A 70,869-nucleotide genomic window follows, 5' to 3' on the forward strand; every position below is an offset into this window, starting at 1 on the left:
TGGGTGTTGGGTTTATTTGTTATGAGGCCCAAAGTAACTAACAAATAAACACTGTTTGATTTAATAAGAAGATCTGTTGTTATCTCCGTTTTATAAAGGAGGAAACCAAGGCGCAGAGAAATTAACCTCTATTGGGCATTCAGATGTAGAAGGTGAGGGAGAAGGAGGCACCAAGGAGACTCACACTAGTTCTAGTTTTGCAGAAATGGATGGACGGCCAGCCGTTCCTAAGGCAGGAGCCACTGGGAGAGGACAAGTGAAGTTTCTAGAGGTTGTGTGTTTTCTCCTGGACACAGTGAGTTTTAGGGACCCAAAGGGGATGTCAGGTGAGCAGGTAGGATAGCACGTCTAGATCTCAGAGGAGTGAACTGGGCTACAGAGAGAGTGTGAACATTTGAAGTAGGTTTGGATCATCGCTCAAGGTGTGGACAGGGTGAGAGAGTGAAAGGCTGTGGCTGAGGTCCCAAGGCACCCCTCCTTCTCCCACCCCCCCCAACAGCAGCCACCCAGAGGGAGACCCAGGAGAAGGTGAGGACCCCGCATTTCCCGAAGAGGCTTGGTGAACACTGTCCACCTCTGCCACTGGATTTTCAGGAGGGAAGGCCCAGATTCTGTCCCAGATTTGCCACACTCCAGGCGCTGCTCTAAACCTCTCTATTTTCATGACTGGGGTAGCAGCAACAGATGCAGCGTTCCTACCCCCAGACTCCTACGTTGAAGCTCTAACCCCTTAAGACCTCAGAATACGACTGTATCTTTGGGGGACCCGGCTGGCTCGGTAGATAGAGCACGTGACTCTTGATCTCAGGGTTGTGAGTTCAAGCCCCATGTTGTGTGTAGAGATGACTTTAAAATAATAATAATAAAACCACTTAAATTAATAAAGAGAGGGTCTTTAAAGTCATCAGGGTGGCCCTGTAATCTAAGAGGACTTGTATCCTTCTAAGAGGAGATGAGGACACAGGGAGAGCCATGTGGGGAAGGTGGCCATCTACAAGCCATGGAGACCGGCCTCAGAAGACCCTAACCCTGCCTGCACCCCGATCTCAAGCTTCTAGCCTCTAGAACTGTGGAGAGATAAATTTCTGTCAAGCCAATCTGGGCAGACTAATGCAAGCTGCAATGCCCTTTTGAACAAATTTATGGAGCTGAAATTCACACAACATCCAATTAAATGTTTTAGTTCTTTTTTAAAAAAAATATTTTATTGTGATCTCTCTCTCTGTCATTAAATAAATAAAATCTTTTAAAAATATATTTTATTTATTTATTTGACAGACAGAGATCACAGGCAGGCAGAAAGGCAGCAGAGGGAGGGGGAAGCAGGCTCCCCGCTGAGCAGAGAACCCGATGTGGGGCTGGATCCCAGGACCCTGGGATCACGACCTGAGGCAGAGGCTTTAACTGTTCACTGAGCCACCCAGGTGCCCCGGTTCATTTTTTTTTTTTTTAAGTGACCTCTATGGCCAATGCAAGGCTCAAACCCACAACCCAGAGATCAAGAGTCCCACACTCTTCTGACTAAGCCTGCCAGGTGCTCCTAAAATTAAACATTTAAAAACGAACGATTTGGTGGCATTTAGTACATTCACAATGTTGTGCAACCACCTCCTCCATCTAGTTCCAAAAATATTGCCATCTCTCCAAAATAAAACCTGTACCCATGAAGCAGTATCTCCCGATTCCCCCATGACACCCTTTTACCCAGCACTTTCCCTGTGTCAGGCCTCTGTGCTATGCACTTTACGTCAATGTACTCACTGAATTCTCATGACCATCCCAGGAGGCCAGCATTCCTCTTAATATCCCCATTTTACAGATGAGAGGCTTTCCCTCAGAAAGTCTGACCTGCTCTAGCTAAACAGCTGGTTGGACAATTGCAAATAACAGGTAATTAATTATTGAGGATCTGCTATGTAGGGGGCCTGAGCCAAATCACGGGACACCCACCTGTGAATCAAATACAGTCCTGATGCTAAAGTTGCTTTTGATCTAGCAGGAAAGACGAAGGTGGAACAGTTAAATGTTAATTCAGTAAGTAATGACAAGACTGAAAAGTGCTGGGAAGGAATCCTGTCTGGGGCAGTGGGGCTGCGCTGAGGGAAAGGAGGTCATCGGGAGAGGTTAAACCAAGCCCTGGAGGAAGAGGAGAAGTAGCTAGGAGGAGGTCATTTTAGCACAAAATATATTCCAGGCATACATGTGAAGGCCAGAAGAGGAAGGAAAGAGACCAGGCTGGCTGGGGTGTGACTAGTGAAGGAAAGAATGGCTTCAAATAGATAAGGAGAGGTAAACTGGGGACTATCCGTTTGCAACAATGTAAGGAATTTCAGATTCATTTCTTTCTTTTTTTTTTTTTTAAGATTTTATTTATTTATTTGACAGACAGAGATCACAAGTAGGCAGAGAGGCAGGCAGAGAGAGAGAGGAGGAAGCAGGCTCCCTGCTGAGCAGAGAGCCCAACATGGGGCTTGATCCCAGGAACCTGGGATCATGACCTGAGCCGAAGCAGAGGCTTTAAACCACTGAACCACCCAGGCGTCCCAGGAATTTCAGATTCATTTCTGAGGGCAGTAAGTGAGCCTCCCTGTACTGACAGCAGACCCTGACCCCAACTGGACTTTGAGCTCCCGTGGGCAAGGGTAAGGGTACCATCTTACTCACATCTGTATCCCCGAGGCACACAACACAGGGCTCCGGTTAAAAATATTTACTTCATATTTATTAATAATAAATATATATGTATTATATACATTGTATATTATAAATATTTAATAATAACAATTATATTATAATGATAATTATGTTTAATGATTTTGTATATTTAATAAATATTATTATAATAATAGAATCGCTGCTGACCATCCTGCATGCTTCTAATAATAATAATTAGTAGTAGTAATAGTATTGGTGCAGGCACTGAATTACCTGGATGGTAATTCCTGCTTTAAGGGTTCAAAGCCAGGCTCTATCACTTTCTGTATCTGTCACTCTGAACCAGAGACTTCCACCTTTATGAGACTTGGTTTCCGTATTCGTAGAATAGGTTTAATTACAGAATCCAACAGAGAGGGTTCTACTAGAGGAGAAAGAAATGAAAAACGCTTGGCACAGCACCCACTCAAGAATATTAAATTAGCGGTTATTACAGCATACTGGTTTAGAGCACAGTCAAGCAGAAGTCAAGTGGCTCTGAATTAACATCTAGTACACGGGATTCTGAGCAAGGCCCTTTAGATCCCTGAGCCTCAGTTTCCCCATGTGTAACTCGGGGAGGTAAGAATTGTTGGGGTTATTGGGAAGGACCGCTGAGCTCATGCACAGGAAGCGCTCCGGACACACAAGATGGAAGCTGCTATGACCCCCTCAACCCCCCCACCCGGCCCCCTCCACACCCCGGTTCGCCGCTGCGGGACCCACCGCGTAGTTGACAAGATCGGGTTTCCCTCCGCGGGCTATAACGGGCAGCCCGCAGCCCGCAGCCCGCAGCCCGCAGCCCGCAGCCCGCAGCCAGCAGCTCGGGTCGAGAGGGTGTGGCCACGGGCGTGGGCGGAGCGATCCGTACGCCCGCCCCTCGAGGCGGGTAGGCGGGGCGAATGGGGCGCCCTGGCGCGCGCGCGCGCGACGGGCCCAGGTACGCGGACAAGATGGCGGCAGCAGTGGTCGACAGCGCTATGGAGGTGGTGCCGGCGCTGGCGGAGGAGGCCGCGCCGGAGGCGGCGGGCCTCAGCTGCCTAGTCAACCTGCCCGGCGAGGTGCTGGAGTACATCCTGTGCAGCGGTTCGCTGACGGCCGCCGACATCGGCCGCGTCTCCAGCACCTGCCGGCGGCTGCGCGAGCTGTGCCAGAGTAGCGGGAAGGTGTGGAAGGAGCAGTTCCGGGTGAGGTGAGCCCGCCGCCCCGCCACCCCGCCACCCCGCCGCCCGCGCCCCCGCCCCGCGCCCCCCGGGTCCCGGCCTGGCCGGCCAGCGCCGCCGCCTCCCAGCCCGCGCGCGGACCCCCTTCCCGGAGGCCACCCCAGGACCCCTGCCCGCGGACCGACAGACAAAGGCCTCCAGGCCGCCGGCTCCCCGGGCCCCTGAGGTCCACGCCGCGCGGACCCGCCGCTGCCCAAATTCGCATCGGGAAGCGCCCGGCAGCCGGGGCCCGCCATAGAGGGTAACGACGATTAGGATCGCCGCGGATCCATCCTGCGCGCTTCTTTGTGCCCGACTCCGAGCTAAAATGTTTACATGGATCTGGCGATGCCGTGATCCTAACAGCCCTTGGAGGAAGCGGACGCGGCATTCCCGGGTTGCGGACCGAGAGCACAGATTTCGGTGTGGGGACCCTGGATAAATCTGGCGGTGGCACACTTCCCTTATGACCTTGGTGGGGAGGTTAGCGACTTCCCTTTTCTTTTGAGCCTCATTCATCGACTTTCTACGGTGATCATCAGACCTACCTTTCACTGTGGTTATTAAATGAGATGATGTGTAAGGAGCATTTACGCAGGGCCTGGCCCTTGGGAGGCGCGCGATCAATGTTAGCAGCCCTTGTGGTCCCTGTTATTGTTGCTGCAGCTGTCCCCATTTTACTGATGGGGAGTGAAGACAGAGCCATTCCTACTGCTACGCCAAGGTCACGCCGCGAGCTGCGTGCCGGGTGGAGATTTGAACTAGGGCCACCGCCGGGGCCCCTGGTGCCACTAAACCATAGTGCTTGCCCTGTTTCTCAAGGCTGCCTTTGATTCCTGTGTCTGCCTTTGAGTCTCTGTTAAGCTGAGAGGGTTTTTCTCTCCTTGTAGGTGGCCTTCCCTTATGAAACACTACAGCCCCACCGACTACGTCAATTGGTTGGAGGAGTATAAAGTTCGGCAAAAAGCTGGGTTAGAAGCCCGGAAGATTGTAGCTTCATTCTCAAAGAGGTTCTTTTCAGAGCACGTAAGGATCCGTTGATGTAGCTCCCCGCTTTTGCCTGCTAGTGTGGTCTGGGTCTGGGTCTGGGTCTGTAGGCATTAGCTCATCTAGCTCTTTCTGATAACTCCTTTTTCAGTTCTCTCACAATCCCTGACTCACTTAGATGGCCGCAAGAGTCATTGTGTCCTTTTCCTCCCGTCCAACAACACGAAGCCATTTGTCCCTGCCAGCTTTACTTTTCTAAAGCCAGAGAGAGAATGGGGAGTGGAGAGGGAGGGAGGGACCTGCCGCACAATGTAGAGGGAATCCAGATCAGCATTATTTCTCCTCCAGGAGGTTAAACGTATTTTTCACAGCCTCTGCTTGAGTTAGGAGATCACCGGCGATCGAACACTACAGATTTTTTGCCCAGTTGTTTTCCCAGAAGGGTTGACGAAATTCATACGGTTTTTCTTCTCTGGCTTTGCAGGTTCTAACTAACCAGTAGTGAATAGCATTGTTTCTTAAGTTAACAAGAGGATTAGAAGCTATCTGCAAATCAGAATTATTACTCCCTCAGTTAAATGATCTTGCATTCATTGTCCATGAAAAGTTTTTTGTTTTATGTTTTTTTATTATTGCTGAAATGCATGTTTTTTTGTAGTTATTTTTGTTTTCCCACAAAGTGTTTCAGGAAGTTTATTAGGTTAAGATTCTTAACTTTTCATAATTCTGGGGCATAGTTCACGTTACTATTTTAAATTTATTTATTTATTTTTTAAAAGATTTTATTTATTTATTTGACAGAACCAGAGGGCACAAGCAGATTGTGAATGGCAGAGGGAGAGGGAGAAGCAGGCTCCCCACTGAGCAGGGAGCCTGATGTGGGGCTCTATTCCAGGACCTTGGGATCATGACCTGAGCCAAAGGCAGAGGGCTTAACAGTCTTGAGCCACCCAGGCACCCCATACATTTATTTCTGATTGAGGACCTAGAAGTAAAGCCAGTCTGATTTATTTATTTTTGGGGGCTTGGGGTTTTTTTGTTTGTTGTTTTAAGTAAACTGTATGCCCAGTGTGGAGTTTGAACTCAGGACTCTGAGGTCAAGAGTCACATGCTCTACTGAGTGAGCCAGTCAGGTACCCCTGATTTATTTTACTACCCTGGTTTACTGAAGATTAATTCCTCTTTTCTTACTCTCTTCCTTTCTTTTTTAAGATTTTATTTTTAAGTAGTTTTTGCACTCAGTGTTTGTTGATACGAAGGTGGACAGAATTGATGTTCTATTCTGGATAAGCCTTGCCCTGACTAGAAGCATTCATATCACATTTTAAAACTGATACAAAATGTCTGTACACACAATATTTGGGTGCTAGATGTTTTTGACGCACTTGGTTGTGACCTACTAGTTTGCATCCTCTAATTCTAGTCCAGCTGGTTTTGTGTGCATTTTTAACAGCCTGTGTATTTGTGTAATAATGATGAATTATTGTGTTTTTTTCCTTAGCTCCCTCTTTCCGTGTATGACTGCCTAATTAGAAATATGTCAAGGACTTTGAACATAGCAGGAATAGACTTAAGATTGATCTGTGGGCGGATGATTACTTTGACTCAGGACCCTTAAATTCTTGCGTGCACACAGGTTTATATGAAATTTCCTGCCTACTTTCAAACAAAATGGGAGAAGTAATAGAATTTTAAAGCTCACTGGTACCACCACCTTAATTTACCTCGCAGAAAACAGGCCCAGTGGGTTAAGTGAATTGCCCAAGGTACTAGGCTTCTCTCTGGCCCTTTGCTCCAGCTTGAGTACAACATAAATTGCATGAAATCACTGTTGTAAATTATGATATTTTGTATTTCTAATCCTTGTTTCAGAGCTGGTTTTTCTCACATTAGTACTCTGAGTAATTTCAGAAATTCCAGACCATGAAAATATAATTAATTTACAACTGGCAGTAAGAGCTGAACAAATTATTGTTACTCCCCATGTTACTTTCCACCCATGGTGGGTGGTGCAGGCTAGTGTAGGACAGCTGTTACTGCTTCCACGCACTTGAGCATCTCTGTTTGCAACTCAGAATTGTGTGTGAGAGTGACAGATTATTCATTGCCTGTTATTGAGGCCTGTTTGTATGTGTCTCCTTCATAGGTCCCTTGTAACGGTTTTAGTGACATTGAGAATCTTGAGGGACCCGAGATATTTTTTGAGGATGAATTGGTGTGCATCCTAAATATGGAAGGAAGGTAAGTCATGGTTTTAGCAGGGATTGTTTTTTGTTTGTTCATTCTAATAATGCCCAGAATTAACTGCTGTAATTTGTATGTGGCTGAACCCTGGGATATGTTTTCCAAATATTTCGTGTCTTGCTATAGTTATATTTTTTTAAAAAATTCTGTATAAATAATGTTAATACACTGAGACAATTGATGTTTAAAGAAACCTTACAAAAATCCTTTTGGAAGAAAAAGAGAATTCGTGTTTATTCCTGCTATGGGGTAAATACTGTGCTCGGCACTCATATCTATTATGTCATTTAGTAATATAAACTACCCTTCCTTTATGATCTCTCCACCTACCATCACCAAATTTGTCTGTTATGGATTTTTTAAAATAATTAGGCATGTTTTAATTTAATGGAGGATTTTTTTTTTTTATGATTTCTGAATTTCGTTAAGAAATAATCTTACTTTGGCCATGAACATTGTTGGCATCTAATTGAACCTCTCTCTCTGATCAAGAAGAATCCACCATCTTTTGTTTGTTGTTTAAAATTTTTTATGTCTCATATTTTCTGCTGCAAAGGTTATTTTCCAATTTATCTAAAAGATGACCTGGCTTCCAGTTTGACATACCTATGAAAAAGATTTTCTGCTCTGAAAGTTCTGGAAACTATTAGTGATAGAAGATAAGAAGGCTAGCTTAGCATCTCCCTTAGAGCTTACTGTGCAGTATCTCACAAACAAGTTGTAGGATATTTTCCTTGTTCTTTTTAAAGGGGTTTAAGAGAGAGAGCTATCTATCAGTGGAACAACTGTAGGGGAGAGGTAAGATGTGCCACTATTCTAGGCCTTGGATGAGTTCAGATGCAGAGGTCATTTTTCCGTTTCTATTTTGGTTTATCTATAAATGAATTGGAGTATGATCTAATAGTCAGTATGTGCAGCCTTAAAAATAAAAGCTGACCTGTCTTTTTTACATATATATGAGTATACTTTCAAATACATAAACGTAGTGTCAAATATATTAAGTTTATTGGTTGTTTTAGTTTTGATTTGATGTTGAGTGCAGACTTTGTTTTTTCTTGCTTACGTTGTTTCTCTCTTCCTCCCCACTCCCTGCATTTGCATTGGCTTTCCCTGTCCCACCCCTGTAGTTACTGAGGACAGCTTAGCCTATGTTCTGACGTGCTCATACACATCAGTATATATGGGAATGGAGGGAGATGATTTATTTCACAGAATTGTGATCATAAAATAGGTGCTTTTCTGTATCGTTTTTTTTTTAATTCAGCATTACCTTGTGGAAATCTAATCAACTGATAAAACGTCAAATTCACTTTATTAATGGCTATATACTATTTTACAGTACACACTGTAACTTATTTAACTATCCTACTGTTGATGACCAACCACTTTCTTCTCCATCTTATGTTATTGTGGAGGATATTGGTTTTTGTGGTCTAATTTCTAAGAAATAGGCTCCTGGGAATGAATGTCCAAGGTCAGACTATAGAATGTTATGAAAATCATAAAAGATAGCATGCCCTTGACTGGGGAGACTTACCGTTACAAAAATGTCAGTTCTTCTAAAATTAACACATAACCCTGGTGCCATTCCAATTAGGATCCAAAAAGAGTTTTTTTGTTTTAATTGGATGATATGCTGAGAAGAATAAATTCACTAGACAAGTCGGAAAAAAATTTTTTAAATAATCACATTGTAAATTTTGCATCACTAGGTAATAGGACATAGATGAAGCTCGCTATAACCAAAACAGTGTTTAATTAGAAGTTGAGAGCTACATCAGTGACAAAGAAGAATTCAAAAACGTGTTCCAGCATAGAACATAATTTAATATATTTAAAGGCAGAGGGGAAAAGGTGCCATATATAGTGATTGTTATTGGAAGTAATTAAATATTCATCTAGAAGAAAGTAGAACTGCTATCATATACAAAAATTAAGTTCCAGAAGATTAAATAACCTAAATTTAAAAATTATCACCATGAAAATCCCTCAATAAAATAGCAAACTTTGTGTCTAATCTAGGGAGACCTACTTAACTAAGACCAATGATACAGAAACAATACAAGAATATAGACAGGGTTTTTTGTTTTTTTCTTAAGATTTAAAATTTTTTTTGACAGAGACACAGCAAGAGAGGGAACACAAGAAGGGGGAGTGGGAGAGGAAGAACAGGCTTCCTGTAGAGCAGAGAGCCTGATGCAGGGCTCGATCCCAGGACCCTGGGATCATGACCTGAGCCCAAAGCAGATGCTTAACGACTGAGCCACCCATGCACCCCTAGACAGAGAGTTTTGCAATAAAAATAAACTTCTTTTGACCAAAGAAACCATAAAGAAGTCAATAGAATTCTTAAAATTTCTTTCTTTTTTTTTTTTTTTAAGATTTTATTTATTCATTTGACAGAGAAAGAGACAGCAAGAGAGGGAATACAAGCAGGGGAAGTGGGAGAGGGAGAAGCAGGCTTCCTGCTGAGCAGGGAGCCGATGTGGCACTGAATCTCAGGACCCCGGGATCATGACCTGAGCCGAAGCCAGACGCTTAATGACTGAGCCATGCAGGTGTCCCAAATTCTTAAAATTTCTAAGAAGAAATTGAAAAAGGTACAAAAGAGGAGGACATTCACAGAAGAGCAGATCCAAAGGGCTGAGAATCCTGTAGATCTTTAAATTCACTCTGCAAGGAAATCTTAAATAACAACGAAATACTGACTTTTTTACTTAGCAGACTGGTAAACATGACTAAACATGTGCAGCCAGCTAAAAAACACAGTTACTATCTTTTTAGAAGTGAGTGTCATAGACATGTTACCTCTTGGCCTGACACATATTTTGAGCCTAAAATTGTTATTTTTAAATAAAAAGGAATACTCACATTTTAAAATATTTTCGGATGCTGGTTTTGTTGAAGGACCGTGTTTGTATTCATTCCTGGCAAGTGCTTATTGTGCAAATATGGAAAGCATCGGAAGGAAGGATAGTTTTCCATAAATGCTGAAGCACCAATCTCAATATTTGAAAACAATTTGCATTTATGGTGTTCTTTGTGATCTTTAAAAAGAGTGCATCTACAATAAAGATTTGAAACAACCTATTAAAAATGGCATATGCTGTGCCTGAGAAAATGACCCAGAGTGACCATCACTGAGACATATTTCAGTAAACCTACTGGATTTTAAAGACAGAAAAGTCTTTTGGGCAGCCAACCAAAAAAAAAAACGAAGTCACTTACAAGGTTAAAAGAATGAGAGTATCATCAAACTTCTCAACAATTGCACTATGTCAGAGGAAAAAAGAGTAATGTATTTAAGATGCTGAAGGATCAGAGATGTCAGCCAAGGATTTTTATATCCAGCCAAACTGACTTCAAGTATAAAGGCTGCAGACAAATTTAACCAGCTTGCGGGGACTTGGGGACTTTTGAGTCCTTCAGGAGAAATGTGGTAGAAAATGAGCTTCAAACAACCAGAACAACCAGAGGGACACTGGCACAAGGACTAATGGTGAGCATTAAATATGTATTTGCTTAGTTAATAGGGTCGAAAGTATTGTATGTAATGGTCATAAGCGTTTCCAGTATAGATCTAGGACAGTTGTTAAAGAAATGAGCAGAGAATAGGGGAGAATGGAAACAAATATTTAGCTGTTTTTAGTACTCATCAAGGTGATGAAAATACTGGTCTTGTTATTCTGAGGCTGGGCATGTGTTTGCTTCTGAGATGTGGAATAAAGCAAACGAGTACCTAGGTAGTATTCTAATTCATCTCTGGTGTTCTGGAGAAGTTGGATATTCCTGCAAGAAAAAAAGTTAGAGACACAAAACAGAAGATGTTTAGTTCTGAATTTGATTTAGAAGTGTCGGTATGAATTCCCGAGATATGGTTAAAAATATGTAGGGGTGTGTATGTGGATACACACATATAGATACACTAGATTTATTATTTCTGTCTGTTGGAAAGGTCTAGAAACAATAACCAATCCAGTAGAAATGGTGATCCCTAGTACCCAGAAGACAATCGTGATACACCCTTTCCCATCAAAAGAAGCCATGGTTTTGGGGAAAGGGCTGATTCTAGGTCTGATTCCAGGTCATTGTAAAAAGATGAGGCTGGAGCATCTTGGAAGTCTGGAACCAGATATCAGTAGAAGTACCAATATTTCATGTTTTAAGTGTTCAGGGGCCAACATGGAGAGGCTTCCATTGGCTAGAGATGTGATTTGAGCAGCAGAGTGAATAATAACTGGGATGGGTTGGATCATACCAACTGTGTATAGCTCTGTTAGTTCATAATAATACTCAGGAACAACTGATTGTTCACCTTTGGAGGATAATAAGAATCCAAATTATTTTGAAAAACAAAAGGAAAGACACAAGCGGTTATCCTGCCTTTCCTAAATACTGTGCCATTGGGGGAATCAAATAGTAGATGAGTGGAGATTATTCCTTATAGAAATGCTCCAGCTAATAAATGAAGAAAGGATGGTGGAATTAGAATATCACCACTTTGCAACTTCTAATGAATTAATGGACCTGGGCATTGAGGAGCAGTGGCTGCTAACATCACCGAAAGGGCCAGCCAAGGCATGATTGCCTCCTGATGGAAGGACTTCACTACCACCTGTGAAGTAGTCTTGCCAAATAAATGGAATCTGAATCTGATCAAGCATCTACATCCAATTTACAGGAAATTCAGAAGACAGAAGAACATGTGAAACCATACCTTGTGGAAGCAATCAACCAATTCCAGACTGTGGGAAACTGCAGGTCACACAACCAGGTTTCTTCAACAAATCAAGTGCAAGGGAAAGAAAAGATGGAGGGGGATCCCATGCATTAAGAGACTTGAATGACCTCAAAATGGGCTAGACTTAGAGTGTTCGGGGATATACGTTTGGTGAGGCAATCGTGAGCATGGAGGTGTGGGTTGTGATGGCTGTAGATGGGAGAGAGGGCCCTGGAGGGCTCTGGGGGGTCTGCAAAGTTGTTTCTTAGCCTGATGGGTGGATATGAGGATGTTTGTCTTATCATGCATTGAGCTTAATTCATGAAGCTGTTTGTTTGTTTCATGCAGTTTTCTAGATTGGCATACCTTACAACTCAAAGGTTAAAAGCTAGTATAACCTAGCTCTTCTGATTTTCATTTAATAACCGAAGAGTAAAAGTTCTGTCGTTCTTTTCTTTCTTTTTTTTTGTTTTTTAAAGATTTCTTTTTTTTGAAAGTGAGCCAGAGAGAAAGCACAAGCAGGGTGGGGAAGAGGGGCAGCACAGAGGGAGAAGAAGCAGGCTCCCCACTGAGCAGGAAGCCCAGTGTGGGTCTTGATCCCGGGACCTGGAGATCATGCCCCGAGCTGAAGGCAGTTGCTTAAGCGACTAAGCAATCAAGGCGCTCCAGAGAGTTCTGTATTTCTGAAGCCACACTGATAAACTAATCAGTCTCCCTCCTATTTCCCATGATCCATGTGTGCATTTGGAATATCTGGTGACGCATTTCATTTACTTAGCAAGTATTAAGCATCTTCTGTGTACCAGGCTCTCTCTCAGGCACTGAGAATACACTAGTGAACAACACAAAAAGCCCTGTCTTCATTGGGCTTCCATTCTTAGTGGGGGAGATCGTCACTAACCAACTTAAGATGATTGATTACATTAGAAGATTCGAATTGCTGTAAACAAATACTAATCAAGGAGGGGTGTTTGGCTTGGTGGTGAGAGGAGAAGACCTAACTCGAGATGACATTTGAATGAAACCCTGAAAGGAGGCGAGGGTGCAGAGTGCAGATCCCCAGGGAGGGAATGTTGTCGTTGAGGAGCTGAGAGTGCTGAGGCCTGAAGTGAGCACCATCAGGCGCAGTGAAGGAACGACAGGGAAGCGGTGTGGCCAGAGGCCTGGAGGAGGCAGGGAAGAGCAGGAATTGAGGTCAGAGGGGCCATGAGGGGAGAGTTTAAAGGACCTCTTAGGTCATCGTTAGGACTGGGGCTTTTACTTTGAGCAAAGTGGAAAACCCATGCTGTGACTTAGCATGCTCAGTGAGGCATTTGGATCGCCGTGTGGAGGGGAGACTGTGAAGGGGCAGAGTTAAAGCTGAGAGCTCAGTTCAGGTGCTTTTATAACGCAGACAGAAGATGCTGGGGACTTAGATGAGTGATTGAGAAGTGTTCACATGTCTGGTAGACTTTGAAGATAGATCGATTAGCATAGGTGGATGGGTTAGATGTGGCCTCTGAGAGCAAGCGAGCAAGGAGGCCAGGAGGTCTACAAGGTTTTTAGCCTAATTGCAATGGCAGATTACCTTTACCTGAGGGGGGGTGACTGGGAGGGGACACATGCGTAAGGAGTTCACCAGACACCCAGGTGGGGATGTGGAGTAGCAGTCGGTTATACGGATCTGGAGTTTAGAGCAGAAATGCATACTGGAAAATAAACTGAGGGCTGGAAATAATAGTGGAAATAGTAATTTGGAAAATAATGGGAATAATACTTGAAACCGTGAGATGGGATGAGATCACCATGGAATAAGCATAGAAAGAGAAAAGCATTAGCCCAAGGCCTGTGTTCCCTAAGGCAGGTGCCCAGGGGCCAGCAAAGGATTCCAGATACCTCACCCCGGTTCGTGAGCCTCAGCCAGCTGCCCCGGCTTTCAGGTTTCTCCTGGATTTCTTTTTAGTCAATCTGAAGCCGAACAGGTCAGTGTTTCTTAGATTTCAGCACGAATAATCTAGTGTTAGTGACAGATGCAAAGTCGTAAATTGTGCTGTCTGCCTCCATGATAACAAGTGCTGTGTGATCACGAAGCAATTATATTATTCTTGTTAAGTAGGCTCTTTACATCCTATGATCAGTGTGAAATAAAAATTAAGGTAATCAAGGTGTTAGTATCTTGATTCTCATTGACTTATTTTTGTTTGTTTTCCAGAAAAGCTTTGACCTGGAAATACTACGCTAAAAAAATTCTCTACTACCTACGCCAACAGAAAATTTTAAATAACCTTAAGGCATTTCTTCAGCAGCCTGATGACTATGAATCGTATCTTGAAGGTGAGGCTCTGACAGAGATCTTCTAACTAGCAGCTGAGTTGTCGCTCACTACAGTAGTGGAGACCATCCTTGAGGGCGGGATTTTACAGTCTGATCAGTTAGACAGGCAGAACTGCTAACTGCAGAGCTAAGATTTTGCCAGTGTTTGGCTGTCAGTTAAAGAGACAGTGTTTTCTAAAGATGTATTGTTGGTTCAAAGCATGAGGCTGATAACTGAGCTAATGAGGTTAAATTCCCTTTTTCTGAACTTTGAAGCATCATTTCCAAATCAGAAATAAATTTGTCCAGTTTTGTCTCCGTGTGACCTCGGGCAGATCCCTTCAGCTCCCCTCCCTGGTTGGAGCTGAATGAGGACCCAGTGTTCTTGTGCATCAGTGAGTCTGCATGTCCATGACAAGAAGTGAGGAGAAAGAAGTCGAGTGGACAGACATGACAAACAGAATAACTTCGTTCCTGCTAAGTCAGACAAGAACAAAATGTGACTTCATTTTTTTAAACTAATTTAAATTCCTAGTGTATTGCATAAGCCCTGCCATAAATTACGGTTATGAAGTACAGATAGGACTGTTCATTCACTTTTTTTCTTTAAGATTTTATTTATTTGACAGATAGAGATCACAAGTAGGCAGAGAGGCAGGCAGAGAGAGAGAGGAGGAAGCAGGCTCCCTGTTGAGCAGAGAGCTGGATATGGGGCTCGATCCCAGGAGCCTGGGATCTTGACCTGAGCTGAAGGCAGAGGCTTTAACCCACTGAGCCACCCAGGCGCCCCTGTTCATTCACTTTCATTCCCTCCTCCCTGTGACTTACCCTGTTCTTCAGTTTTCTTCCTTTCCAGTGCTGGCATGGTTGTGTCCCCATTTTATTCCTGTGGTCGTGTGGGCTGTCACCGCCTCTCCCAGCAGCCGCTTTCTAAGCAGTACTTGCTTTCCTAAGCCTCAAGGCCGCTGAGACCTAGCGCCGGTCCTACCTGAAACTTGGCCTTTTTTTTTTTTTTTTTTTTTTAATTAACTCTGCCTGCTTTTTAGTGACTGCCATAATCTGGGATCCCTCGCCCAAACCTTTGCCTGTTAGTCTCCAGGACACCCCCTTTGTTCCAGCCGGATCATTGTCCTCCCCTCCTGGCTGCTTATCTTCATTAGTGGTATTTTCATTTTTCTTAGAATTCCCTCTTAAATCCTGCTCGACCGCAGAAGTACAGTTCAGATTTAAACTTCCATTGCGTTTCTGCTGATTACTGCAACGCTTGCAGATTTACTCGCCTCAGGAGGCTTGCGTGCCTTAGCACTGACTAGTAAACCACGGCACAGTGTGGGTTATTTGTTCTCCAGCTCATCATGAAGTTTCTTGTGTCCCTTGACCTTAACATGATTCTGATCACTATGTACTCCACATTGCCTAGTGCAGGTTCTTCTTGATGCTGTAAAAGTCTCATCATCCGGAAGGAAGTGAAAAATCTGTTTCAGTTGATTAAACTCCAACAGCCTCACCACCCCGGAATCTTCTCCTGTGTGTCTTGGAGTGGAGAATTACCCCTATCTGTTTTTTCCCAGTGAGGAATGATTTGACAGGCTTTGTTTTCTGTAGCTTATTTATGAAGACTGACTTCTTTTTCATCTTCCAAATATGAAGTAATAGTACGATTTTCACTGACTCATCCAGATCAGTGCTCCATTGAAGGTTGTTGAGCAAGTGGAAGTCAGCTCCAGGGTTTTGATCCATGGAGACTAACAAGAATAATCTGATAGGACTAATGCAGTCTAGAAATCATAGCATCAGGATGGATTGGACTTCAGGCAATAGGTGAGGAAACCATCCCAAGAAATCCCAGGAGTCCGTGACTAGCTAAGGGGCAAAACTGGGACTGGCTCTCTTGATGCCTGCTTTCAGCTCCTTGCAGTGTAAGTAGGGGATCAAGAACCTGACCTCTTGAATTTAAAATGACTCAAAAAAAAAAAGTCATAACTGCAGCTTCTCAAATGAAAAGGTCTTATAACCAAATAATCAAGTTAGCCCTTTGGCATCTGGTTAGAAAATTGCCTAAGGCAGTAGAGAACCAAGCTGGATTCCAGAGACTATGTCTCTGGTCTACTTTGTCTAAGTCTTCAGCAGCAGGTTGGCTGAGTGTCAGTATTTCTCTGATTTGAAAGTACTGTCTCCTCTCCAAAGTTCATTCACTGTCTCATCTTTGAGGGGTACAAATTGTAGAAATCCCTCATTGAGGGTTTCAATTTGTAAATTTTTTAAAAGATTTTATTTATTCATTTGAGAGAGAAAGAGGGAGAGAGAGCGCACAAGCAGGGGGAGACGCAAAGGGAGAAGGAGATGCAGATTCCCTGCTGAGCTGGGAGTCTCATGCGGGGCTCGATCCCATGACCCCAAGATTGTCCCATGACCCCAAGATTGTGACCCGAGCCAAAGGCAGACACTTAACCATCGAGCCAGGTGCCCCTCAACCTTTTTTTTTTTTTTTTAAGTAAAGTGATTGTCTTAAGCCATTATGTTTTCAGACTTCCTGGAAGGAGCTCCTTTATAGCGTTTATTTTTCTTTGTAATAGAATATGGGAACATGATTTGTCTCATGCCCATTTTTGAGTCCATAACCTTTGAGAGAGGATTTGGTTTATTTATTTATTTTAAAAGATTTTATTTATTTATTTGACACAGAGAGAGAGAGATCACAAGTAGGCAGAGAGGCAGGCAGAGAGAGGAAGGGAAGCAGGCTCCCTGCTGAGCAGAGAGCCCGATGTAGGACTCGATCCCAGGACCCTGGGATCACGACCTGAGCTGAAGGCAGAGGCTTTAACCCACTGAGCCACCCAGGCGCCCCTGGTTTATTTTTTAAAAATAAAGTGTTTAAACTCCTTTGTTGTGAGAATGTGACTCCTTCTCCGTGTACTAGCAGCAAGGTCTGTCCTCCACGAATGAAGCTTACCTGGGAAGATGATGCAAAGAACTGTGGCCCTCGGTGTCTGGGCTGAATGAGCAACTGCGAGGGAAAGGGTACAAATAGCTTATTCAGTAATTCCTGTTCATTTTCAGGTGCTGTATATATTGACCAGTACTGCAATCCTCTCTCTGACATCAGCCTCAAAGATATCCAGGCCCAGATTGACAGCATCGTGGAGCTCGTTTGCAAAACCCTCCGGGGCATCAACAGCCGGCACCCCAGCTTGGCCTTCAAGGCAGGTGTGGAATTGCTTTCGATCCAGCCATATTTGTAAAAGAGAACCTAGCAGAGCGATTGGTTGATTTGAGAAACTCTGCAGGGTGTTGCTCTGACGTCACCAGAAAAGCAGTTAGTGATGCTACCATGTGCTCACCGGGAGATGCGAAAAGACTTCTGAGTTCATACTCGTTTCTCCACCCTGGACCGGCAGTACCTGCTGGGTCCTGTTGGGACACTGCTAGTGTCTTCGTGGTGCGGGTTGTTTGGGGCGATGGTCACACCTTGGGGAGTACTTGTGTCCTCAGAGTAGATCTCTGTGTTTCAGGCGAATCCTCCATGATAATGGAGATAGAACTCCAGAGCCAGGTGTTGGATGCCATGAACTATGTCCTTTACGACCAGCTCAAGTTTAAGGGGAACCGGATGGATTACTATAATGCCCTCAACTTGTACATGCACCAGGTAAATGTGGGTGAATTAAAACAGAACAATACATATTTTTTCAGCTCATTTCTGACCAGTTGTGTCATCTTTGAGGGCAAATGCATTGTCTTTTCATCTCTCAGTGCCCAGGGAAACTCATTTTTGCCTCTACCATCAGGATATTGCTCTGGATTTTTATTCCTTAACTCTGTGTGAAAACCCTTGAGATCATTTTCTGTCTGGAAATAGGTATTTCTCTGACTTTGGTCAGTTTGTGTCTTATAAACACAAAACTGTTAAAACTAATCAGGTCTTTTTTCTGCACTGGCCTTTCAAAGGGTCAGAAGAAACTTGGCCGGCTGTATCATTGATATTTAGTTTTTATGTCCTTTGTCCTCGGCACCGTTTTCAAATCTATTCTTTTGCCCTCTGTGCTACCCTAATTTTTTTTCTTTCCTTGGAATGGCCTTTTATTCTTTTTGGAAGACAGACCCCCTAAATCCCAGATCTGCAAACTTTCTCTGTCAAGGGTCAGAGGTTTTGGCTCTGCAGGCCATAGGCCGTGTGTCCTCAATGCCCAGATCTGCTGCTGGAGTTGAAAGGAGGCATGGACAACGCAAAAACAAATGAGTGTGGCTGTGTTCCTTTGAAACTTCCTGTACAGATACGGAGATTTGAATTTCATGTAATTTTTATGTGTCACGGAATAGTATTCTTTTGGCTGTTTTTTTAAAATACTAAAGTGTTGACACTCTTCTTATGCAGGCCCCATACAGAAACAGGCAGTGGAGTAGATCTGGCCCACAGACTGCAGTTTGCAGACCCCTTATCTAAATAAATCAAATATTCCTCCACTTAAGCCACGAAAACCTAGTGTCATTCCCAGTGCACAGCGGGTGCCCCATAGCACTTACATGGTAGGAGCGATGAGGTGCGATTCCTTTCCGTGAAGCTGAAGGATTTTTTTTCTCCTTTAGGTTTTGATTCGCAGAACAGGAATCCCGATCAGCATGTCTCTGCTCTACTTGACAATTGCCCGGCAGTTGGGGGTCCCACTGGAGCCTGTCAACTTCCCCAGTCACTTCTTGTTAAGGTGGTGCCAAGGTGCAGAAGGGTGAGTCACTAGGCCATGTCGCGACTGGGCCTCAGGATTCACTCCCGTGGTGGTGAGAGGAAGCACAGGAACTGAACAGAGGTTCACCAGAGCACGGGGATGGGCCAGCTGTCCGATCCTTGGCCATCCGTGTCAGGACTCTGATTCTGGGAGAAGGGCACTCTGGATCTTTCTGTATTATTTCTTAAAGCTGCACGTGAATTTACAAGTCTCTCAAAGTATGTATAAAGAGTAGGATAGAGGGCACCTGGGTGGCTCAGTGGGTTAAAGCTTCTGCCTTGAGCTCAGGCCATGATCCCAGAGTCCTGGGATCGAGCCCCACATCGGGCTCTCTGCTCAGCAGTGAGCCTGCTTCCCTCTCTCTCTCTGCCTGCCTCTCTGCTTACTTGTGATCTGTCTGTCAAATAAATAAATAAAATCTTAAAAAAAAAAAAAAAAAGAGTAGGACTAGGAGTTCGGCATTTCAGGTGGATCTCCAAGTCCCTCGTTACAAAGCACAACAGATCAAAGAGGTTTTTGTTCTGTTTTAAGGAATGTTGCTTTTTTTTTTTTTTTTTTATCGTTTTTACTTAAATCCCAGTTAGTTCACATACAGCGTACTGTTAGTTTCAGGGGATTTGGCACTTCCTGTAGAATATCCAGAGCTCCTCACCATAAGCCTTAATCCCCATCATTATTTCACCCTTCCTACCACACCCCACCCGCCTCCCCTCTGGTAACCATGAGATTGTTCTCTGTAGTTAATAGTCTGTTTCTTGGTTTGCACCTCCTTCCCCCCCCCCTTTGCTCTTCTGTTTGTTAAATTTGACATATGAGTGAAAGCGTATGGTATTTGTCTTTTTCTGACCGACTTACTTTGCTTAGTCTTATATTCTCTAGGTCCATCGGTATTGTTGCAAGTGGCAGGATTGCATTCTTTTTGATGGCTGAGTAATATTCCATTGTGAATAAGTATACCACTTCTTTCTCCACTTATCTGTTGATGGACACTTGGGCTGTTTCCACAGTTTGGCTGTTGTAGATAAAGCTGCTGTAAACATCAGACAGCACGTATCCCTTTGAATTAGTATTTTTGTACTAATTTTGTACTAATGCAGTTGCTGAGTAATAGGTCAGTTCTATTTGTAATTTTTTGAGGAACCTCCATATTGTTTCCCTCAGTGGTACCAGTTTGCATTCCCACCAACAGTGCAAGAGGGTTTCCCCTTTTTCCACATTTTCACCAATACATGTAGTTTCCTATGTTACTGAGTTTAGCCATTCTGACAGGTGTGAAGTGATAGCTCGTTATAGGTTTGATTTGCATTTCCTGGTAATGAGTGATACTAAGCATCTTGTCATGTGTCTGTTGGCCATCTGGATGTCTTCTTTGGGAAAGCATCTATTCATGGCTCTGCCCATCCTGTAGCTGGATCATTTGTTTCTTGGGTGCTGAGTTTTTTAAGGTTTTGTTGGTTTGTTTGTTTTTGTATTTAATGATCTCTATACCCAATGAGGGGCTCAAACTCACAACTCCAAGATCAAGAGTCGCACACTTCCCTGAGCCAGCCAAGTGCCCCAGTATAAGTTCTTTGTAGGTTTGGGATCTTAACCCCTTTATCAGATTTGTCATTTACAAGTATCTTCTCCCATCCCATAGGTTGTTTTTTGGTTTTGTTGTTTCCTTCACTATGCCGAAGCTTTTTATTTTGATGAAATCCCAGTAGTGTGCTTTTGCTTTTGTTTCCCTTGCCTCAGGAATCGTATCTAAAAAGAAGTTGCTGTGGTTGATGTAAATAGGTTACAGCCTGTTTTCGCTAGGATTTTAATGGTTTCGTGTCTCACATTTAGGTCTTTCATCCATTTTGAATTTTTGTGTTTGATTTTTGCGTGTTCCTGTCCAGTTTTCCCAACACTGTTTGTTGAAGAGACTGTCTTTCCTCACTGGATATTTTCCTGCTTTATCAAAGTTTAATTGACCATGTAATTGTGGGTTTATTTCTGGGTTTTCTGTTCTGTTATATTGATCTACGTGTCTGTTTTGATGCCAGCACCATGCTGTTTGGAGATACTACAGCTTTATACTATATTTGAAGTCCGGAATTGTGATGCCTCGAGCTTCGCTTTGCTTTTTCATGGTTACTTTGGCTATTCTTGCCAAATGGATTCTTGCACAGAATGTCTTTTCATTTCGTTGTGTCTTCTTTGATTTCTTTCATCAGTGCTTTATCGTTTTCAGAGGACAGGTCTTTCACTTCTTTGGTTAGGTTTATTCCTAGGTATCCTACTGTTTTGGCACAATTATGAATGAAATTGATTTTTTTAAAAATGAAATTGATTTTTAATTTTCTTTCTGCTGCTTCATTTTTGGTGTATGTAAATGCACCAGATATCTGTAGGCGGATTTTGTATCGTGTGACTTTATTTAGTGGAATCTTTTGGGTTATCTATATAGAGTCTTGTGTCATCTGCAGATGGTGAGAGTTTGACTTCTTGCCTCTTTGGATTCCTTTTATTTTTGTTGTCTGATTGCAGTGGCTAGGACTTCGGTACTGTGTTAAATGACAGTGGTGGGAGTGGACATCCTTGTCTTATTCCTGACCATAGAGGAAAAGCGCTGTTTTTTCCCACTGAAGATGGGGTTTTTTTTTTGTTTATGACCTTTATATTATGTTGTGATATGTTTCCTCTAAACCTACTTTGTTGAGTGTTTTTATCATGAGTGGATGCTGTACTTTCTCAAATGCTTTTTCTGCATCTGCTGAAGTGATCATCTGGTTCTGTTCTTTTATTACTATGGTGTATCACGTGGATTGATTGTGAATACTGAACTACCCTTGCAACCCAGGAATAAACCCCACTTGATTATGGTGAGTGATTCTCCTAATGTGTTGTTGGATTCTGTTTGCTAGTATTTTGTTGAGGATTTTTGCATCCATGTTCATCAGGGATATTGATTGGCCTGTAGTTCTGTTTTTGTTTTTGTTTTAAGATTTTATTTATTTGAGAGAGCGTGCATGTGCATGCACCAATGTGAGGGGGGGCCAAGAGGGGAGGGAGAAGGACAGGCAGACTCCGTGCTGAGTGTGGAGCCCAACTCAGGGCTCAGTCTCACAACCGTGGGATCATGACCGCAGCCAAAGTCGAGTCTGGTGCTCAACTGATGGAGCCACCCAGGTACCCCTGTAGTTCTCTTTTTTAGTGGAGTTTTTATCTGGTTTTGGAATAAAGGCAATGCTGGCCTCATAGAAGGAGTTTGGAAGTTTTCCTTTCTTTTCTGTTTTTTGCAATAGTTTAAGAATAGTAGGTAGTAACTTCTCTTTCAATGTTTGGTGGAATTTACCTGTGAAGCCATCTGGCCCTAGACTTCTGTTTGTTGGGAGATTTATTTTTATTACTGATTCAGTTTCTTTGCTGGTTATTGCTCTGTTCAAATTTTCTTTTTCTTTCTGTTTATTTTGGTACTTTGTTTCTAGGAATTTATCCATTTCTTCCAGATTGTCTGATTTGGTGACATAATTTTTCATACTATTCTCTTATAACTGGACGTATTTCTGTGGTGTTGGTTGTTATTTCTCCTGTCTCGTTTGTGATTTTATTCTTTTGGGGTCCTTTCGCTTTGCTTTTTGATAAGTCTGGCTAGAGGTTTATCAATTTTATTTTTCAAAGAACTGGTACTTGGTTTCATTAATCTGTTCTATTGGGGTTTTGTTTTGTTTTTCTATATCATTTACTTTTCTTATTTCCCTTCTTCTGCTGACTTAAGGTTTCGTTTCTTGTTCTTTTTCCAGTTTCTTTAGGAGTAAGGTTGGATTGTTTGAGATTTTTTCTTGCTTCTAATGTATTGTATAACTGTATTGCTATATACTTCCCTCTAATGACCACCTTTGCTGCAACCCAGAGGTTTTGGACAGTTGTGTTTCCATTTTCATTTATTTCCATGTATTTTTAAATTTCTTCTCTGATTTCTTGGTTGACCCATTCATTGTTTAGTAACATGTTGTTTAATATCCACATATTTGTGGTCTCTCCACATTTTTTCTTGTGGTTGGTCAGAAAAGACGTATGGTATGATCTCAATCTTTTTGTATTTGTTGAGGCCTGATTTGTGACCCGGTACGTGATATATTCTGGAGAATGTCCCATGTGTACTTGAAAAGAATGTGTATTCTGCCGTTTTAGGATGAGATGTTCTGATATATCTGTGAAATCCATCTAGATCAAAGAGTTCTTAAAGAAAGTCTTACTTTGTGGTCTTCCATAAAATCTCCTCCCTCCTCATCAGAGAACGGAGGGGGGAGGGGGGAGGGCAACAAGGGAGGTGGAGGGAAGGACCGCGTGGCCACGTTCTCACTCGTGTGCAAAGCAAATGCTCGATTTCTTACCAGCTGGGGCTTGCTTCGCTTTTCTGAAAGAAACAGTTCGTCAAATAGGCAGAACTATCTTCTCATTGAATGTGCCATTTAGAGAAAAAAGAAACATTATTTAATCATATCCTGTTCTTTGGGTGACTGTGATATCCTTTGGTGAATGGAATAATAGAAAATACCTGAGCTTTGAAGTCGGGCAGGGTTCAGACCTGCTTCCTCTGAGTCTCAGTTTTTTACTCTGTGAAAAATGGGGCACGTGTTTTTCAAATGGTTTGGAGGATTGAGATGACCCAGTGCTTTACACACCTAGTAGAATTCTGAGACCTACCTAGAAGAAAGGGTTTTTTTTTTTTTTTTAAGATTTATTTATTAGAAAGCATGCATGCATAAGTTCGGGGAGGGGCGGAGGGCAAGGGAGAGAGAGAACCTCAAGCAGACTCCACACTCAGCACGGAGCCTGACTTGGGGCTCCATCCCAGGACCCTGAGATCATGACCTGAGCCAAAGTCAGGCGTCAGACATCTGCTCAGCCAGCTGAGTCCCCTGGGTGCCCCACTCATCTCTATTTCTGCACCTCGTTCAAGAAGTAAAACGTGTATGGTTGGAACCTTCTGGATATCCTTCCTTATCCCCTTCTTCCCCCCCGCTCTGCAGAGATCCCCACCAGTTATCTGGAAGTTTTCTTACTTCCCTGCAAATTTTTATAGTTCATCACATACGTATATTTCCTTAAATGGTGTGTATGGGCTTCCTTTCTTTTCCAATATCTATTTCTAAAAATGTGTTGCATGACTTCTTTTTTGGATAACAGACACCCATTTTCCGTTACTGTAAATGGGAAGTATGCTTTTTCAGCCCATTCTCTCTCCCTAAATAACCCAACCAATTTCCCCTAAATACCTCATAAATGATCTTAAATGGCCATGTAATAATCCACCAAGGATCTCTGCATGATATAAAGCATTTAAAACTAATGACCGTGTTATTTGCCAAAGTAACTTATTGCTGGGTACAGTTGTGTGTGGTAACTGTCATTTTTCCTGAGGCTGCAGCAAATGCACACTAGCAATGCAGCTGAACAGTGAAGTAACTTGTTAGCACCCAAGGCACCTGGCAGAAGTAAACACTGAGCCTCCTGGCTGGGTCCTCAGGAAAGAGAGGAAGCTGGTGAGAGTAGTGGGGGGCACACCACAGGGCTGCAGGCCCTCCAGGTCCTCACTTCCACCTCACTTCCACCCATGTTCCCTGTTAATCTGGTCTCTGCTCTGTCCTGGCACCAAAACCGTATAGTCTACTTACTGTAGCTCTGTCATTAACTAGTACCTGCTGGTTAGACCCCCCAGTGAGTTCTTCAAAATTCCCTTGGCTATGCTTAGCTTTTTGCTCTTCTATAGTTCTAGAATCCATTTAGCAGGGGTGCCTGGGTGGCTCAGTTGGCTGAGCGTCTGCCTTTGGCTCTGGTCGTGATCCCAGAATCCTGGGATCGAGCCCTGCATCGGGTTCCCTGCTCAGCGGGAGCTTGCTTCAACCTCTCCTCCCTGCTTGTTCTCTCTCACACTATCTCCGTCACTGTGTCTCTCTCTCAAATAAATGAAAAAAAAAAAAAAAATCCATTTACCAGACTCCTTCAGAAGCCCATATGGATATTGACAGGCACCAGAGCTTATCCTGAGTCATAGACGAATATGAACGGTATCGTCAGTGTTTGACCAATGAGTCTGTGAACACGATACCTCCCTAAACATTGGTCTTTAATGTCTTCAAGAAGATTTTATTTATTTATTTATTTACTTACTTACTTACTTATTTTTAGAGAGGGAAGGTGGGGAGAGGGAAAGAGAATCGTAAGCAGGCTCCACGCTCAGCTCAGAGCCCAGTGCAGAGCTCAGTCTCATGACCCTGAGATGACCTGAGTTGAAGTCAGGTTAGACGCTCAACTGAATGAGTCATTCAGGTGACCCCTTAAAACGATTTTATTGTGTTCTTCATGGAGTTCTTTGGCTTTTTGCTAGTTTTATTCATTAAGAACCTTAAATTTTTTGTTGCTATTATAAATGGTAGTTTTTAAAAATTACGTTTACTAAGTGTTGATGTATAGGGACATGATTGATATTTAGGGATAGATCTGATAATCCCCCCCCCCTTTTTTTTTTAAGATTTTTATTTATTTATTTGACAGAGATCACAAGCAGGTAGAAAGTCAGGCAGAGGGAGGAGGAAGCAGGCCTCCTGCCAAGCAGAGAGCCCGATGTGGGGCTCGATCCCAGGACCCCGAGACCATGACCTGAGCCGAAGACAGAGGCTTTAACCCACTGAGCCACCCAGGTGCCCTTGATAATCCCTTTGCTGAATAAATTATTAGAGCTCATTGTCAACTCTTGGGTTTTCTGTGTAGAGCATCATATTGTCCGTGAATCATGACAGTTTTGTTTCTTTTCTTTCTAGCCCTTGTACATTTCTGTTTCTTGTACTTACTGTGCTGACTGGGTCCTCTTGCACAAAGTTGAGTAGAAACAGTGATAGCGGGTACCCTTGTCTTAGGTAGGACTTTAGGTGGAATGCCTTTCTTTACTTATTTATTTTAAAAGATTTTACCCATTCAGGGGTACCTGAGTGGCTGCCTTTGGCTCCAGTCATGATCCCGGGGTCCTGGGATTGAGCCCTTCATTGGGGTCCTTGCCTGGCGTGGATCCTGCTTCTCCCTCTGCGTGCTGTTCCCCTGCTTGTGCTTGCTCGCTGTCTGACAAACAAATAAATAAAAGCTTAAAAAAAAGATTTTATATATTCATTTGAGAGAGTAAGAGAGCACAAGCAGGGGGAATAGCAGAGGGAGAAGGAAGAGCAGACTGCCTGCTGAGCAGGGGGCCCGATGCAGGGCTCTATCCCAGGACCTGGAATCATGACCAGAGCCAAAGGCAGATGCTTAGTCTACTGAACTACCCAAGCGCCCCTAGGTGGAATGCTTTTAAAATTTCATCATCAAGCATGATGTTTGGGGTATTTTCTTCCATTGGGATTATCAGAGCTGCCTTCTAAATTTATAGTTTGCTTCAGTTTTATTAAAAAAGTGGGCATTGGTTTTTTTTTCCCAAAATATCCTTTCTGTGTCTGATATAATCATGTAGTTTTCTTTTTTAGAGACTATGTGTGTTGAAATAGATTTTTAACGTTCAGTTCTCCTTTCATTCTTGGGGTACATCTTTCTTAATCATATGGATTTTTAAAAACACGTTGTATGATTTGCTCGTGCTTTATTTAGGATTTTTGCCTATAAATTTGTGTGTACATACGTGGTTCTCCTAGACTCATATTAAGAGTTGAAGAGCCTTCCTTGTTTCTGGAACATTCCATCTGTCTTGCCACAGAAGGGATATTGGTAGGACTCTAGGAAGGAATCTGACTGGGTTTTTTTAAAGAAGCCAAAGAGAAAATCTCTTAACATGGCTTGCAGTGGGCATAAGATCAAAGTGGAACAGTTGCTCAAGGAAAAAAAAAAACAACTATCTCTGAAACAAAGACCCACTGAATCTCTTAGGAATCCTCATAGAATGTTCTTGGTAATGCGGTGAGGACTTGCTTTGTGTGACCTCCTCCCACTGCTTCACTCAGCGTGGGCCACCCTGTTCGAGAGCACGGTTCATAGGAGGGACGGCATGGTTGAGTGCCGGGGCCCTGCTCTCTGGTCTGGTGCAGACTCCCAGGCCGAGCTGACCACCTGAACGTGTCTGCAGACTTAGGGGCAGGGCTCCGTAACTTTCATCACAGCCCCCAAGCCTCAGAGCCCACAGGCACTGTGCCAACTGCAGAGTGCACAGAGGGCCTCAGCCTTCCGTCAGTATTGCTGTCAACCAAACTTTGGATTGAGTGTCTTGTAGACCACGTCGATGAATTCTAGTTTATTCTCAAACTTGGTTTAATCTGGCCTAATAGCCCCCAAAACTGTATTTGATGCCACACGTCAGTGCTGTTCCTTAAACCTGTGTCCTGCAGTCTTTGTGCAGCAGGGCAGGTAGATTTTGAACTTTAGACAAGGCTCTAATACTTGGAACGCTGCTGTGTTCATACTCAGGCTCTAATTTCAGTAGAGGTGGGGGTGTGGGGGTGCGGTGGTTGGATAAATGCTTTGTTCAGCTCTGACCTGAGATCTGGCTGACTTCGTGTGCCGTTCACATAGGGCAAGCCTGGACATCTTTGACTACATTTACATAGACGCCTTCGGGAAGGGGAAGCAGCTGACCGTGAAGGAGTGTGAATACTTGATTGGCCAGCACGTGACGGCAGCGCTGTACGGGGTGGTCAACGTGAAGAAAGTGTTACAGCGCATGGTGGGAAACCTTTTAAGCCTGGGAAAGCGGTAAGGTTTTCTTGGTTTTCCAGCACTCGTGCCAAGTGCATGTCTTTGGAGGCATGGATGGCCTTATGGAGGATTTTATTTGATGCACGAATGGTGGGTTTGGCAAAGCCATGGATGCTGTGGGGCACAGCTGGGATTATCTACAGCCGTCAACCCACTGCGGGAAGAAACTCATCCCTGTGACACGGTGCTGTCCAGTTTAAGATGTGCTAAGTGATTCTTTGACACCTTTGCAGTCTGCTCGTGCAAGCTGTCCATAATACTGAAAGTATTCTTGAGTAACAAGGGTATTTTAGATGGGTGAAGGTTATTTTTCGGGGGCAGCATGTTCTCACGTCGAAGTGCTTTGTCAAATCCCTTGATTTATGCATTTCTATCACTTAGATAAGAAAAGTATGAAACTATTTTGCTTCTGAGTCAGGGGATTTGTCTTACGGGAAAATAGAAGGTTGTTGAAGTCATAGTTTTGTTTCTTTTTAAATAGGTTTTCTTTTTTTAGAGCAATTTTAGGTTCATAACAAAATGAAGCAGAAAGTACAGAGAGTTTTTGTATCGCCCCTGGCCCTTCTGTCTGCCACAGACTCTCCCACTGGCACGGTCCCCCATCAGAGTGGGACGTTAGTTGTGGTTGATGCACCTCCAAGGCCAGGTCATTAACGAGTTTATGGTCCACATTCGCCTTCTCTCTTGTAGCGCGTTCTGTGGGTTTGAGTAAATGCATCATGACATGTGTCCACTGTTGTGGTCTCATACAGAACAGTTCTCCTGTCGCATAAGAGTCCTCTGGGCTCTATGTGTTCAGAATTTATTTTTAATTATGTACAGGGTTACTGAGATGATTGTATAGGGAACGCGATTGTAAGTTTAGTTTAATGCCCATCACCAAAGCGGGATACAAAAGTTGTGTTTCTTTGGGGACTATCATTATTACTAAAATCATTGTAGCGACGTACTGAACAGAAAGGCAGTTCCAGAATTAGAAAAGGTGTGGCATTTGTGTCCATTACTTTTACAACCCAGGCTTTGAAATGGAGGGTCTCAGCCTAGAAGCACCAGAATAAGATGGTGATTTATGTCCCCTGCCAGGGAAGGCATCGACCAGTCCTACCAGCTCCTGAGAGACTCGTTGGATCTCTATCTGGCCATGTACCCGGACCAGGTGCAGCTCCTCCTCCTTCAAGCCAGGCTCTACTTCCACCTGGGAATCTGGCCAGAGAAGGTAATTATTTGACTTTGCTGCTTTGCTCTTGCCTTAGAGAGGGAAATTCTAGCTTGAAAAGGCGGCTCTGGGAAGTTTATCCTTGTATCAGTCTGGGGAATAATAAACATAAATTGATTCACTCTCCCGATCTTGGCCCCTCAGTTAAATCTTTTTTGTCTCCTTTATTCTAAAACAATTGCATATACTGCTAGGAGTTGCCTCTTCTCTTTGTGGTCTGTGCCTTAAGCCCCTAGAATCATGAGGCCTCAGCTCTGCGTCTCACCTGCTCTTGTCCAAACATGTGTTTTCCCCAGGTCACCCCGACTCCGCAAAGGGAAGCAAAACTCTCAGTGTTCCCCATCCAGCTGTGCTGGTAGTCCAGAAAGGGACCGTACATAAACACCCCTGTTTGACAAGGAAAAAATGGATCTTCCATGTGTTCAGGTCCCACTGCTGGCCTTGAAGGACTGGCTCTGTCTTTGAAAGCTGTTGAATTTTGAGCCGGGCCCACTTGGGCTTCTCCGTGTCCTCATGGCCCCTGTGGCCAGCGGCAAGCCCTTGAAGAGGACCGTGCCATCTGCGATCGGAAACACTCCTCCGCGAGCTGGGGGTGCAGCAGGGAGGGAGCCCAGTGGCTGCAGCATGGGAGCAGCTGCGCATTTCCATCATGCCCTGGCTTGGCGGTGGGAATGTGCTAGTAATCCATTTCGTTTGTGTAGAGCAGCCTCCCGAGAGAATTCTCGTTCTGAGTGCTCACAGGGACGTCGCCATAAAATCATCTGCTCATGAGCATAGTCCAACCCCACATTGCATAGAATTAAACTGGCTTATCTATTCCCCACTTCAGTGGTCTAACATAGTTCTTAGAAAGGACACATCAGTGGGAAAATCCCAAGGGATCTATCTTAAAATGCCATGTTGTCCAGCTAGCAGATATCCTCTCAGCACATCCCGTGATCTGGTGGAACTAGATTCTCTGCTGAAGTGACCGTCCACTTCCCAGAAACCCCTTGTCCAGAGTTCAGTTGTTTTTTTTTTTTTTTTTTTTTTTTCACTTTATTTTTGAGGCTGGGGTCTACGTAACTCGTTCCTGTCACTTTTTTCTTTAAGGAATTTTGTGATAATTTATAGAATGTAGAGACCCTCTCAAAGCATGGTTTTTTATAAGTAAATTCTGTACTTTAATTACCCATGAGCCATAGAAGGGGTAAGGTGAAACTTGGCTCTGGGGGAGAGTCTGCAGGAGCTCTCATATCCTTAACCTTTGATGACGGACTCAGTGTAGCGCTCACGTTGCCCACTGGGGAGGTAACCTCGTATCCTCCTTGGATGGCCCAGGAACGCCATCCTGCCAAGCAAATGTCACGAAAACGAGTTCCAGATTGCTTATGCCCAGAACATTTTTCCCATCATGACCATTCATTTGCTTTGGGGCTCAAGCACTTAGACGCCCCCTCATTTGGGAATCAGGAGTGCAAAGTAGCCCATTCTCTGCTCTGGTGACTTCCCTCTGTATGTGTCCTTGAACTAGGCGAGCGACCTGAGACAGAGCAGCAAAACTGGGGCTCCTGTGGAGGAAGTATTCGGGGGTCACTGAAGCAGTTAGAAAAGGCTCCTCTCCAGAACAAGGGTTTGAGTTGGACCTTGGAGGGTGGGAAACCGTTTCAGAGGACAGAAAAGTAGGTTATTTCCACCTATCCATGGCACAGAGGTGGGCCAGCTCGGTGCTTCAGGCCCAGCTGACGAGGGTTTATACACATAAACATATGCATATGAACATGAGAGTGTGTGTGTGTGTGTGTGTGTGTAAAATATTTTTTTGGATCAGTTTCCAAAATTGGAATTAGTTTGGCCTTTTTTTTTTTTTTAATGATTTTATTTATTTGACAGAGATCACAAGTAGGCAGAGAGAGAGAGAGGAAGGGAAGCAGGCTCCGTGCTGAGCAGAGAGCCCGATGCAGAGCTTGATCCCAGGACCCTGAGATCATGACCTGAGCTGAAGGCAGAGGGTTTAACCCACTGAGCCACCCAGGCGCCCCTTAGTTTGCCTTAGGTAAAAGGGAACTGTTTCCAAACTGGGAAGACGGGAAAGTCACCTTGTGTTCATTTGAGGTAAATCAGGAAGAGCTGAGAAACACAGGTCCACTGGGTCACTGTGGCCAAGATCCAGGGCTACTGTGATCATGATGGGAAGAGAAAGTGTAGGATGGTCTCATTTTGAAAAGTCACTGGCGCTTATCAGACATGTCCTTCCAACCCTGTGGGATGGATGCTGGGTTTTTGCCATTCTATAAATAATGAAACTGAGGCAGCTGAAGTCGGGTAACCTGCTGAGGCCACCTGTACAGGTGTTGATGGCTCAGGAGTTGTGGGAGAGCAGTTCGGTGTCTAAGCCCACCCTCGTGCCTCACCCCTGTGCGCAGGCAGGCTCCGGGGAGAGGTGAAGCCTGTGGCCAGGCAAAGTCTGCTTTCTGCTGCCGGACTTCCTGCTTATTTTTGACCCCTGGCCCTGCCTTCCCCTTTCTTTCTCTACGTCTCGCTGGAAAAGATGTCCTTCCAGTTTTCCAAGGCAACTGTCTGTGCACTGGATCCCACTCTGTTTTCCTCTGTCTACAACTCCCTGTTTCTGCTCTCTGCCATCAGGATTCTACTGACTCATATCTCTCATCCTTGGAGAAGAAAACAAAGAGCACTCCCATGACCCTCCGTTCCCCTGCGGCTGCCTCCTTATCTCTCTCCTCCCCCGCAGGGCTCAAGCCCGCGCCAGCTATGCCTACGTGCGACCGTGCCGCGGGACAGCCACCTGCCTTGCCTCCTTCCCGTGCGCCTGCACACGGTGATCGTTCCCCCTCCACACACACTGCTCTTGCCAAGGGAGCCAATGACCCCTTCTTACTGAGACCATTCTTGTTCCCAGATCCACAGATAACTTGTCTTTCCTTATCTCTCTTGATCACTGGGGCCGCTCCTGCTCCGAACGCTCCGTTCCCTTGGACTCTGTGGCTCTTGGTTCTCAGCTCTTGCTAGTTCCTTGTCCTGTGTTTCTTCCCTAGAGGCTCCTCACTGCGGGCTAGTTTCTTAGACTTCTGCTGACTCTATTCCTTTCCCCGAAGTGATGCCGCTGGGCCTCCTTGCCTCAGTTACCATCTGTAGGCTGACTGCTCCTGACCGACGTCCTGCCTGGACCCTGGGCTCCGGACCCACACCCCCCCATGTGTGCTGCACATCTGCACAGGGCTCTGTCTCCTAGAGTGTTGCAGAGGCCGCCTGACTGCTCTTCCCTCTGCCCTTAGACCCTTTGAACCCATTTCACACACTGTAGCCAGAGCCTTCCTCAAGTGCTCAGAGCCCTCTGAGTGGCTACCCTGGTGCCTTGCAATCTGGCTCATTGTCTTCAGTATGGCTTACTAGTTCCTTGAGGGTATGGCCCTGCCAGCCTGAGCTTCTCAGCTTTCACAGTTGCCCCTTTGGTGCTCCGCTCCCCAGCCATGTCCTCCAGTCATCCCTGTTCTCTTGCCTTGATCCTTGGCGTGGCTCAAGGTGGTGCCTAAAACACCTTTCCTTAGCCCTCAGTCCCATGTGTCGGCTACTTTTTGCCAAGCTTCAGCTTCGCCTCAGAAAGCCCTTCCTTGGTCCCTCCGTGGCAGTCAGCTTCCCCTGGCCCACCAGCCATGTGCTCGTCCTTTTGAAGAACTTTCTGTAAGCATACCGTGGCTGTTTGTTTACTGTGCCTTCACCACGGACTAGGCTGTCTAAGGACAAGGACCACATTTGCTTTGTTCTTGAGCGTAGCTGCTTCCCTTGCTATTAGCACTGCAGTGAAGTGAAGTGTTCCCTTGCTCCCACAACATAGTAGGTGCTCAAGAAAGGTGCTGGAATGAATGATTAAGAAGTGACAGAACTTCGGGACACCTGGGTGGCTCAGTCAATTAAGTGACTGCCTTCAATTCAGGTCATGGTCTCTGGGTCCTGGGATTGAACCCCGCATCAGGCTCCCTGCTCAGTGGGGAGTCTGCTTCTCTCTCTCTCTCTCTCTCCTTCAAGTAAATAAATATATATATATTTTTTAAGATTTTATTTATTTATTTGACAAAGAGGGAGACAGCGAGCGAGAGAGAGCACAAGCAGGGAGAGTGGCAGAGGGAGAAACAAGCTTCCCGCCAAGCAGGGAGCCCAATGTGGGGCTCCATCCCAGGACCCGGGGATCATGACCTGAGCCAAAGGCAGCTGCCTAACAACTGAGCCACCCAGGGGCCCCAAATAAATAAAATCTTCAAAAAAATAAACCAGTGACAGAGCTTCATTAGATAATGAGGGAGAGGATGTCCAGCTTTTCCACAATGTTTGGCCACATTAAGAGTGAGTATTTGGACAGCAGACTTGTTTCAGAGACAGGAGAAGGTGTCCAGTTTGGGGTGTGCTGGATTTGATACAATCTGGGGCCATTGAGGGCAGCTCTGTGATGGCATTCGGCAGGGGCTCCTCACATCAGCACCCGGTGGCCAAAGCCCCAGAAGCAGCAGAGGCCACAGACAAATGAATGTCTGAGGCTTGGAGCCAAGTGCATCGTAGAGAGTCTCGGGAAACCTGTAGTTAGGAAAAGAGAATAGTGCCGGCAGACTCTGCCACTTGGCTTTGTCACGTTCTTCGAAGGCACATCTCATAGAAGGCCCATTTGTTTACTCTCCGTCTCTGGCTGCTTTCCAGCCACAGGGGGCAAAGATGAGTAGACCCTAAGGCCCACAAAGGCCCACAAAGCCTGAAGTATTTGTTCTGGGGCTCTTTACAGTAAGGGTTGCCAAATGTGAGTGATAGACACCTCCACCCCTCGTTCTAAGACCTCTACCCCCAAAACTGTGGGCTCCTGGGATTATTGGCCTGGACATTTGGTTGGAGACGTCACGGCAGCTCACCATCTCTGCTGTTCTTCAGGAGCACGCCAGGGCCCCAGCCCGCTCTCTTTTCTGTTTCTGCCCTCTCCCTTCACCCTGTCATCCACACATCAGGAGAAGAGGCCATAATTACCCCTGAACCGTATCTCCTGATCCTCCGGGTGAGTTGGAGACTTCCTTCGTGCTTAGAAGAGTTACATCTGTTCCACTTATTTGCCAGGGAGGGGCTGCTAGTTTGGGAGGGGAGCTGTGTCTGCAGAACGTCACAGAAATGCAGTTAAAAGTAACTGTAGTCAACCCTTGTGCAACCCGGGGGGTTGGGGTGCTGGCCCCTGATGTGGTTAAAAATCCACATACAACTTGACTTCCCCAGAACTTAACTAGCAGCCTGCTCTCGACCACCTTACTGGTAGCAAGAAGTTGATAAGCATATATATGCTATATGAAAGTGTACTGTGTTCTTACAATAAAGTAAGCTAGAGGGAAGAAAATGTTACTAAGAAAATCACAAAGAAAAAATAGATTTGCAGCCCTGTACTAGAAACAGTTGTCATGTGAGTGGACCCACACAGTGCAAACCCAAGGGTCCGCTGTGCTTGGAACTGCGTGTGGGAACACAAGGGAAGCCATACGCACGCAGAGGAAATAGAAGCTCGCCATTCAAATCCCATGCTTTCAGCTAAGAAGTATACATATTGTCCGTGTCCCCCACTACTAGAGGTGGGATGTGGGAGGAAACTGGCACTCGGGTGCTACTTGCTGAAACTGGATTAGCGGTGCTTAGGGTTGTACCATTTGGTCCATTTTCCTAACAGTGGATTAAAATGCTCCTCGTCTCGCTTTGGAAAGATGGTGGTTGAGACCTGATACTGAAAGTCAGCTTCAGGTCCACACCGTCCCCTCACAGCCCGGGGACCTCAGGCAAGCTCCTTAACTTCATAGTGCCTGATTCCTCTTCTGGAAGTCCTCGCTGATGGTACTGCCGACCTTCAGCTTGGGAGGAGGAAATGAAGTAAGATGTGGTGGGCTGGGCACAGTAATCGCGGAGAAGCAGCGTTCGGTAAATACTGAGATCCTGGAAGTCTCGATTTGGAAGACAAGATCAGGTTTCGGAATAACATCCAGTATTGTGAATAACTAGTCTTCACAACACTTTTACTGGGTCAAAATGTATCAGGAAATAGGACAGTTATTAATCATCTTTTGGTAAGTGAATACAAACTAGACATAGAGACAGCCGGTTTGATGGATCTGGGACTAGAATCCAGGTCATTCTGTCTGCTCGAATGCTCTGTCTCAGGACTCCGTAAAGAGGAAGAGATCCTGTTCCCCAAGGAGGAGCACGTCCAAGGTCCTCTGCGGAATGCTGTAGTTGAACAGGCGCTGGATGATTGTGTGTGTGTGTGTGAGTGTGAAGCTTCATTTGAATCTGCAGTTTTCCTTAGAGGCACTGTGTACAGTAGGAGGAACCGTGACCTTGGAGTCAGACAGTTCTGCTGCTAGTGGCTTAGTCATTCCCGTCCCACAGAGATGTGGTCTCTCCCTGCCCACTGAAGTACAGTGTTCCACAGGGAGTTAAAGTATTAAAGCAGTGCGTATGCTTCTAGAACCTGAGACCCTTCTTCATCAGCTGAGCTCCTTTGTATCACTCTGGTGTCTTCTCTGTCGCCCCTTCCACTTTGTGCAGCAAAGGCAGCTCTGTCCTCTTGAGCTGGACCAAAGCAGCTTGGCAGCTATCTTACCCCCCCAGTTGACAAGTGGCAGATTATAATCGTCTCCTTTCAGTGTATGAAAAAAACGAATCCCCACACTGACCAAGACTGTCAGAACCTGTTAGAGTTCCATAATCCAGACGTGGCCACCCGGCCTCCTCCCCCGTGCTTACTGCAGCACACCGAGTTTCTGAGTCACTCCTCTGTTCCTGCTGGTCGGATTTGAAAGTCTGGGGCCAGTGCCCAGCCTTTGAAGGGCGACCAGCAGCTCACAGACCACGGGGGCCATCAGCACGGCCCCGCCTTGCCGTCCTTCGCCAGGTTATGTAGGTCTAAATCCCGTGCCGTGAAAAAGAAAAGGCCTAAATGAAAATATTATCTCCTAGTCTTTCTGTCTTGTCTTGAAGGTGCTTGACATCCTCCAGCACATTCAGACCCTAGACCCCGGGCAGCACGGGGCAGTGGGCTATCTGGTGCAGCACACGTTAGAGCACATTGAGCGCAAGAAGGAGGAGGTGGGCGTGGAGGTGAAGCTGCGCTCCCACGAGAAGCACAGAGACGTCTGCTACTCCATTGGGCTCATTATGAAGCATAAGAGGTGAGTGCCTGTGCCGCCCATACCCCCGCGCCTGCAGAGGACGCCCAGCGTGCCCCCCAAGCATGCTTCTCAGGAGCCACTGCGTCTGAGTGTCCACCGCAGAAACCACCGAAGGCTGAACTGGTCTGAACCGGATCCACTCTTTTTGTTCTGTCAGGAGGATCTGTAAGCCGCAGGGTTCTTTTCCCTCTCGTTTCCTCATTGTTCTGACGCTGCTTTTCATCTCCATCCCCTTGCGTCTGAGTCGAGAGTAGGGTTTGCTGGGTAGTAGGGCCTGCGGTGCTGGAGTACTAGGCGAGATGCAAGTGTCTCCACAGCAACTGTGCTGAATGCCCCCCTAGCCCCCGCTGGCTGGGAGCGGGGGTGCCCGTTCTCACTGGCCTGTGTTCTTGCCCCACTGTTGAGAATGCACTTACTTACGTAGTAAATGGCAAGTAGTATTTCACCGTGGTTTTCGTGTGCATTTCCCAGATTGCAGTCTGATTACGCAGAGTGGCTCGTAATGTACAAAAAGAAGCTCCTTTAGGTTTCTTTTTATGAAGCATCTCTTCCAGTATTCTTACTTTTCACCTGAGTCATTTGCCTTTCTTGTTGGTTCGTAGCCATGTGTCCTGCCGCTAGCGTCTGTATGCGTGTACATGGCAAATACCTATTCCTAGTGTGGTACTAGCATTCTTCATTCTTTTATTGCATTTTTTTTTTCAACTTCATTATGGAAATTTCAGACATACACCCGTGAAGACGAGTATAGCGAACCAGGGACACGTGCTCCCGTACCCAGCCTCAGCCGTTGTGAGGGTTCGCCCTCACTGTTCCTCCCCGAGGCCCACCACACACCCACCTCCCCAGGCCCGTACCAGATGTCATTCCCTCTGTAGCTGTTGAATTTCGTGTCCCTAAAAGGTATAGGCTTGCTCTGTTGCTTAGAAGTACATTTACCATTCTCTTGTCGCACCTAAGGAAAGACCGGTCCTTCACCTCGTCACAGCAGTCTGGTCAGGGTTCCTGCTGCCCGGTGGCCTGGCCTGTATATGTTTTAACAGTCTGTTTGGATCTGGCTCCTGTAATACTATTGAATGGATTGAGATTCTGCTCTTAGGGACTGAACTGTTCCTACGTGGCTTAAGGAATCTTAAACCCGTCCTATGTCATGAAGCTATCTTAGAAATTCTGCATTTTATATCTAGGCTTTCGTCCCGCTAACATTGTGCATTGCTCTCAGGCCCGAGTCTTGATACCCTTTCCATTTGGATAACCAGTTGTCCCATGATGGTTGGTTAAAGTTTTTTCTTTTCCAACTGCGGTGCTATTTTGATAAATAAGAGTGGCTTACAAAGGGGGCCAAGAGTGTCCTGAAAAATGCTTAACAGGGATAAATGCAGGTAAGTTTGTAAGGACATGAACTTAGGAGAACCAAGCCATTATTTATACATCCCATAGTTACCGTGACAGGGTCCCAGGGAACTGATTTGCCATTGCTCTATGTTAATTAGGTATGGCTATAACTGTGTGATCTATGGTTGGGACCCCACCTGCATGATGGGACACGAGTGGATCCGAAACATGAACGTTCACAGCCTGCCTCATGGCCATCATCAGCCTTTCTATAATGTTCTGGTGGAGGATGGTTCTTGTAGATATGCAGCCCAAGGTAAGTAGTTAGTTCTTTGTGTACCTGTAATGACATGCAGGCGCATGCTTTATTTTTTGTTTTTTTTTTTTTTTTTAGGATTTTATTTATTTATTTGACAGAGATCACAAGTAGGCAGAGCAGCAGGCAGAGAGAGTGGGGGAAGCAGGCTCCCTGCTGAGCAGAGAGCCCGATGTGGGGCTTGACCCGAGGACCCTGAGATCATGACCTGAGCTGAAGGCAGGGGCTTAACTCACTGAGCCACCCAGGCAGCCCAGGTAGGCACATCTTAAGCACACATTTGAGCACGCTGATACCGTGGGCACAGTCATCAGTGTTATCTAGAGATGACAGTTGACAGTTGTCCCATGGCTAACCTCATCAGGGCCGATACCCTGCTAAACGTGGACAGGTGTGCCCTAGTGTGGCCATGCCATGGGTTATTCACTGCCCCCCATCCCCCAGATGCTCCCCTCCATCACCACCACACCCAGACCCTCTTCCAGGGCTGTTGCCGACCTCTGTTCTGATTGGTCATTACCTTTGCCAGTCAAATTCCTGAAAGTCTTGCTTGCCAGGCCTTGTGATTGGCTCCCTCCAGGCAGAAGGGATAATAAGCCTGTGCCATGCGCTTACGGCTTATTGGAGCTCGAGGGCAATGAGTGGACACTGTTGGGGGGAACTACCCTAGCAGCCTCTGGCGCCTTGAGACTGGCCTCCAGTTGTGCTCCACCCGCCCCCCTGCCCCAAGCCCCCCACCCCGCGTCCTTGGAGACCCCCTTGAGTGGCCATGATGGGAACTGCAGTCCATAGCTGTTGGAAAAGGCAATAATGAAGGTACTGGGTGTGTAAAAATCTCAGAAGTATCAAAAGTTTCCTATTCCCGTTGATTCATCAGAAGCTGAGAGAGAATTGTGCAGAGAATCAAGAGAAAGTCTGTTCATTGAGGCTGCAAGTCACTTAATCTGCTTCAGTATAACAGGGAATTTGTAGGAGAGTATGTGTGCCTGGGTAGAGCAAGGGGCCGACAGGGAGGTTATCTGAATTTGAAGTCATGCCATATTAAAAAAAAAAAAGAAAAATAAAATCGCATAGGGGCTCCTGGGTGGCTCAGTCAGTTAAGCGTCTCCCTTCAGGCTCGGATTATGATCCCAGCATTCTGGGATTGAGCCCCACATGGGGCTCCCTGCTCAGCGGCGAGCCAGTGGGAACCCTCTCCCACTCCCCCTGCTTGCGTTGCCTCTCTCACTAACTCTCTCTCTCATAAATAAATAAAATCTTTTAAAGAAATTTAAAAGTGAAAAAATAACATAAAATGAAATGGGCTTTTCAGAGTCGATAAAACGGGGTATTTGGTTTTAGGTGTTCTGAATTTGGTGTCTGTTGAAGATTCAGGAATGCATCTCTTAACAGATCTAAGTAAACATGCAATGTAAAATTTAGAGTTATGATATGGTAATGACTTTGCAAAAAAAAATAGTACCCTTGATATCTGGTTGCAGTTTTACATTCTTTTTTTTTTTTAATTTTTAATTTTTTATAAACATATATTTTTATCCCCAGGGGTACAGGTCCGTTAATCGCCAGGTCCACACACCCCACAGCACTCACCAAAGCACACACCCCCCCAATGTCTATAACCCCACCCCCCTTCTCCCAAACCCCCTCCCCCCAGCAACCCTCAGTTTGTTTTGTGAGATTAAGAGTCACTTATGGTTTGTCTCCCTCCCAATCCCATCTTGTTTCATTTATTCTTCTCCTACCCACTTAAGCCCCCATGTTGCATCACCCCTTCCTCATATCAGGGAGATCATATGATAGTTGTCTTTCTCCGCTTGACTTATTTCACTAAGCATGATATGCTCTAGTTCTATCCATGTTGTCGCAAATGGCAAGATTTCATTTCTTTTGATGGCTGCATAGTATTCCATTGTGTATATATACCACATCTTCTTTATCCATTCATCTGTTGATGGACATCTAGGTGCTTTCCATAGTTTGGCTATTGTGGACATTGCTGCTATAAACAATCGGGTGCACGTGCCCCTTCAGATCACTACATTTGTATCTTTAGGGTAAATACCTAGTAGTGCAATTGCTGGGTCATAGGGCAATACTATTTTCAACACTTTGAGGAACCTCCATGCTGTTTTCCAGAGTGGTTGCACCAGCTTGCATTCCTACCAACAGTGTAGGAGGGTTTCCCTTTCTCCGCTTCCTCGCCAGCATCTGTCATTTCCTGACTTGTTGATTTTAGCCATTCTGACTGGTGTGAGGTGATATCTCATTGTGGTTTTGATTTGTATTTCCCTGATGCCGAGTGATATGGAGCACTTTTTCATGTGTCTGTTGGCCATCTGGATGTCTTCTTTGCAGAAATGTCTGTTCATGTCCTCTGCCCATTTCTTGATTGGATTATTTGTTCTTTGGGTGTTGAGTTTGCTAAGTTCTTTATAGATTTTGGACACTAGTCCTTTATCTGATATGTCGTTTGCAAATATCTTCTCCCATTCTGTCAGTTGTCTTCTGATTTTGTTAATTGTTTCCTTTGCTGTGCAAAAGCTTTTGATCTTAATGAAAGCCCAATAGTTCATTTTTGCCCTTGTTTCCCTTGCCTTTGGCGATGTTCCTAGGAAGATGTTGCTGCGGTTGAGGTCGAAGAGGTGCTGCCTGTTTTCTCATCAAGGATTTTGATGGATTCCTTTCTCACATTGAGGTCCTTCATCTATTTTGAGTCTGTTTTCATGTGTGCTGTAAGGAAATGGTCCAATTTCATTTTTCTGCATGTGGCTGTCCAATTTTCCCAACACCATTTATTGAAGAAGCTGTCCTTTTTCCATTGGACATTTTTTCCTGTTTTGTCGAAGATTAGATGACCATAGAGTTGAGGGTCTATTTCTGGGCTCTCTATTCTGTTCCATTGATCTATGTGTCTGGTTTTGTGCCAGTACCATGCTGTCTTGATGATGACAGCTTTGTAATAGAGCTTGAAGTCCGGAATTGTGATGCCACCAACTTTGACTTTCTTTTTCAATATCCCTTTGGCTATTCAAGGTCTTTTCTGGTTCCATATAAATTTTAGGATTATTTGTTCCATTTCTTTGAAAAAGATGGATGGTACTTTGATAGGAATTGCATTAAATGTGTAGATTGCTTTAGGTAGCATAGACATTTTCACAATATTTATTCTTCCAATCCAGGAGCATGGAACATTTTTCCATTTCTTTGGGTCTTCCTCAATTTCTTTCATGAGTACTTTATAGTTTTCTGAGTATAGATTCTGTGCCTCTTTGGTTAGGTTTATTCCTAGGTATCTTATGGTTTGGGGTGCAATTGTAAATGGGATTAACTCCTTAATTTCTCTTTCTTCTGTCTTGTTGTTGGTGTAGAGAAATGCAACTGATTTCTGTGCATTGATTTTATATCCTGACACTTTACTGAATTCCTGTACGAGTTCTAGCAGTTTTGGAGTGGAGTCCTTTGGGTTTCCACATATAGTATCATCTGCGAAGAGTGATAATTTGACTTCTTCTTTGCCGATTTGGATGCCTTTAATTTCCTTTTGTTGTCTGATTGCTGAGGCTAGGACTTCTAGTACTATGTTGAATAGCAGTGGTGATAATGGACATCCCTGCTGTGTTCCTGACCTTAGCAGAAAAGCTTTCAGTTTTTCTCCATTGAAAATGATATTTGTGGTGGGTTTTTCATAGATGGCTTTGATGATGTTGAGGTATGTGCCCTCTATCCCTACACTTTGAAGAGTTTTGATCAGGAAGGGATGCTGTACTTTGTCAAATGCTTTTTCAGCATCTATTGAGAGTATCATATGGTTCTTGTTCTTTCTTTTATTGATGTGTTGTATCACATTGACTGATTTGCGGATGTTGAACCAACCTTGCAGCCCTGGAATAAATCCCACTTGGTCGTGGTGAATAATCCTTTTAATGTACTGTTGAATCCTGTTGCCTAGTATTTTGATGAGAATTTTTGCATCTGTGTTCATCAAGGATATTGGTCTAAAGCTCTCTTTTTTGATGGGATCCTTGTCTGGTTTTGGGATCAAGGTGATGCTGGCCTCATAAAATGAGTTTGGAAGTTTTCCTTCCATTTCTATTTTTTGGAACAGTTTCAGGAGAATAGGAATTAGTTCTTCTTTAAATGTTTGATAGAATTCCCCCAGGAAGCCGTCTGGCCCTGGGCTTTTGTTTGTTTGGAGATTTTTAATGACTGTTTCAATCTCCTTACTGGTTATGGGTCTGTTCAGGCTTTCTGTTTCTTCCTGGTTCAGTTGTGGTAGTTTATATGTTTCTAGGAATGCATCCATTTCTTCCAGATTGTCAAATTTGTTGGCGTAGAGTTGCTCATAGTATGTTCTTATAATAGTTTGTATTTCTTTGGTGTTAGTTGTGATCTCTCCTCTTTCATTCATGATTTTATTTATTTGGGTCCTTTCTCTTTTCTTCTTTTTGATAAGTCTGGCCAAGGATTTATCAATTTTATTAATTCTTTCAAAGAACCAGCTCCTAGTTTCGTTGATTTGTTCTATTGGTTTTTTTTGTTTCTATTTCATTGATTTCTGCTCTGATCTTTATGATTTCTCTTCTCCTGCTGGGCTTAGGGTTTTTTTTTTTTTTTTTTTTTTTTTTTAAGATTTTATTTATTTATTTGACAGACAGAGATCACAAGTAGGCAGAGAAGCAGGCAGAGAGGAGAAGCAGACTCCCCACTGAGCAGGGAGCTCGATGCGGGGCTCGATCCCAGGATCCTGAGATCATGACCTTAGCCGAAGGTAGATGCTTAACCCACTGAGCCACCCAGGCACCCCTCTTTCTTGTTCTTTCTCCAGCTCCTTTAGGTGTAGGGTTAAGTTGTGTACCTGAGACTTTTCTTGTTTCTTGAGAAAGGCTTGTACTGCTATATATTTTCCTCTCAGGACTGCCTTTGTTGTGTCCCACAGATTTTGAACCGTTGTATTTTCGTTATCATTTGTTTCCATGATTTTTTTCAATTCTTTAATTTCCCGGTTGACCCATTCATTCTTTAGAAGGATGCTGTTTAGTCTCCATGTATTTGGGTTCTTTCCAAACTTCCTCTTGTGGTTGAGTTCTAGCTTCAGAGCACTGTGGTCTGAAAATATGCAGGGAATGATCCCAATCTTTTGATACCGGCTGAGTCCTGATTTAGGACCGAGGATGTGATCTATTCTGGAGAATGTCCAATGTGCACTAGAGAAGAATGTGTATTCTGTTGCTTTGGGATCAAATGTTCTGAATATATCTGTGATGTCCATCTGGTCCAGTGTGTCGTTTAAGGCCTTTATTTCCTTGTTGATCTTTTGCTTGGATGATCTGTCCATTTCAGTGAGGGGATTGTTAAAGTCCCTACTATTATTGTATGATTGCCGATGTGTTTTTTTGATTTTGTTATTAATTGGTTTATATAGTTGGCTGCTCCCACGTTTGGGGCATAGACATTTAAAATTGTTAGATCTTCTTGTTGGACAGACCCTTTGAGTATGATATAGTGTCCTTCCTCATCTCTTATTATAATCTTTGGCTTAAAATCTAATTGAGCTGATATAAGGATTGCCACTCCTGCTTTCTTCTGATGTCCATTAGCATGGTAAATTCTTTTCCACCCCCTCACTTTAAATCTGGAGGTGTCTTCGGGCTTAAAATGAGTTTCTTGGGCGCCTGGGTGGCTCAGTGGGTTAAGCCGCTGCCTTCGGCTCAGGTCATGATCTCAGGGTCCTGGGATCGAGTCCCGCATCGGGCTCTCTGCTCCGCAGGGAGCCTGCTTCCCTCTCTCTCTCTCTGTCTGCCTCTCCATCTACTTGTGATTTCTCTGTCAAATAAATAAATAAAATCTTTAAAAAAATAAAAAATAAAAATAAAAAATAAAAAAATAAAATGAGTTTCTTGGAGGCAACATATAGATGGGTTTTGTTTTTTTATCCATTCTGATACTCTGTGTCTTTTGATTGGGGCATTTAGCCCATTAACATTCAGGGTAACTATTGAGAGATATGAATTTAGTGCCATTGTATTTTGCCTGTAAGGTGACTGTTACTGTATATGGTCTCTGTTCCTTTCTGATCTACCACTTGTAGGCTCTCTCTTTGCTTAGAGGACCCCTTTCAATATTTCCTGTAGAGCTGGTTTGGTGTTTGCAAATTCTTTCAGTTTTTGTTTGTCCTGGAAGCTTTTAATCTCTCCTATTTTCAGTGATAGCCTAGCTGGATATAGTATTCTTGGCTGCATGTTTTTCTCGTTTAGTGCTCTGAATATATCATGCCATCTCTTTCTGGCCTGCCAGGTCTCTGTGGATAAGTCAGCTGCCAATCTAATATTTTTACCATTGTATGTTACAGACTTCTTTTCCCGGGCTGCTTTCAGGATTTTCTCTTGGCAATAAGACTTGTAAATTTTACTGTTAGGTGACGGGGTGTGGGCCTATTCTTATTGATTTTGAGGGGCATTCTCTGTACCTCCTGAATTTTGATGCTTGTTCCCTTTGCCATATTGGGGAAATTCTCCCCAATAATTCTCTCCAGTATACCTTCTGCTCCCTTCTCTCTTTCTTCTTCTTCTGGAATCCCAATTATTCTAATGTTGTTTCATCTTATGGTGTCACTTATCTCTCGAATTCTCCCCTCGTGGTCCAATAGCTGTTTGTCCCTCTTTTGCTCAGCTTCTTTATTCTTTGTCATTTGGTCTTCTATATTGCTAATTCTTTCTTCTGCCTCATTTATCATAGCAGTGAGAGCCTCCATTTTTTATTGCACCTCATTAATAGCTTTTTTGATTTCAACTTGGTTAGATTTTAGTTCTTTTATTTCTCTAGAAAGGGCTTTTATATCTCCCGAGAGGGTTTCTCTAATATCTTCCATGCCTTTTTCGAGCCTGGCTAGAACCTTGAGAATTGTCATTCTGAACTCTAGATCTGACATATTACCAATGTCTGTATTGATTAGGTCCCTAGCCTTCGGTACTGCCTCTTGTTCTGTTTTTTGTGGTGAATTTTTCCGCCTTGTCATTTTGTCCAGATAAGAGGATATGAAGGAGCAAGTAAAATACTAAAAGGGTGGCAACAACCCCAGGAAAATATGCTTTAACCAAACCAGAAGAGATCCCAAATCGTGAGGGGGGAGAAAGGGGATAAAAAGAGGTTCAAAAAGAAAGAAAGAAAAAACAAAAGAAAAAAAAGAAAAGTATTAAAAAAAGAAAACGAATAAAGAAAAGTATAAAAAAGAAAAAATATATATATTAGATAAACTAGTTAAAAAACGTTAAAAAAGAAAAGGGTAAAAGTTAAAAAAAATTTTAGCAGAAGAAGAGAAAAAAGAAATGAAAAAGAAAAAAATTAAATTAACTGCAAGACTAAAAAATCACAGGGATAAAGCCATGAGTTCCATGCTTTGCTTTCTCCTCCTCTGGAATTCTGCTGTTCTCCTTGGTATTGAAACCGCACTCCTTGGTAGGTGAACTTGGTCTCGGCTGGATTTCTTGTTGATCTTCTGGGGGAGCGGCCTGTTGTAGTGATTCTCGAGTGTCTTTGCCCCAGGCGGAATTACACCGCCCTTACCGGGGGCCCGGGCTGAGTAATCCGCTCGGTTTGCTTTCAGGAGCTTTTGTTCCTGAGCACTTTCCTTAGAGTTCCAGAGGATGGGAATACAAATGGCGCCCTCCTGGTCTCCGGCCTGGAGGAGCCGAGAGCCCGGGGTCCCACTCCTCAGTGCGCCCTCAGAGAACAGTGCCCAGTATCTCCCGTCTGCCTGACCTCCGGCCGCGCTCCGAGCTCACCGAGCCTGCGACCGGTTCAAGGTAACCCCCAGCTGTGAGCTTACTGTCAGCTCTGTCTCTGTAGCCGGCTCTCCCGTTCCAATACCCGCAAGCTCTGCGACACTCAGACACCCCCGATCCTTCTGTGACCCTGCGGGACCTGAGGCCACACTGCCCCCGCGTGGGCTTCGCCCCGGTTTAGCCTCTGGAGCGATGTCCCTCAGCGGAACAGATTTTTTAAAAGTCCTAATTTTGTGCTCCGTTGCTCCTCCGCTTGCCGGGAGCTGGCCCCTCCCCCCGGGGTCTATCTTCCCCTGGCTTTGGATTCACTTCTCCCGTGGTACCACCTTTCAGAAAGTGGTTGTTTTTCTGTTTCTAGAATTGCTGATCTTCTTCTCTTCGATCTGCCGATCTGCCTCTGCCGATGGATTTGCAGGTGTTTGCAATCTTTAGATAAGCTATCTAGCTGATCTCCTGCTAGCTGAAGTAGTCTTATTAGCCTGCTACTTCTCCGCCATCTTGACTCCTCTCCCACAGTTTTACATTCTAAAACTGAGATTGAGCAAAGTGATTGTGGGTAATGTCAGCAAGTTGCCTTTTTTAGTTTTAAATTCTGAGACTTTCAGAACATTTTGGACGTGAACAGCTGGAATTCCCCTATGAGAGTGGTCCGTCTTCTCCCAGGGCTCCCAACGGCCTGCGGTTTCCCCGGAATCTGCTGTGTGCCAGGTTGGTGCGGCATCACGTGTCCAGGCAGCACCCTGGTCCTGTGCACTTGGACATGCTCAGGGGTCCCTGAGGGGTCTCAAGTTCTGGTTGCAGCATCTCTGACTTCTCTGTCTTTCGCCCTCCTCTGTGGTCACGGTAGTCCGCAGATGACACCAACTCCATCTCCTCAGTGTCTGTCCCTTGTGTTTCCGTCTACTAGTGGCTATTCCTGGCACTTCTCCCCACAGGGCTACAGGTATTCCTGGCTGCACCATGCTAACTTTCTCAATGGTATCCCCCAGACTCCCCTGCAGGGCCCAGAGGTGACCTGGACCCTCCCTCACAGCCTCATCTCTGTTCCCAGCCCCTCAACCTTTGTGGTTCCTTGAGACCATCCTACTTGAATGTTTTTCACACAGGTGATTGTCCCTTGTGAACAGGCTCTTTTCTCCCCACTGCCACTCCCCCACGGTCTCAGATCGAATCATCTGTCCCTGCCCTGAGCTCCCTGACACACTCCCCTCCTGAGTCCTCACACCTTTGGGAAAGTTGCAGTGTTTCTCATCGAACCATCTGGCTCTCAGCCCAGTAAGCTCCATGAGAGCACAACCAGAGCCCAGTCTGCCTGTCCCGTGATGAGTCCCAAAGATGTTCACATCTCTGACAGAGTGGCCTACAAACGGAAGTGCATGATAATGAGATGCATGTAAGTAGCAGGTCACTAATCAGGTGCTAGCTTTTTTTATGACTTTTTTAAAGTTAAGCATATTTTTCAAATATGCTTAAAATATGGTTAAAACCTCAAACACCCTATACACCTTCCATTAGATACAACAACTAGCATTTAGCGTCTGTGTTTTATCTATAGATAGAGATTTCAGGTTTTTGCTGAACCATTGAAGACTCTTACAGACATCAGGACTTAAATACTGAATCACGCATCTTCTAAGAATAAGATGCTTCTCTGCGTTACTGTAGTTACATCACCACACAGAGCAAGTAACATTGACCTCCTGTCTCATCCCGGTTATCACAGTGTAACTTTGATAGCTATTGGTTTGTTTTCATGCCATGATCCAGCCAGGATTCACACAAATGATTCTGCACTCGGTTTCTGTTGTCTCTCTAAAGGCATAGTCCTCTCTTAATAAAACCAGTTAGGTCCTTATTCCTCACCTTGTTTTCTTCCTTTTTCATGTGACTTTCATTTTCTGAACTCTCCAGGCCGGTTGTCATAGGAATTGCCTAACATTCTGGATCTGTCTCACTGTTTCCTTATCTGTATTGTCTGTAAACCGGAAGCCGATCAGGTCTGAGGCTTGATTAGATCAGGTTAATATTTTTGAGCTAGAATGCTTCTTGTCAGATGCGTGTCTGTCACGTGCATCTTCTCCAGAGCCCCTGCTGTCTGATGTCCCACTGTCAGTAGGTGGAGTTTGGCCACTTGGCTAAGAACCTGTAAGGGAGTTTTCCCTTTGCAACTAACACTGTGACGTCCTGTGAATATCCTATTCCCCGATGACCACAGTCTCTCATTTTGTTGTAGCATCTGTTGAATCTCCTTGCCTAAATTATTATAGGAGAGCTGCAGAATGATGATTTTTACTGCTGTTGTTTTCCCTGCTTCTGTCAACAAGAGCTTTCCTGCCTCCTGACCACCCATCCCCTTCCCCTTTCTCCCTCCCCACTTATCCTTCTGTTTTCTGTCTCTGTGCCTCTCCTCCCATAAATTCCTAGATTTTTATTTAGTCAATGTGTTAAAATCATTTGGGACAAATTGTGCTCAGATTAACCCATGTTTAGCCAAACGTAAACCTTGAGAGGCTAAATTTAAATTTAAAAAATACTGGGGCACCTGGCTGGCTCAGTTGCTAATGCAGCTCTTAACCTCGGGGTCCTGAGTTCGAGCCCCATCTCGGGTATAGAGATTACTTAAAAATAAAATATTTTTATTTTTTTATTTTTTTATTATTTTTTAAAGATTTTATTTATTTATTTGACAGAGAGAGATCACAAGTAGATGGAGAGGCAGGCAGAGAGAGAGGGGGCGGGGGAAGCAGGCTTCCCGCTGAGCAGAGAGCCCGATGTGGGACTCGATCCTAGGACCCTGAGATTATGACCTGAGCCAAAGGCAGCGGCTTAACCCACTGAGCCACCCAGATGCCCCAAAAATAAAATATTTTTAAAAACCCAACTTACTTCAATATGTTTTTGAACATTTCTGGGTTAATTTATTTGCATCAAATTATTTTGCTCTTAAATTTTTTCTTGATTTAAATTTTCAGCCTGTGAGTCAGGAAATCCTTTTAACTTGGGTAGAGCCCACTGATGAATGCCTCCCTAATTATAAGCCCTTCACAGAGAGTTGAGAGAGTGAATTATAAGCCACGTGCATGCATGAGATCCTCAAGTAGTTTTAGTCTACATAATTAAGAGAATTTTCCTCTCATATGTTAGATTGTACTTAAATCCAAATGGGGAGAGATAGCATCTTGCGTGTGTTTAACTTTTGTTCCCACTAGGGGGCATGCTTTAGTACTTTCTGGAGACCAGCGGGGAGCAGCGCATCCTATCTCAGCTTCCCTCTGTACTTCTTAGCTACTGCAGAAAGTGAACATCACAGGTGGTCAGAATCAAGTCAGCTGCCCGTGTTGGAAGGCCCGTCATTCCCTGCAGTGTGAGAACCCAGTCCTTACGTGTGTCTTGTGTAAGAATGAGCACGTGCCTCAGAGGATGCTTGATGCATGGTAGGCCTCGCCAAGCGTCAGCTCCCCTTTCTGTCCTTCGTCTGACACTTCAGAACGGGTTTCCACCGTGAGCCGTCGGTGGCAGTCCGCACGTGCGGCGTGCGCGTGGAGTATCCCATTTCCAGCCACTGCCAAGCGGGGTATGGCTGTTGGTTTTAAACTGTGACTGTCTCAAGTGCCCATTCTGCCATGTCCCAGCAGTTCCACCCCTGGGTCCTTCCACTGGAGATACAGTGACACAGGTCTCTGTGTTCTTGTTATACTAGGACAAAGGTGTCATTCGTGCGACTCCCCTGGTAAACTGGGGTCTGTCCAAATCCTGGAATGCTAAGCTGCAGTCAGTCCCGTTGCTGATAAATGCTTCCCGTGTGGCATACATACTGCACACACGCATGTGTACATGTGTGCAGTTACGCTGTACACCGAAAACAATCCAGATTCTCTTTATATGCAGTTATGTTTAGCTCCTTCTGTTTGTGTTCACAAAAGAGGGTCTAGAAGGATACACTCACAGTGGTTGGTTTCTTCTCAGGAGGGGATGACTCTACGTGGTATTGCCATAGTTGTATAGAACTGTATTTGTGTACCCAGTGGCTGAAGTTTTTTATTTTTTTTTTTCTTAAGTAGGCTCCATGCCTAGCCTGGGGTTCAAACTCATGACCCTGAGATTGAGTCGCATGCTGTACTAGCTCAGCCAGCCAGCCAGCCAGCCCTGGGGTAGCTGAATATTTAAAATAAGATAAGGAGACGCATTTCTGTAAAAATGTCAAGGAAATGGGGAAGGTCTTAGGATTTCTCCAGGACTTTTAAGTAGGCCCTGTTTGATATTTTCTCACGAAAGTTTTATATTGCTCAGTTTTTTCATTCCCCTTCAGGTAAATTTTTTTTTAAACTTTATTTAGTGAATTTCCCCCTCTTAATACATAGTCAACCATCTTCATTATCTTTTCTTCTCAGAAAAGTTCTTATCAAGGCGCCTGGGTGGCTCAGTCAGTTAAACATCCAACTCTTGATTTCATCTCATGATTTCAGGGTCCTGGGATTGAACCCCGCATTGGGCTCTGCACTCAGCGAGGGGTCTGCTTGCGATTCTCTCTCCCTCTCTGTTTCCCTCTGCCACTCCCCTTGCCCCTGCTCATGCTCTCTTGCCTAAAAAGTCTTTTTCTTTTTAAGATTTTATTTATTCATTTGAGACAGAGAGAGAGAAGGAGCAGCAGGGAGGCAGAGGGAGAGGGAGAAGCAGACTCCCCACTGAGCTGGGAGCCTGATGTAGGGCTTGATCCCAGGACCCTGAGATCATAACCTGAGCCGGAGGCAGATGCTTAATTATCTGAGCCACCCAGGCGCCCCCCAAATAAATCTTTTTTTAAATGTTTTTATTGGGGCGCCTAGGAGGCTCAATGAGTTAAGCCTCTGCCTTCAGCTCAGGTCATGATCTCAGGGTCCTGGAATCAAGCCCTGCCTCGTGCTCTCTGCTCAGCACGGAGCCTGCTTTCCCCTCTCTCTCTGCCTACCTCTCTGCCTACTTGTGATCTCTGTCTGTCAAATAAAATAAATAAAATCTTAAAAATAAATAAACAATGTTGTTATTATTATTATTATTACCTCTTTCCTGTTTTGCTAGGAGCCTGGGCAGGTAAATAAATGCACAGAACCCAGCCCCTGTCCCTCTTACCCGCCAGACATGGGGCCACGACCACTGCCTTGGGCTGCCGCTGACCCCTCATGTGACTTCCCAGACGATCTGTCTGTGCCTCTCGGGCCCACACACAGAACTGGCTCACATTATCCTTCCAGATCCATGATCAAAATCTGACCTTGACTTTGCTCTCCTCCCAGTACTCGAGCTGCTACTTAATACACACAAAAACGGGGCGGGAGAGACAATGCTAAAGCATACGTCTGAATTCTTTTGAATGGTTGCTGTCAGCATGTTAGTCTAGACAGTTCTTTGTGGTGGGGACCGTTCTGTGCATTTCTTTCGCAGTGACCCTAGCCTCTTCCCACCTGATGTCAGTGGCAGCCCCCAGTGGTGACAACCGGATCTGGCTTCAGATATTTCTTTGTTCTGCTAGGGGCAGAATAGCCCCCTGTTGAGAAGCACTGCTCTCCATAGACTGGCAACAGAGCTGTTGTTCGGAATTACTGACTTGAGTTCTTTTTAAATATTTCCATCCTGCCTGCTGATGACAGGTAATGGTAGTTCCTCCAGAGACTTGAGCCCAGCCCCCCATACTTCTGCGTTCTTCTGCAGGGGACTCTGAGGCCCTCAGCCGCTTCCCTGGCTACGGCACTGGCCATGGTTCCAACCTGTGCGCCTGCAGTGCTGCCCTCAGGGAGGGGCGCCAGGGGCAGATGCAGGAAGGTTAGAAACCTGTAACCCCTAAATGAGGAGCTTAAGTTCTCTACAGAGATCTTGTCGTCTGCAGTAGCAGTCAGGGTTTGCAGGCTACTCCGTCTCCCTTTTGAAGAACCTCGGGCTTCTGTGTGCACAGAGCACTGTCCGATAGAGCCTGCCCTGCCAGGACCACGGTGGGCTCTTGAGTCAGTCCCCTCTCCTGCATCCCTGCCCGTGCTCTGGTGCGTCTCCTACTCTGATGCCTTCCGCTCTGCCCCGGGCTGTCGGGATTCGAGTCCCGGCTGCCTCCTGGGCCAGGGCTTTTGGTGCGTGTCACGGTTCACTCAGTTGGCAGGGACCCCGTGGGGAAGGCCGCGTGTGTGCGTGCACTGGGAGCGGGAGCCCGGTCACGTGCCACAGTGGCCGGTGGGGCAGGAGCCCCCCCACTCCACCCCGGGGCAAACCCCGCAGGCAATCTGTAGTTGTGCTGCGGACAGGGCGGCCCCGACGTGTGGCCTCCAGGCTCGCCGTCCAGCAGTGTGGTGCGTTACTGCCCCTTCCCTCTCAGCGTGTGGGAAACCGGTCACTTGTTCTTTGGGCTGCCTCGTCTTCCGAGGAGTGCATGTGCCGTCGTGAGCCCCAGGAACTGCATTGGGCAGTCTGACCGCTCTCACGCGCTCTCCTAAGTGAGGGTAAGGCGGTCGTGCGGTGTTCTTTACACCAGGTTCGTGTGCATGTCCCTCAGGAGCTCCCAGAATACCTGAGCAGGTTCCATGACCCGCAGTCTGTTAGCACAAAATGTCTGTAAATTCCTCCCTGTCCTGTGGGGAAAAAAAAGTTAGATTGAATCATGCAACTCCTTCCCGCTCTCCCAACATCAGGGCAAGTCAGTGTTCCCCAGAGATGTTCCTGTGGTGACTGGGGACTCATGGCCTCTGCGTGGACGGGGCTGTGCCCTGGACTGGCATGTCAGCATGTTTAACCAAGCTGTCGAGGGCTGCACTGCGTGTGTTAGGCTCGCTGGAATGAATCCGAGTGAAGAGCTGTGCGGGCTGTGGCTGTGTGTTAGCCAGAACCACCACCACCCGGGGGGCCAGAGCGGGAGGATCCGCCTGGCCCAGCTCCTCGTGGTGCCAAGTCCTGGGGGACGAGGCTAAGTGACTCCTGGGTCGGGGGCTCAAGACCATCTTTTCATTGGGCCTTTGGGGAGCGGTTTTTCTTTTATTTATTCATTTATTTGTCAGAGAGAGATCACAAGTAGGCAGAGAGGCAGGCAGAGAGAGTGGGGGAAGCAGGCTCCCTGCCAAGCAGAAAGCCTGATGAGGGGCTGGATCCCAGCACCCTGGGATCCTGACCCGAGCCGAAGGCAGAGGCTTAACCCACTGAGCCACCCAGGCGCCCCGAGGGGGAGCTGTTTTTCAAAGTTTTGCAGGGGAGAAGTGGTGTGAAAGGATTTCAGCCTTCTAAATACCTTGCCTGTGTTGTCATCTGTTTGTTGTAATCATTCCATTTGAGAGGAATCTTGCTATTTCTCTGGTGGCAGAATGGCTAGCAGGGAGAGGAGGTAGCATGGTTTCCTAGGAGACCGGACAAGTAGTGATAAGCCACATCCATGCACAGGTTGGAGGTGCGAGCCGCTCGTCAGCTCCTCCCACGGGCTCTCAACACGGCCAGGATTGAAGGGAGCCAGGAGGAGGAGTGCCGTCTGTGCGGGAGCACTCCATTAGCAGACAAGAACGGTGGCAGGTGCGAGACTTGGAGCCATACAGTGTGGAGGCTTCCCGGGTCGAACCTCTGGTAGACAAAGGGCAGGCTCAGATGTCCTGGTCCCGTACACTTGGCTGTCAGTGCGATCAAGTCAGAGGAACGTGACGAATCTGTAGCTTGCTGGCCCTCCAGAGACAGCTGGAGATTTGCTGGGGCCGACCTCTTGCTCAGAGAATAGGAGAACGTTCTGTTGAGTGCGGAGCTGCGGGGGCCCATTCCACCGTCCCCAGCCCCCCGCTGCCATTGTCCTCTTACCTCTTCCAGATTCCATAAACATGTCTCTCTTTTTCCGCCATGTCAAAATGCCACATGAAAGGGGTGAGAGATAGGAAGATGCTGCAGCCATGTCCGTTTTATTTTTTTTTTTTTTTTTTTTTTTTTTTTAAAGATTTTACTTATTTATTTGACAGAGAAAGATTACAAGTAGACAGAGAGGCAGGCAGAGAGAGAGGGGGAAGCAGACTCCCTGCTGAGCAGAGAGCCCGATGTGAGGCTTGATCCCAGGACCCTGAGATCATGACCTGAGCCGAAGGCAGAGGCTTAACCCACTGAGCCACCCAGGTGCCCCAGCCATGTCCGTTTTAACGGCAATTGTCCATGTGCCTCTTTACCAACAGAAAACTTGGAGTATAACGTGGAGCCTCAAGAAATCTCACACCCCGATGTCGGACGCTATTTCTCAGAGTTTACCGGCACACACTACATCCCGAACGCAGAGCTAGAAATCCGGTATCCAGAGGATCTGGAGTCTGTGTATGAGACGGTGCAGAATATTTACAGTGCAAAGAAGGAAGACGCCGAGTAACGTCTGGTCGAGGACACTGCACCTTTGCCGCTGCTGCTGTCCTCCAGGAGAACAGGATTCCGGAAGAAGACGTCTCCACGGATCCCTCTGGATTCACACCACCAGGAAAGCCACTTAACCAGTAGTGCTGGTTGCCTCCTACCAAGTCTAAATAACGTGTGCTCTCCTCCAGCTGCAAAGACAATGTTGCTCTCCGCCTACACTAGTGAATTCATTTGACGGCACTGTGTTCAGTGGCATGGCTTGTGTGCTTGTCCTGTGGTGACAGTTCGTGACATTCTGTCTTCATGAGGTCTCACAGTCGACGCTCTTAGAGTCATTCTTCCTGCTCACTTCCCCTACGTCTGTCTCCCACCTGTCTCAGAACATTTCATTTGCCAGGCAGGAAGGGGGTGGTCCTGTGTTGGCCATACTTTCTCTCTGATTTCTCTGCGGAACACCGGGGCGGCTTGTCTTTTCACCGTGAATTTAGTTGCTTGTTCAGAGGGGAAGCGGTGAGTGATGGTGGCAGCATCTGAGAGATGGGGACATTAACAGACTAATGTAATCAGAGTCATCTGCATTTATTTTTTCTAATATTTGGAACAGATTTCAGGCATTTTATCTTCTCCCTGATTTGACTTGGGAGAATGGCATAGCTTTTCCTTCCGTGTTCCTCTCACACTTATGCTCATCTCTCTGTGAATTCTTAGTTTTCTGTTCCATTACATAAAATCTTCTAAAGAAAGTACATAATAATGGCCATTATGGATGGGTTTTCCCACATTCATCCACTGTTCCTCCCTTTAAAATAACTACTTTTTGTTTCCTTTTAATTTTAAGAATTGTTCCAGTATCATGACTAGATCTTAAGTCAGTGATGGGTTCTCTTTATTGTAGGAAGTATTAATCTGGTGTTAAAATGTTTACTTTTAGAAATCACACACGGTGGTCTCCAAAAACCTAAAAAGGAGGTTTCACTTTGGTAACCGGAAAAAAGAAATAATGAACCTTATACGTTTTTTAAAAAGGAAAGAGGAGGTTCCATGCCCCCTGTCATCCATAAGAATCACTCTAAGACCCTTTTGAGTGTGGCGGGGTGGAGACAAGTAAAACGTCTTAAAGAATGTCTGATCCATGGGGAAGGAGGCGGGGTGTCCTTCTGCTTTCTCGAAGCACTGCTGTCCCGAAGATACCACTGGCTCTTGCTCCGTGCCCTCCGTCCCTGAGCGTGAGGGCACCGAGTTCCTGCACAGCTCCAAACGCCGCCACTCTCCACCTGCCTGTTCTCAAGCAAGCTAGCTAATTCGTAGTTAACCAGTAGAAGCTAACTTCTGGAGTTAGGACCTAGTTACTTTCCTCTCTGAGTTGAGAAGAACCCAGTTGTTCTGGTGAGTGAGGCTCTGGGGGCTGGGATCCGGCCCCGCCTCGCCGCCCATCCGTGCATTTGCATGCTGTTTTTCCACGCCGTGTTTGATGACTGCCTCTCGTTTCGCCCTGGGAAGCCCTGGGATAACCGAGGTTTGGGGAATCCACCTGAGACCATGTCATGGTACCTGGCGGCTGGTAAGCAGTTACTAGAGGTGAGGGTCTGGCGGGCCGGCGCCTGCCAGCCCGAGTTCACGCTCGCCAGTGTCGGCGTCCCTCGGCAGTCAGATGTAGAGCCCGATGGGTTAGATCTGCCTGGGCAACGTGACCACTCACAGCACCCCGCCTGCTGAGGCCGGGGATCTAACACTACTCTCGTTTAAAGGTGAGAAACTAGTTAATCCAGAGGTAATACTAACCAGATGCGTTACTAAGAAACTGTGGAGCATGCTGAGTTATAACCATTGGTTTTCTGGTTTGATTTCCTTTTTTTCTTAGAGTAACATCGAAGCCAAGAAGGATGGTTTTACTTTACTGACCCAATGTAAATATGTATGTAGACTGTTTTTAAATGTGTTTCTTCATGAATGCTTCATTCGGCTCCAGGAAGCCTGTGTCACCTGTGTAAGTTGGTATTTGGGCACTTTATATTTTTCTAAAAACGTGTTTTGGATCTCCTGTACTCTAATAAATCATAAGTTTCTTTTTAAAATTTTTTCCAAAAGTTTTCTCCATTTTAAAAAGCCCTGTTACAACAAAGTAGGACTTTCACGATGTTAAAATATTAAATATTTGGATATAGTCACTTCTTTTCTCTTCAAATGAATGCCAAGATTTTTTTGTACAATGATTAATAAAATGGAACTTACCCAGAGAAACCACACAAGCGGCCTGCCCAATTTCGTTTCGGAACAGAAAGTCCGGCCTTGACAACAGCAGAATGTCCCTGGCTTCTCTTCTGCTCCAAACATCCAAACATTTGCTCTACCAAATTTTTCATAACGTCGGTGAGTGCACAGGGCACCTTTATTCCGCCGGCTCCTCCCAGACGCCAGTTCCCGTCAGCCGGCTGGGAGAGGCGGAGCCCGTGGTTGTCACGCGAACAGCGCAGCTTGTCCAGTGCAGCTTGTCGGTTGTTACAGTCTGTGTTGTGCAAAGGGCAGGTACTTCGGGACGTGCGGGTTCTCGGTGCGTTGTTAGCACTGGTGTGGTAGCTGCGGGACGCAGGGCGCCCGTCCCCCCAGCGATGCTCTGTGTGCTGTGCAGAGAGGACCAGGAACAGGCCAGTCCCCAGTATCTGCGCTGCGGTGGGTCTCAGACCTGGAACATACTGTCGTGCGTTGTGACTTTGTGAGAGGAGAATGTCCTGTGCCGTGACTTACCTACTTCTTGGCCCCTAGAACCTTCCTCCCCAACACACACGCACACACAGACACACACACACACAAAGCAGCCCCAAGGTCCAGTGTTTGTGGACGTACTTTGGGAAACACTGTGTCATCAGTTATGTCCAAAACTAGTCTCCGTTTGCCTCAGACCAGTTTGGCCAAGTGTCTCGTGTGAACAACTTCGTCTAACCGGATTTCGGACAGCCGGCTTCATGTGGTCTCCACCCAAACCTCATAATAGATCTCTTTATAAGTGCATTTACACAGCAAAATTGTTTAATCATGAAAACCAGCATTAATACTGTTGCTCCGTCAGTTGTACATTTTCTATATCTACTCGAAGTCTTGCTCTAATTTTAAAATGTCTCAGTCTTTCCTAACGTATTAAATTGAGTCAAACGTTCACGTTCTAGGCTTTCTTCTACCATCCGAAGGCGAAATGCTCTTTTTTCCTTCCTCCATATTCTAAGTAACTAAAATTGGATTACCAGCAACTTTTTAATTTAGAGGTATCCTGTGGCCGTAATAATCAAGATGTAGCTCTTCATGTCTTACTGTTTGTAGTTTTTTGGAGGAAAGGAGAGAATGTTCTCCTAGACAAAATGCAGCATTTGGCTGAGTGCCGGTTTCTTTCTGGAGACGTCAGCAGTTGTGTTGCGCTTGTGCTTTTGTATTCAAGCTTCTCTGGAGCCGGCACTGGCTTCAGCTAGACTCTTCACAGCAACCCTCTAAGGCAGGGCCAGGTCGTCAGTGTTTCTGCGAGCCACGGAAGGTCACATGTTCTTTGTTTTCATAAACGTAGAAGACCTTCTCAGCGTGAGGGCTGTAAAGAAACCGGCCGTGGGCTGGGTCTGGCCCATGGGCCGCAGTTTGCCAGTCCCCGCCGAGGTGTAGGCCTGCCCGCATCCCACTGTCCGGCCGGGAGGTCGGGAGTGTACTGCTTGGAGGCGGCACGGCTGGTGGGACGCCTGGGTGTGTGATCTCCAAGCTCCCGCTCTAGGCAAGGTCACCACTGCCAACTTGAGCAACTACCTCGCACCGGTTTGACCTTCTGCCTTGCAGCCACTTTAACTTCTAAATGTTTCCGTTCTTTAACACTTAGACTCTTGAGAGGAAAGGACATTCCTTTGGTGAATAAAATTCTGTGCAATTATAGAACAAATGTATTATGGCCATTTAGCGATGATTGTATTAGGGTAATGCTAGTTCTATAATAAATAGACCCAAAAATTTCCTCTGGCTCGAACACAAAAGAACTTTCTTGCTCACCTGCCACCAGGCAGGGGAATGGGGTTGGGGGGAGATGGCTGTCTGTCTGCTGGAGGCTGTGTGGGAGCGAGCATGGAGGGACATGTCCGGGAGGGGTCAAAGCACAGAGGCTGTGGGTGGCCCTTGGCACTGCCACTCACATCTCGCAAAGGAGGCTGGGAATGAAGACCCAGAAACCCAGTGGCCAGTCCACTCTGGGTGTGCGCTCGTCGCAGCAGGACGTGCCCCCTTCCCAGGGAGACAGCCTCTGTGAGGTCAAGCTGTGGCGGCAAACATTGCCCACGTCAGTGGCTCAGACTAGAAACATATCGCTTGCTACTGCCACCCCACGGCCCCCAGGCGATGGGAGTGAGTCCTCACAGGTCCCGCTGCTAGCCACCGTCCATAGTCACCGCAGCAGGTGACCATGGGAGGGAAAGAGGAGGTCCCACGCCAAGCCACATATGTCACTTCTGCCTCGGTAACCAGACAAGTCACAGACCCACAACCTAACTCCAGATGAGGCTGGAGAATGGCTTCCCCTCTGCCCAGGAGGAAAAGGAAAGGTTGGGGGCTCTGCCTGGTCTGTGCCTCTCACCCCAAGCCTCTCCTACTCACTGCCTGCGTCCTGCCCAGGGTCAATCCAGCGTGGCTCCTTGGGGACCAGCCCCATGACCCAGAAGTTTTGACCCATCCTCCCCAGTACCCATTTGGTGGGTATTCGGAGACCTGGCAGCCACAGTGATGAGATCCTGCCGGGCAGGCACTGTGAAGACATCCTCACCCCCACCACCATCCTGGGGAGAGTGGTTGCTGTGCCTCCCTGGTCCCCTCACTAGGACGGGTTGGGGGTGCATCCTCCCTGGGAAGTGGGCATCTTGCACCGTGTACTTCCGCCTGCTGCAGGGTTTGGGGGCCAGCCCCAGACTTCTGTTTATCTTTACAAGCTTGTGAATCTTCTGGCAACGATTCCTTCGGACACTTAGCAGGCTATTAACCTATCTGCCTGTGATCGTAGCCCAAGTTCTTTTCCAGAACTTGAATGGGTCTGCTTTATTTCCTTCGCGGCTCTGCCCCGTGTCTGTCCCCACCCCATGTCGTACCTTGCTGTAAGTCGCAAAGGGCAGTCAGCCCTCTCCCTCTTCACCTGCTTCCCCTAGACCAGCTGCAGCACCAGGGGGTCCACCTTGCAGACCATAAGCCCACATTTTACCCTGTGCAGCCCAAACACAGCCCTCCCACCTCCCAACCTGCTGTGTGTGTGCCCGGCTGCCAAACGGACTCCGTACAGTCTAGGTTTTTGTTGTGGCCGGGGTGGTGGCGAGGGTGGTTGAGTTTCAAGTGGGCTAATGTTTCCATGGGAAGTTCTCCTTTGTTGGGCTGTGCGGGATGGGGGTGGGGGAGGACAATGATGGCGGGTTTTCTGGCGACAGGAAAGAGCTAAAAGCAAGTTGTTTGGTGAACTTAAGGAGTTGACAGAATAAAGGAAAGAAATTTGGGGGAGAACCAGTGGGAAGAGCATGCATTACAGAATCCTTGCATGGTCAGATTTTCCATCTACTTCCCTTAGAATGACAGAAATCTTGGGCCGCCTGGATGTACAACTCAGGGTGCCTGGGGGCTCAGTCATTGGGTGTCTGCCTTCGGCTCGGATCATGATCCCACGGTCCTGGGATTGAGCCCTGCATCGGGCTCCCTGCTGTGCGGGAAGCCTGCTTCTCCCTCTGCCCCTCCCTCCCGCTCAGGCCCGCGCTGTCTCTCTCTCTCTCTCAAATAAAATAAATAAAAATTTTAAATAAATTTAAATAAATTTTAAAATAAGCTTAAATAAATAAAATTTTAGAAATAATTTTAATTTCGGTAAAATTTTAAAATAAAAAACGTACTTGAGAGAGAGCACGAGCAGGGTGAGGGACAGAGGGAGAAGCAGACTCCCTGCCGAGCAGGGAGTGGGGCTCCATCCCAGGACGCTGGGATCATGATCTGAGCCAAAGGCAGACGCTTAACCAACCGAGCCACCTATGTGCCCCCTTGAGTGTCTTTTAATGTGCCCACCTTAGTGCCAGGTGCTGTGCCAGGAGACGTATGTGTCTGTCCCCTGTAAGTGCTAATCTGCATATTTTCAAGGCCTTTCTGGTTACATATTACACAGTCTTTGCCCTCATCTGCCTCTTACAAATGCAGAATAAAAGAAAGTACAGTTGCCAGACATTCTGGGTAATAGCTACCTTTGTATGAAACTATTCCCACAGGATTAGAGCATTTGAAAGCTAAAGGCCTCCTGAACAGTTAGCTAGTGTTAGACCATTGTTCCCTACATTCTACAAAAGGAAATAATGAGGCCCATGGAGGTTACGTGCCTTGATCTGGCAGGTGGCTCTGAGCAGGTACTCGAGCCTGGGCCTTTGGACTCGACTGCACTGCTGTTTCTCTCACCCCCAAATTGCTTCCTCTGAGGGTTTTTCCTGCCCTACAGAGAGTCTCGCTAATAACATCAGCCCTTATTCCCCGGCATTCAAAACCTTGTTATTTCTCCGCGGCTGTGCTGTGGCAACCTCCCAGCCAGCAGCAAACATCCTCTGACCTCATACATTTACTTGGACAGAAAATGAGCCGGTGTTCTTCATCCCTCACCATTTCAGCACTTTGTCCTCTTGAAGTTTGGGGAGATATCCAAAACCCATGAAGACTTTTCATTTAATTAATGAATTTATTATTATTATTTTTTAAAGTTTCCACCTATTAGAGATCACAAGGAGGCAGAGAGGCAGGCAGAGAGAGAGAGAGGCGGAAGCAGGCTCCCCACTGAGCAGAGAGCCCGATGCGGGGCTCCATCCCAGGACCCTGGAATCATGACCTGAGCTGAAGGCAGAGGCTTTAAACCACTGAGCCACCCAGGTGGCGCCCCTGCAAAGACTTTTTAAAGGAAGTTTCTTTGTCCCTCTCCAGCTTTATGGAGGTGTAGTTGATCTTGGAAACTTACTCATCTGGTGTAACTGTAACTTCTTATATGATCTGTCCTCAAGCGTGGGTCGGCAGACTTCTCCTGGAAAGGGCCAGGGAGTAAGTATTTTGGACTTTTCGGCTCTTCACGACCACTCAGGCCTGCCATTGTAGCAGAGAAAGCAGCCACAGGCGGCTGGTGAACAAGGGAACATGGCTGTGTGCCAATAAAACTGTATTTACAAAAACAAGTGCGGGCTGGGTCAGGCCCACGGGCTGTCCCCTGTTGATCCTACTGCTCAGTCCACTTGGCCGGTTTTGTTTAAACCGAAGTCTAAGCAGAAGCAACATCAAAAAGTTGAAACAGGGTAGGGGAGCCTGGCTGGCTCAGTCAGGAAAGCGTGTGACTCTTGATCTCGGGGTGGTGAGTTCAAGCCCTGTGTTGGGCATAGAGGTGACTAAGAAGTAAATTAACTTAAAAAAAAAAAAAAAAAAAGGGTGAAACAGGATAATGGAAACCCATATACCCTACACCAAGTTTCAACAGTTCATATGTTTTATTTCCTTCCCTTTCCACTTTTCCCCCATGAACCATATGAAGGTGCCTGAGACAACCCGGAACCTCTCCTTAAATTCTTCTGGCGTGTCTTTCCTAAGAATGAGAACACTTTCCTCCACGACCACAGGGCCACGAGTACTTAAAAAAGATGACCAGTCATGATGTGATGATCAGGGGCGCCTGGGTGACTCCCTCGTTTGAGGCTCTGACTGGTGTGACGGCTCAGGTCGTGACCTCAGGGTCGTGAGATCAAGTCCCTCACTTAAGAGCCTGCTTAAGATTCTCTCTCTCCCTCTGCCCCTTCCCCTCTCCCTCTCTTAAAAAAGAGAAGAAACAAACAATCACATCCTCAAGATGACGAGACTGGACCTTGAGGACCAACCCGTGTCACCACTGGGGTTTCCCGGGAGCACCCTGGCCCGCAGCTCGAGCCGGTAGGTAGAGGTTCTCCAAGAGAAACAGTTAAAAATCGCTCCCCGATTGCCCCAGGTGACCTTGACAGCGAAGTGACTGTAGACTTGGGCTCTGAAAGGTTCTTTCTTTGACTAAGGGGTATAAAATTCAGTGGAAGCAGGTTTTTGGCAGGTTTTTGGAAGCAGGGTCAGTGGGAGCCTGCAGAAGGAGTGCTGTGTCCTCTGGCCTCAGCCGGAAAGCTCTGCAGACCGCAGGGGGCAGAGTTCCCGTCTAAAGGCAGCCCATTCACTACCTTGTGGCTTGTTTATTCCATTAGCGGCAGCTAAGACCCTGCTTCCGTGGACTGCATTGGCTAAGAGCAATGATCGAGGCTGGGGTATAATAACATGACCCATCTAATGCCAGTCTGGGGCTGTGCCCTCTTTCTGGGTGGGACAGGGGGGTTCTCGGCAATTCCATTTGCAGATGCAGAGAACCTGACAGCCTGTCGTCTTCTGAGTCGGCCCATTCTGTGAATGAGCCAGTGAGGAACTGAGGCACTGACATTCCCATGTTCTTGCCTCTTAGCTCTCCTGGGCCTTCAGTTTCTACCCTTCTCGGCGCACTCGGGATGTACTGCCATTGGTATGGTCCCCCCGATGGCTGTTTTTTTCTAAGCATGCCCCCCAGTTATGCCTTCCATGCACCGCCCCCCCCCCCGCCCCCGTCTGCAAATGCGTCTTTAGCACAACTCCCTTCACTTGTCCTCTTCCAGACTTGGGAGATTTTTGTTTTTCTGAGCCTTGGAAAACAGAGACGGTCTTCGACAAAGGGAGGGCTTCCGGACTTTAGAGACCTCCTCCCAGCATTCATCTTGAGAGGGCCAGCCCAGAGGCTTGTGAGAACTGGGGATACTGTGTGTGCCGGGGCTCAGCCGAGCCCCTTGGTCTAAGCGGACATTATTCCCGAAATCTCCAGCTTTGCTCCTGCACGCCTGCACCCAGCTGGGCCACTTGCCTTCTAGTGCTTGGCGTGGGTGGCTGGGCGCGGGGCCACTGTCCTCCTCCTGGGTGAGTCTGTTCATCTGCCTTCAGGGCCTGGACTCATGATGTGGAAGATACAGCTAGCAGAGGTTCAAACCCCATGGAACCATCCTCGCAAACCTGGAATGACCTGGTTCGGGGTGTGGGTGATTTAGACTCACAGTGGCCCCAGGTGCGCTGTCCTAGCTGCGTAGACCACACCTGCCTCTGGGGAGCAGAGGCTCCATTCAGCCCAGTCTGGCTGGCATCTTTCCTCCCACTATGCAGGAAAGCAGCCTGACCTTCTGCTTGGGCAGGGAGCGGAGACCTCACGGGGATGTTAAGCGTGAGCTCCTGACTCCCTTTCACACTGACTCCCGTCTGTGTCCGCAGTGGCCACCACACCTGGCAAGCAAATGCTTCAAAACCATTTGCCAAAGTCCCTTTACCTTCCCGTGATAGAGCACTGAGCACTCTTTGCACAAACATCCCACCTGTCAAAGCTCATGCTCCTTGGAACCTGGATTCTGCGCCATGCCTGGGTGTCCTTGGAATGACCCCAGTTTCATACACAAGGAAAGTAAGGCTCAGCGAAGCTGAGTAACTCGTCCAAGTCGGCGCAGCTCCTGAGTGCCGGGGCTCACATCCCTTCCCAGCTCTACTGACCAGAGAACCCGACACACTCCTCGCAGACCCCGCAGACGGAATGTTTGAGTCCCTCCCGTCAAGTCTGTGAGTTGAAACACGAACCCCAGTGTGATGGTATTTGCAGGCGAGGTCCTCAGGAGGTGACTAGGTGACGAAGGAACTAGCGGCCTGATAAAGGGGACCCCAGAGAGTTCCCTCACCCCTTCCGCCATGCGAAGACCCAGCGGGAAGACCTCATCTGTGAAGCCAGACGCAGCTCCCACCAGACACCCCATCTGCAGGCACCTTGACCTTGGACTCCCAGCCTCCAGCACGTGAGAAATGAGTGTTTGCTGTGTCAGCCCCCACAGCCCAGTCTGTGGTATTTTGGTGTAGCGGCCTGAACGGATTAAGATAACTCCCCGGGTAGAGCTGAACTCCTTATCCTCCCGGAAACACATGGAATAAGGCAACCTTCTTGTGTAAAAATGTCTACGGCTTTTTATGAAATGGTGACAAAATCGCCGTGAGTACGGTTTGGCTGAGTTAGTTCAACTCCTGAGGGCAGACTCCGGGCGTGCGTTAGGACCTATGTCGTTTTGCCTTTCCAGGGATTAGAAGCTGCCAGGCGCAGGTGTTCAGAGGACCACCTGTTGATTTCCTGGTTTCTCAGGATGCCACCCCGTCCTCTGTGCATATGGGTATGTTACTTAGCAGCTCAGGTTCCCTCTATGCGGTGTTAGGACTTCTGCCTTTTCTCTTAGGTATCCACTGAGATGGCCGGGGCCTCACTTGGTGTCGCTGTCCTCTTGGGGCAGGGTGGAGTGGGGGTGGGGGGCCAGGGGCTGACATGTTGCGGCCAAACAGAAGGGCCGATTCCCAGTCTCAGATCTGCCAGTCTGTGCTGCATGGAGCAGCAGTTCCGCAGCGGGCCGCGGGGCGGCCGACGTCTCCCGCAGTGTCGCGCACGTGGTAATAGAGACAAACAGATGGTTCCGTGGTGAGGGGCCCGGCCTGTGTAGTTTCCTCTGGCCGTGACGGACTCTGCTACGTGTCACTGTCCTGGCAAGGTGCATTCAGCACCTGGCCCTGCCAGGCAGCGGCCCCAAACAATCAGCATCACCAACCTTAAGATCCCATGGAGGGTTCTGGCATGTTGAGACCTGCCAGGAGAGGACTCTGCTGAACAGGGAGCGCCCGGAGAGCCAGAAAGGGGCCAGCCACCACACACCATGGCCCCGTGTCCTGCCAGCTGGTTCACACCCCAGGCTCTGCCAGCCCCTCCAGGGAACCTGTGTTCCCGTTTGAGAAGGAGAGAGAGGGAGACTGGGAATGCTTCACGTTCCTGCCCTGGGTGACTCAGAAGAAAACCAGATCGGTTCCCAGCTTGGTTTACTCCTTCTGTCGTTTCTCTGGGGGAGCCTCGCAGATCAACGGCTGGAGAGCTTTGTCTGCCCCCGCCCTACCTTCCGACCACAAGTTCTCCCCACGATCTGCTTCCGTCTCCCATCTTCAGGTGCCCCCAGCTGCCGGGGGGCCACCCGCTTGCCTGGGTGCGCCGTCTCGCTGTCCTCGTTTTATTTTAGGTGAAGATGCCACCAGCCCTTGGTGGCCCAGGGACACTCAGGAGGCTCCGCTGTGAGGTTTGGGCCGTGCATCGCTGCTTCTGTGGAATGCACCCCAGATGCACAAGAACGCAGCAGGCTGGGAGGAGTCGCAGGAGAGAGGCCCGGCCTTTGGATATGCTGTCCTGGGAGCAGGTTTGCTGAGCAAACCGGGACTCTGTCGGCTCCAGCAAGTGCCTCAGAGACTCAGGACACTGTTCCGCTCCTCCCGTCCTCTACGGACCAAACTGGCTGATTCTCACCTAGGCCTGGAACCATTCACGTGTTGGAAACAACTTGCCATGTCCCCATCGGGGGCTGTCTCAGGCACGCAGAGGCCATTCAGTCGCTGAGTAAATCAGAGGGGTCTCAGGAGAGACATCCTGTCCTGTCTCCCACCCTATGCGGGGACTCGGACCCTCCTTTTCAGGAAGGGTCCGCTGAGTCCTGAAATGGGTAGAGAACTCACACCCCTGTCTCCGCCACATGTCATCCAACGTGTCCTGCCGAGGGGACCAGTGTCCTGTGTACATCCGCACTGCTGCCACCCTGGTCCAGGCCTCCACCGCCTCTGCCTTAAGCAAGTTCAACCCCGTCCAACCTGGTCTTCCTGAAAAGTGTATCTCCTGGAGTTGTTCCTTTGCTCAGTGGCTTCCCCGTTGCCTGCAGGATAAGGTCCCAGCTCCTGAGATCAGGCAACTTACCTTCCTCCAGCACACAGACCCTGCAGCGGCCCTAAATTACAGGCTCCCTGACGTCCCTACAAGCTCCTGCCTTGGGGCCACTCACGGGCTGTTCCTCTGCCAGGAACCCCCTACCCCCAGCATCATCAACCTCAGGGCGGCTTCAACCTCACAGTTTCACATTTTCCTGCTGACTCCACTCCACGTTACCTTGTGCCCTCTGACCCCGCTGGGTAGGGCACGTCTACGCTCCCGTGGCATCCTGTGCCTAACCCTGTCGGGGCACCTGCAGGAAATTTTGTCTCTTGCCTGCGGGCCCCAAAATGCTTTGAGCTCCTTACGGGCAGACAGAGGGGCTGGATCCCTGTTATCTGTGCATTCCCTGCTGCTAGGGATTTGCTGCACTGAGTGGGGAATGCCTTCATGATGTTTTGGAAGAAGCTGGCATCAGGTGGAAGACATAATTTTAGAAGAAAAAGGGAAGAAGCTATCCATCCCAGGAGGGGCCCCAACTTTTGCAGACACAGAGACTGTATTGATGGGGGGTGTCTCCTGTCCCCTCTACTTGCACATGTCTTCTTCCCAGCCAGAGGGGCGCCACCCCGAGGGCAGGCACGCCTCTGAATTTTATTTCATTATTTTCTTTTTAAAAGATTTTATTTATTTCAGAGAAAGAGAGGGAGTGCGTGTGAGGGAGCAGGGGTGGGGAGCAGGGGAGGGAATGAGAATCTCAAGCCTACTTTGCGCTGAGCCCAGAGTCCAGCAGGGAACTTGATCCCAGGACCCGGAGATCATGACCTGCACCAAAACCGAGAGTCAAGACACTTAACCGACGGCATGGCGTCTGCCTCTGCATTTTAGATAATGAGGTTTGTCACAATAAGGCACGGACTGACACATGTTTTCTGTAAAGGAATGGCCGGAGAGTTAATACTGTAGACTTCACAGGCCTGAGCACCTCTGACGCAGCTCCTTAGCTCTGCTGTTGTAGGATGGAAACAGCCAGAGACCCCGACACAAACGGGCATGGCGGTGTCCCAGCAAACCATGATTTACAAGAATAGGGGCCAGCTGTGCGCTGCCCACACCTGCAGTGATGACACACCCGTTCACCTGGGCCGCTTCGAGTCCCTCCCCTTCCCAGGTTGTCCCCGTGTGCTTCGCAGAATGCCCAGGGCGTACCAGACACTCGGGAGAGAGCTGGTGGTTGGTTAAAAGTACGTCACATGAAACCAAGGATCCAGTAGGACCCTCGAGACGGTTCACACGTCACTCCCTGCTCGACAGCTGATTTTTGCTTCATTCTTACAAACAGAACCCAAGCTTTGTTCTGGCAGCAGTGTCCCTCCCTCCCCTCCTTGGATGTGCACTCACTACGGGTGGTTAAAGCCAAGTCCAGCTAACCCAATTGCCAGCAATTGGTCTGGGAGAGGCCGTGCGTCTCAGTCCGACACAGTTCCCGTGTGTAAAAGAGTTTGGTAAGACATTTGCTCCCTCATGATAGGAGCTTTCCTTTCTGCCTCCTCCCTTCCTGATTTGAATACCAGTTTGAGAGGATGTGATGTCCTGCACTGCAGCAGCCATATTGCAGCCATGAGGGAAGGGCCCAAAGAATTTACAGAAGTACCAGCCCAGAGCCCCAAATTTTCCAATCCTGGAAATGCTCAACTCCAGCTTCTTGGTAAGAGAGATCATATATTTGTCTGTGATGTTTATATTAAGCAAGCGTTCTTCATTCACTTGGCAGCCTTCACAGGTCCTAAATAACAGAAATAATGCGTTTTTACTATATCAATAAATGTTCATTCCTACAAAGAGAAGGCAGCTTAATACATTTCCTCCTACTCTGGCTGCCCAATCCTGAATCTTTCCCTGTTCACTTTCCAACCAAATGTGCAGAATCCCCAAGGAGAAGTTTTGTGGCAAAAACCTAGATACCAGGGGCCCAACAAGCCCCAGCTAGGGAGAGCCATCTGTGTCCTCCTATCAGTGTCAGAGAAGCCCGTCTCACATAATCCCTCTGCGTTTAGCTCCAGAAACTGGCTGAAGCAAGCATGGCAGGAGCCATGGGGGACGAAAGACCCAAGAACGGTCGGGGACGAAAACTCCGCTGCTCTCTTCTGAGTGACCTCTAGCAGGCCCCGGAGCCCACTATGTCCCCATCCTCACCGGGCTGACAGCCACACCAGCAGAACAGGAGTCCCTAATCTGGCAGCACGTACTGCAAAAGTCACCAGGCCACCTTCCAAGGGACTCTTCCCTCCAACGATGAGCTGTCGTTAACTCCAAGTCTAGTGTCCCCTGCGGCAGGCATGGGGCTTATGGGCTTGTGGCCATGTGTTCCTCAGCACCCTGTACGGTGGGACTGATTAGCCCCGTCCTGGGGACCAGATCGGGGCTGGTGCTCTCAACCAGGCTACCCGGCCGGCGCTGCCTTTCCGTTCCCTCAGCATGCCGCAGAGAATCCGTAATCCCACGTCTCCACAAGCCGCGAGTGGGGAAACGGCACAGACGGGGCAGCCTCGCCGGCTCCTGTCACTAGGCATCTCCATTTCCTTCATGGAGAAACCAGTCCCTGAGACCAGCCGCTTTCTGCGCGGCCACTGGGGGTTGTGGGTAAGTAGCGCCCCCATAAGCCAGCCCTTGATTGTTCCTAGTATATGGGGAGGGGCCAGTCAGCGTCGCTGACATCAGCATTTCTTGAGTACCTACTGTGTGCACAGCACTATGCTAGGTGCACAGAGGACATAGAAGGCATGTGGGGATTGGGGTCATGTTAGAATCCTCTGTACCATACTCTGCAAGCCCACCCTTCCCCGACCTTACCCTGTAGGGGCAGCACTGACCTGTTCTTTTCGTCCTAGAGCCAGCGGAATCAAGGCTCGAAGAACAGTGGTAACAAGCTAAGAGAAGGGCGAACAGCTGAGGGCACGGGCGCCCGGCCCCTCTGGGTATCGCGCGGATCTAGCGTGCTGGGTCTCAAAGTCCTGTCCCCCGGCCAGCAGCTTCAGCAATCCCCTGGGTTAGAAATGCAGGATGTGGGGACCAGACCCACTGAATCAGGAACTCTGCATCTGAACGGGCCTCCTGAGGGGTTTTGAGGCACACTCAAGTTAGGGAACCTCGATGCAAGGAGATATTTTATGCACAAACAGCTTGAGGGCTGCAAAGCACTCTGTCAACATGGCCTCTTGAAAGCCTTTTGTGAAAGGTTATTCAGAGACCTCTTGGTTGGTTTTTTTTTTTTCAATTAATATTCTATGTATTACAACTACAAATTCAAAACACAGTTCTTATCTAAAACTTTGTGTTGAATTTATGAATCTCACTACTTTGCTTATAAAATTGACCCTATTTTACGATCACTTTTAAAGTGGTTTTTTTAAATGTAATTGATTTCCCATAAATACTGTAAGTGCAGTAATGAATTTAATATATTTCATTTCCTCTTAAACGCTTTTCAGAACCTTCCAGGTCTTTCATGAATGCTTAGGCAGCCACTAAGTTGAACTTTTAAATATGGCAGCTCTCAGTCCTCGTAAACAGTAGCGTACTGTTTGCAAACTTAGTAAAAGCCTCTTATAACTTTCAAATTAAAAATCTGTCCAGTTACAACGTGAGTGTACTTAATACCACTGAACCGTGCACTTAAAAAAATGGTTAACAATCAGTTTTACGTTAATGTGTATTTTACCACATTTAGGAAAAATGGATCTGACAACAATGGATTACGCAGTACATTTAAAAATGGGAATCACAAAGCCTTCCTGTTTGAGGATGCCGAATTCTCTTAAATGTTTCAAGCACTTGAAATACAAAATATACATAGGGTTGGGGCGCCTGCCTGGCTCAGTGGGTTAAGCCTCTGCCTTCGGCTCAGGTCATGATCTCAGGGTCCTGAGTTCGAGCCCCACATTGGGCTCCCTGCTCAGGGAGCTTCCCCCACCCCTGCCTTCCCCCCCTTCTACCTGCTTGTGATCTCTGTCTGTCAAATAAATAAATAAAATCTTTAAATACACACACACACACACACCACACACACATACATACATAGAGGGCCCCTGGCTGGCCCAATTGGTAGAGCACGGGACTCTTCATCTCAGGGTTGTGAGTTCTAGCCCCACTTTGGGCACAGAGCTTACTTGAAATATACATAGATTACGTTCCAATATAATATAGGAGAAAACAAACACAAACTAACCACAGCTTTGCTTTACTTCACCCTCTCTGTACCAAGCAGTAACCCTTCTGGGGCGTTAAGACCCCAACAAGGAGAGTGCTGTGCCATCGGCAGCAAGCTGGTGGTCCCCGGCTAGGAAAGGACCCTACACAGTGCTCTTTGGCCAGGAAGAAGGAATTGATTTTTTTCCAGGGACCATAGCTGAATCCTAATTGTAGTCACTCTGCCAATGGAAGATTCCAGGCCCCCTTTACTCTCCACATGGGGTGGTGGTCTCAAAGCCTGGATTCCCTGGATCCAACAGCGGATACCCTAAAATTCACCCCCCCCATTCGAATCTCCAATCCCCCATCCCCAGATCTGTCAGTACAGCTTCCTCCCTTACTGATTCTTCCCACCTGCCAGGGTCACGGCTCTACTGGGAGCTTTCAACACGCTCTGCTGATTCTGCACCCCGGGTTCCTCCTGACTCTCCTGTAGATTTCCAGAGAGGGGAGAGGATGGCATGAGTCAAGGGCAGCAGACTGAATGAAGGGAGGATTTTCCAGAAGGGAAAACGGACAACCAGTCTTTGGACAATGAGCCGCCAGGAGAAGGAAAGCTTGCGAGGTGAAGGGAATGCATTCTAGTCTGATAGGCACAATATCAGCTGGGCACATTCTTTCCTCACACCCACCTTGGTGTTTTGGGGTTTTTTTTAAGGTTTTATTTGACAGAGAGAGAGCGAGCGAGCACAAGTAGGCAGAGAGAGAGGGAAGCAGGCTCCTTGCTGAGCAAAGAGCCCAATGAGGGACTCGATTCCAGGACCTTGGGATCATGACCTGAGCCAAAGGCAGAGGCTTAACCCACTGAGCCACCCAGGTGCCCCTCCTCACCCCCACCTTGTGAACGGGGCTTTGTCCCCATGGAGTGCATCACCTTGGAGCACCCCCTCTCCCATCAGTCTGGTGGAGGGGGCGCTGCTAGCAAGGGACTGGCAAAGCTAGGAAGGGGGTGAGCAGCTCCTTGCTCATTGAGCCGGCCCCGCTGGAGGGGGCTAGGGAAGCCCCCCCGCTGGAGGGGGCGAGGGACCCCCTGGGGGTCCTGTCACCATGCCCTGTGGCTGCAGGAGGGGCACTGGCCTTGCGGTG

The 70,869-nt window shown here is 46.8% G+C and overlaps 1 protein-coding gene across 2 annotated transcripts; it reads left to right on the forward strand.

Moving 5' to 3' along the window:
* The first annotated feature begins 3,610 nt into the window (after positions 1-3,610).
* FBXO21 (F-box protein 21) lies at positions 3,611-57,713 on the forward strand. 2 transcript variants are annotated; one of them, XM_059138876.1, is made up of 12 exons: positions 3,611-3,886; positions 4,787-4,922; positions 7,030-7,124; positions 14,039-14,160; positions 17,200-17,346; positions 17,652-17,788; positions 18,727-18,863; positions 27,387-27,566; positions 28,653-28,785; positions 35,758-35,969; positions 37,463-37,620; positions 53,558-57,713. In XM_059138876.1, the coding sequence occupies exons 1-12, from the start codon at positions 3,648-3,650 to the stop codon at positions 53,743-53,745; spliced, it is 1,884 nt and encodes a 627-aa protein (XP_058994859.1). In that variant the 5' UTR covers positions 3,611-3,647; the 3' UTR covers positions 53,746-57,713. The 2 variants fall into 2 exon arrangements, with proteins under 2 accessions (XP_058994859.1, XP_058994860.1); XM_059138877.1 differs by having other exon boundaries at positions 35,779-35,969.
* The last annotated feature ends 13,156 nt before the right edge of the window (positions 57,714-70,869 follow it).

Source organism: Mustela lutreola, chromosome 11 (assembly GCF_030435805.1).
Source record: "Mustela lutreola isolate mMusLut2 chromosome 11, mMusLut2.pri, whole genome shotgun sequence".
NCBI lineage: Eukaryota > Metazoa > Chordata > Mammalia > Carnivora > Mustelidae > Mustela > Mustela lutreola.

Excerpts from the sequence above, each read along its gene's own strand:
- FBXO21 (XM_059138876.1), top strand. The coding sequence starts at position 3,648 with ATGGCGGCAGCAGTGGTCGACAGCGCTATGGAGGTGGTGCCGGCGCTG. Across the intron at positions 3,887-4,786 it reads AAGGAGCAGTTCCGGGTGAG|GTGGCCTTCCCTTATGAAAC; the intron begins GTGAGCCCGCCG and ends CTCTCCTTGTAG. Across the intron at positions 17,789-18,726 it reads TCAACTTGTACATGCACCAG|GTTTTGATTCGCAGAACAGG; the intron begins GTAAATGTGGGT and ends TTTCTCCTTTAG.